General features: G+C 51.2%; 9 protein-coding genes across 9 annotated transcripts in view; all 9 read right to left on the bottom strand.

Annotated features, from left to right (window-relative positions):
- The window catches only part of LOC125959406 (cubilin homolog), a 17,385-nt gene extending 6,654 nt beyond the window's left edge, over positions 1 to 10,731 (bottom strand). The window contains exons 1-11 of the mRNA XM_049692233.1: positions 10,661 to 10,731; positions 10,153 to 10,431; positions 9,354 to 10,044; positions 9,042 to 9,269; positions 6,877 to 8,950; positions 4,510 to 6,018; positions 3,102 to 3,448; positions 2,483 to 2,858; positions 2,056 to 2,391; positions 1,773 to 1,963; positions 1 to 156 (exon numbers count right to left, since the gene is read on the bottom strand). The exon at positions 1 to 156 is cut by the window's left edge and continues 3,016 nt beyond it. Of these exons, the coding sequence (XP_049548190.1) occupies positions 1 to 156; positions 1,773 to 1,963; positions 2,056 to 2,391; positions 2,483 to 2,858; positions 3,102 to 3,448; positions 4,510 to 6,018; positions 6,877 to 8,950; positions 9,042 to 9,269; positions 9,354 to 10,044; positions 10,153 to 10,431; positions 10,661 to 10,731 (6,258 nt within the window). The remainder of the gene's footprint in view (positions 157 to 1,772; positions 1,964 to 2,055; positions 2,392 to 2,482; positions 2,859 to 3,101; positions 3,449 to 4,509; positions 6,019 to 6,876; positions 8,951 to 9,041; positions 9,270 to 9,353; positions 10,045 to 10,152; positions 10,432 to 10,660) is intronic.
- Positions 10,732 to 15,213: 4,482 nt separating this feature from the next.
- Positions 15,214 to 16,267, bottom strand: LOC125950412 (uncharacterized). The gene has a single exon (XM_049678383.1). It carries the CDS (start codon positions 16,212 to 16,214, stop codon positions 15,804 to 15,806), a length of 411 nt encoding a protein of 136 aa, XP_049534340.1. The 5' UTR covers positions 16,215 to 16,267; the 3' UTR covers positions 15,214 to 15,803.
- A 6,207-nt stretch (positions 16,268 to 22,474) lies between these two features.
- On the bottom strand, positions 22,475 to 23,725 carry LOC125950399 (uncharacterized). Its single transcript, XM_049678357.1, has one exon. It carries the CDS (start codon positions 23,637 to 23,639, stop codon positions 23,229 to 23,231), a length of 411 nt encoding a protein of 136 aa, XP_049534314.1. The 5' UTR covers positions 23,640 to 23,725; the 3' UTR covers positions 22,475 to 23,228.
- Positions 23,726 to 29,675: 5,950 nt separating this feature from the next.
- LOC125950417 (uncharacterized) lies at positions 29,676 to 30,925 on the bottom strand. Its single transcript, XM_049678397.1, has one exon. The coding sequence runs from the start codon at positions 30,837 to 30,839 to the stop codon at positions 30,429 to 30,431; it is 411 nt and encodes a 136-aa protein (XP_049534354.1). The 5' UTR covers positions 30,840 to 30,925; the 3' UTR covers positions 29,676 to 30,428.
- Positions 30,926 to 37,184: 6,259 nt separating this feature from the next.
- Positions 37,185 to 38,308, bottom strand: LOC125950405 (uncharacterized). Its single transcript, XM_049678371.1, has one exon. It carries the CDS (start codon positions 38,220 to 38,222, stop codon positions 37,812 to 37,814), a length of 411 nt encoding a protein of 136 aa, XP_049534328.1. The 5' UTR covers positions 38,223 to 38,308; the 3' UTR covers positions 37,185 to 37,811.
- Positions 38,309 to 44,822: 6,514 nt separating this feature from the next.
- LOC125950431 (uncharacterized) lies at positions 44,823 to 45,499 on the bottom strand. Its single transcript, XM_049678423.1, has one exon. The coding sequence runs from the start codon at positions 45,411 to 45,413 to the stop codon at positions 45,240 to 45,242; it is 174 nt and encodes a 57-aa protein (XP_049534380.1). The 5' UTR covers positions 45,414 to 45,499; the 3' UTR covers positions 44,823 to 45,239.
- Positions 45,500 to 52,017: 6,518 nt separating this feature from the next.
- On the bottom strand, positions 52,018 to 52,694 carry LOC125950440 (uncharacterized). Its single transcript, XM_049678436.1, has one exon. The coding sequence runs from the start codon at positions 52,606 to 52,608 to the stop codon at positions 52,435 to 52,437; it is 174 nt and encodes a 57-aa protein (XP_049534393.1). The 5' UTR covers positions 52,609 to 52,694; the 3' UTR covers positions 52,018 to 52,434.
- Positions 52,695 to 59,425: 6,731 nt separating this feature from the next.
- Positions 59,426 to 60,110, bottom strand: LOC125950384 (uncharacterized). Its single transcript, XM_049678330.1, has one exon. The coding sequence runs from the start codon at positions 60,022 to 60,024 to the stop codon at positions 59,614 to 59,616; it is 411 nt and encodes a 136-aa protein (XP_049534287.1). The 5' UTR covers positions 60,025 to 60,110; the 3' UTR covers positions 59,426 to 59,613.
- Positions 60,111 to 66,251: 6,141 nt separating this feature from the next.
- LOC125950391 (uncharacterized) lies at positions 66,252 to 66,869 on the bottom strand. Its single transcript, XM_049678343.1, has one exon. It carries the CDS (start codon positions 66,781 to 66,783, stop codon positions 66,373 to 66,375), a length of 411 nt encoding a protein of 136 aa, XP_049534300.1. The 5' UTR covers positions 66,784 to 66,869; the 3' UTR covers positions 66,252 to 66,372.
- Between the last annotated feature and the right edge of the window lie 2,583 nt (positions 66,870 to 69,452).

Here is a 69,452-nt window from a genome sequence, read left to right as displayed (position 1 = left end):
TTGCTGCCAGTGTAGGGAAAAGTTGGAAGGCCCCCGGGCGTGCCTGTGATCGAGCTCGAGGTACACGACGTTCGTGCTGGAGGTGAGGGGCTCCGGTTTCACGTAGCCACAGGCGGTCAGCAGTACCGGTGCCTCGTCATCGTATCCGTCGTAAATCTGTGGAAAAGGGGAACAAACAGACAGATTTGGTACTAATACAAATATCTACGAGGGTCAATCAAATATAAACGAGACTTTTCGTCCTATGGTCACAAAAATGAAGATAGAACGTTCTCGCTTTTTTAGTTGTTGGATTGGATTGCCTGGAGTATGAAAAGCGTCTTGGATCGCCTCTTTGACACTCTCAGTGTCCACAGTAATAATTTTGCTGCATGAGGTACCTTCGTCATTTGCGCAATATATTATAATCAAGTTTTTGGCCGTAGAAGGCATAAAACTAATCGAAATCTTGAGGAGATCGACTGCATACTTCCAGGAAGAGCCACTGTCGCGAGGCAGAGTCGTAATCGTGGTCGAAACATTGGATAGAGAAACATTGGAACACCCTAGTTACAGTCCTGACCTGCTTCCCTGTAACTTTCAGGTGTTTATCTCTCTCAAGGAAATTTTGGGAGACAAAAGATTCTACAATGATACTGAGGATGAAACCTCATTTACGCAAATGGCTGCAAACACGACCAACAACTTTCTTCGAGAAATATATTAAAAAGCTGCCTATTTGCTGGGAAAATGTGTTTCGGAATCAGGAGATTATTTAGAAAAATAAAAAAATGCCTTTTATGCGTTTAAACTAAAAATTAATTTGCTAAAACTAAAGCCTCGTTTGTAATTGATTCACCCTCGTACATCCCTATTGACAAGTAAGCAAAAAACATAAGGTATGCAATGTGGCCACTTAATTTTTAATGTTAAGGGGAGATGGGGGGGGGGGAGGGGGAACCGTATTTGATTTTCTTTTTTTTCAAATTTAGTTTTTTGCATTTCTCTTTGAATGCTTATCCCTTCATGAGTATTGTGTGAACCTTTTTGGGTCAATCGAAGACAGCTGACAAAGGTATTGAATTTTGAAAATTCGCCTTTTCCAAAAACCTACGTTTGCAAAGTAGATAGCATAGAAACTATAATCTGTGCATTACTTGCCAGTGTAGTCCCGTCGAGTTTTTATAAAAATTGTCTATACTTTTTTTTGATAATTATGTAAAACTGGTTTTTTTTTGAGACAATATTGAAAAAAGCATCACCTTTTGAATTTCATAAGTCAGCCATGAATGCCATGCACGTATTTTTACATAAATCTTCCCCAAAATAGAACCAAATATTCTCGAAAAGTTGACGTTTAATATGATATTCATTTGGAAAAAATTAGGTTGAATGGTTTCTGTACAAAAAATCTCCAAAAAAAGAGTACTTTTTGACTCGAATCAACTATAGGAAGCATAAGGAGCCACTTTGTAAGGCGGATCTCGGCGGAAAGAGGCTGCTTAAGGGGCCACATTGCATACCCTCTGGCAATCTATATTTCAACCGATTTGGTAGGTTGCTATGCTTTAATAAGTGGTTTTTTTTAATTTAGGGGTTGATAGGGGACAAGATTAAATCGATTTATCATCCTTTTTAGTTTCTAGAAGGGAAGAGAGGGAAGGAGGGGGGCTAGGGAAGTAAGGGATGTACTAGGAACGTGATAACTCTCTCTCTCACTCCTTTTGGCATGGTTATGGATCCTCGAAAAATGGCGCCTAAAAATTAAAGTTTACCCCTAAAAATACACTCACCCGAAGGGATCCATCACACAAGTCCGGCAGATCGCTGCTGTGATCGATGGCAAACTGGTTGAAACTGATTGCCACCCCCGAACCTTCCGGGACCGAGACGCGCCAGCCGACGCTTCTCGGCGCGTAGTAGCTCCTGGGGTACAGTGGTGAGGTTATCGTACCGTCCGAACCATCCAACTCGGTCAGTGACTCTATATCCAAAAGGACAAAGGACAAAGGAAAGATAAGCAAGAAAAATCCCCCGAACGCTTCTGGTGGTGTGTGTGCGTGTGTGTTTGCGTACCGTATGCGTAGTGCGCCAGGAAGCCATTGGCAACGGTTGGACCACTGGAGCGGAACTTGATCCACAAGCCGCCGACGGCGCTCAGGTTGCCCTCCGGTTGAACGGTGCCACAGAAATCCCCCAACAGTCGGCCACTGACGTCCGATTCGCGCACCTCCAGATAATCGCCATTGCAGCCCTCGGTCGGGACGATGTCGAGCTGGCGGATCTCGAGCCGGATCCTGTTCCCGGGTGATGCCCGCACCATCCACACGCACTCCACGTTAGCTGGATAGGAGCGCGGATAGTTGGGTGAAGCGAACAGACCCGTCAGTGCGTCCAGCCGTCCGCCACATGCTGGGCGAGCGAGAGCGAGAACCAACAACAAAAAAAAAAAAAAGCCGAGTGTTACCGAGTGTACGAGTGCACGAAAAGTAGCGGCCATTACCATTCTCCAGCGTGGTGTAGCTGAACTCCAGGAACAGATTGTTTAGCTCAGTCAGTGAGGCGTCACCGGAGCGGATCCGTACGGTTAAGGCGTTACCACTGCTGACGATGGCGGCCGGTACATGATAACCGCAGCCCGTATAGCGTACCGCGCCACTGGTGGACGCATCACCGTCCAGCACCTCCATGGAGACGTTGCAGCGCGAATCCGCGGTCTCGTGATCGCCGATGCTCACGTGGACGAAGGATAGCGTGATGCGTTCCGTTTCCTCCGGTGCCGTCAGCACCCAGCTGCACTCCCTTGTTGCGACCAGCATGTGCGCTGTGTCGAGCTTTACGGTGCCCGGTCGTTTGGCCACGATCTGGGCACCACAGTTCTGTCACAGGGGCGGCAAGGTAAAGCAAAAGATGAATGGCGTATGGGGTAATAAGTGGTAATGGAAAAAAACGCAAATAACTAGACCTCTACTGAATTGCATAAATTTAAGTGTTAAATGCTTCAGCTATCTTGGTTTAAGGTGTGTTAGTAGTGTTTGTGATACCCCCCAACAAATATGAACCCTTAAATTTGTACAACTTAAATAGAGATGTAGATATTGGTTCCAAGCTCAATTCCCTACCGTAACGTAGCTCGCCCGAAAGCCTTTGTAGCTGTACAGTTCGTTCGAGCGGAACGTTACCAGCAGTCCGTGCTGGATGGAGGAAACGCTGGTGGTGGAGGTCGAGCCGGTACCGCAGGTCACCAGCAGCAGGTGTTCGCTCTCCGGTACAATACCGTCGTACACCATGACCGCATCGTTCGTGCAGTTATCCGACGGTTCCAGTACGAGGTCCTCGAACGTAAGCTGGAGCGTGTGCGAGAGCTCCGTGAGGATGAGCCACTCGCAGGTGACATTCACCGGGTAGGGTGCAGGATAGTTGGGTGAGGTGATGACACCACGGTGCAGTATGTAGGTACCACCGCACGCTATATGAGGAGAGAGAGAGAGAGGGTTTAAAGTAGAATGTAAACAATGGAACAGTTAATATTTGACCACTAATTCAGAATCATTGCCGCGCACCTAGCCGCGTTACTTTGCATTTCTGTTGACTGTGTTTTTAATCATAGTAATCTGTTTATTTCGTGGTAAAAGCTTGGACAAAATTGATGCACGCCTTTTAAAAGTTAGCGCCGATGGAATGCGAAGGGCGAAATGAAAATGTCTGCATGTCCGGGCACTACATTTGACTTTGCCAATTATAGAAGGAATGATTTGGGAAGGGTTTGGTTTATTTACGGAGATAAATTTGCCCGTAAGATGATGATTTGGCATCGGATCGGAAATTGTTGCCAAATGAAATCAAATGTTTTCACCAACGTTTGGAGAAACGTTCATTCGAAATTTATGAAAAAAATGAGAGACAACAGAAACGTGTTTTGTCCTTCATTTGTCCGCCAATGATCCTGTGTAAGTTTGGCATGATTTAGATACCAGGTCTAGACGAAGGTATGGCGTTAAATTTTGATATATTCAAATATATCGATTTCATAGGGGAAAACTAACTAATCAACCAAAATGTCTGGATTTTCGTTCCATCCATTTCTCTTCGACAATAGTCAATAGGAAACGAAAAAATCACTAACTTGATATAAAACTATATCCAAAAAGGTATATAAACCAACTGAAATGAAGGTGGCGTGCAGCAAGAGGGCAAATGAAGTGACCTACTGTACAGTGCAGCAAATTTGGGGGGATGTTAACAGTTTAATACATTAAGTAGTGAAAATGATATAAAAAGTTAAGGAATAATTTCCTAATTTCCCAATCATTCCCAATTTCATCATCATCATTTCATTTTCATTCATTAGCACTTTTCCTAAAAGGCAATAGCAAAAAAATGCCTACAAAATGACACCTTTCTTATCTTTATACGTTAATTTTTGGCACCGAGATAGGGGGCCCTTTTCTGTGCGGCCAAATATTAACTGTTTGCTCATGCTGTAGTAACCGAGGTGTACCGGTTGGTCCTACCTTCTTCTGCACTTACCTGCCGATTCTGCAATGTACCTTGCCCGGAAGCCACGGGACGCGACCGGGCTCTCACTGGACCAGAACTTGACGTACAGCTGGTGCCCGGTGCTGACGACCTGCAGCGGTGCCTCCGTCCGCTCGTGACAGATCGTCGTGATGAGCTGGCGGAAGGCGGCATCGTTCGCAACCATCACCCCATCCGATCGGCAACCGGCATCCCCCAGCAGTCGCAGCTCCTCGAAGGACAGCATGATCCGGTAGCCCGGTTCGGTCGCGATCTCCCACACACACTCGGTATCCCTTGGGTAGGAGTGCGGATAGCCGGGTGAGTGGAATTCCTGCGCATACCGTGGATTCCGGTGGTTGTCCAGCAGTCCACCGCATCCCTCGATGCTCCACTCGAGCCGGAAACCGAAGCGCTCGCCGGTGCTGACGGTGGAGCTGTTGCTGCTGCTGCTGGCCGAGTGAAACAGCACCTCGATCGTGTTGCCCAAACTAACGAACGTACGTGGTGGTGCGGTGCAATACCGACGCGTAACCGGCATCGGATCCACCGGCGAGGATGATGATGGCTCTCGCTGGCGTACCTCCAGGTAGTCGTACGGACAGTGCTGACTCTCGGTGCTGCCGGTTGCTTCGCTGTACAGTGACTCGATGGCAAAGAACGGAAACTCGAGCCGGATCCGGTTACCGCGCGGTACCACGAACGACCACTGGCAGTCCAGACCGGACGGGTAGCGATCGGGGAAGTTCGGTGACTCCAGCACACCCCGGTGGCGACCGGTGGTGATATTGTTTTGCCGGCAAACGAGACCATAATCGAGCCGGAAACCACCCTCACCCTGGTACGTGTCGGTCGATTGCAGCCGTAGGTACGCATGGTTTGTGGTCGTCGTCGTCGTGTAGACCAACGCGGGTGCCACCGGGCGTCCACAGAACCGACCTATCCGGTGACCGCCGGCATCTTCCCCATCGTACACGTCCAGGTAGTCGTGCCGGCACCGGTCACCGTCCTCTCCCAGGTGCAGACTGGTGAGCGTGATTCGTACGGTTGAACCCTGGCTAACGATGATTCGCCAGCTGCAGCTCCCATTGTGGCCGTACGCGAATGGATAGTTGGGTGAGATGATCGTACCGTACGGGGCGGTCAGTATCCCGCCACAGCCGGTCGTCGAAGCGTCCCACTCGAGCTCGAAACCCCGCTCGCTACCCGTACCGTCGGAGTAGAAGTGCAGGTAGAGCTGGTGGCCGGACGAGATCGTACCGTTGAACTCCTCGCCCCGCCGGTCACCACAGTAGGTCCCGATCAGTGGTGACTGGTCGGTGCCACCGTTCCGTATCGTGAGCCCATCAAACCAACAGGCACGATCCTGCTGCTCCAGTGAGAACGTCCGCACCAGCAGCCGGATCTGTAGCCCCATCGGTACCTCGATCGTCCACACGCAATTCCGGTTTGGGGCGTAGGCATTAGGCCAACCGGGCGACTGTATGATACCGTTCGTGCTGGAGTACGAACCACCGCAAGCTAATACAGGAGCACATTCGTGTGAAAGAATTTAGTATTTTTTTGTTTGTTTTCTAACCTGAAATAAATATAAAATGTGTTGATGCTCAAGAACCTGACAAAAATATTTCATCCAAATTTTTCATCCGGCAAAAGGGCTACCAATAATTGGGAGCGTTGGAAATGTTAGTACAAACCTTGCGCGCAAAAGAAACGAGCAAGAAAAAATAAACCCCCAATCCAACACCAAAAGTGCTGCAAAAGTGTTGCTCAGATGAGGAAGTGCATTTTTAAAGCAACGCCTCTCAAAATTTGTTACTGCCACGGATGGTATTATTTAGCAAATTTTCGTTAAATAACGACCAACTTGGGAAACGTTTTAGTTCCGTAAGGCGCATAGGGTTAAAAATTAACGTTCGATAGTTTCGTTACAGAATGGTGCCTGCTCAGAATGATACGGTAAAAAATGAGCTTGCATTTATCCGTAATCCATAATAAGACTGACGGACTTGTGCAGTAAATTTGGTCGTTATTTTGGGGCAACAAACCACGTGCACATGGCATTAAAATGTAATGTGCAATTGTTCAATTTTGGACACCGATTTTAAGGGGCAAAATCATCGCTTTTCATTTGAATGGTTTTTGTACAAAAAAAAAAAAGACACAGTGATTGTTTTAAAAAAGCTTAAAGCATCCACTAAATTGCGTATGAAAAGATGCTCGATGCTCGGGCTACCCGGCAAATGGTGTACAGAAGAGGTGTTGAAGAAGATTTCGAAAACCAATCGACTCGGCATCGACTTTGATAATGTAAGGTTTTTTGGTGAAAGAGAGAGAGAGAGAGAGAGGGAGAAACAAAATAGTATATGCAGCACTTACACTGGTTCACCTCGATGAAGGAGAACTCGAAGGCGAAACTGTCCTTCGCCGCTACCATCGTGGGTTCCGTGACGAAGCGTATCGTGAGTAGCTCGGTCGCGCTGGTCATCGTCGGTGGCCGCTGGGAACCACAGTACCGTCCGACCAGCCCGTTGCTGGTCGAGGACCGAGCCAAACCGTCATCGTACACCGCCACGTACTGGTGCTGGCAGCCGGCACTCACATCCACCAGCTCGAAGCTGTTCCACCGGAGCAGTATCGTGTGGCCAACGGGTGCCGCCAGGATCCACACGCACAAACCCTTCCACGCCGGTTGATAGTGGACGCCGGTCGTCTCGGCGATCGCTGGCGAGTGGATGACGGTGTCGGCGCGCGTCAGCACACCACCGCAGCCGACCTCGAGGAAGCGGAACCGCGCCTTGAAACCACGCGCCGACGCCGAGCGGCGGCCATAGAAGACCAGCCGCAACCGCAGTACATTACCGCTGGACCGTATCTGTTTTGGCATCGAGCGCCGGCATCCCCCGCCAAGGAGGTGCCCCCCGGACTGGGGCAACCCATCGCGCAGCTCAACGTAACCGAACGAACAGTCTCCGGTGTCACCCTCGCCCAGATCCAGGTCGGCGAAGTCGAACGTTACTATTTGACCGAGCGGAGCGTGGATCAGGTAGTCACACTGCAGCTGCGCCGGATAGAGCCGTGGGTAGCCCGGTGAGAACAGGGGCAGGTCCGAGTTGGTGAACGTACCGCCACACTTCATCGCGTACGACACACGGAATCCGGACCGGGTTCGGTGGTGAAACCTGACCAGCAGCACATTGGTCGTGGAGGTGACACTAGCCGGTGGTGGCTGACCATCGCAGAAGCGTCCGAGGCTCGGATCCGTCGCGCTGCTTCCATCGTACAGCTCCACCTGCCCCCGGCTCGACGAGCATTGGCCGTCCGGCTCGAGGAGCACGCTGGGAAAGCGGATCTCGACGCGGGTCCCGACCGGTAGACTGATCCGATACTCACAGACCCGGTGCTGGTCGTCGTCGTCGGTTTGTGCGGTGGTGACCTGTCGTGAGCTGTCGATGGTACCTACCAGCTGCGTCAGGATGCCCCCACAGTCCGCTTGGACCACAGTATACCGTATACTGAAGCTCACGTCGTGATTGGGGGCGTCGCTGTGAAAGTAGAGCGTGGCCCCGCTACCGGCCGTTGTCAGCGACGTTGCACTGGAATGTGATACGGTTTGGCCGCAGTAGTTCGCCAGCACCGTACCCTTGTCCTCATCGATCCCTTCGGTAAGCCGCACGAAGTGTCGGTCGCAATCGGCATCTGGCATCAGTAGCCGGACGAAGGTAAACTGTAGCCGACGGCCCGGTTCCGCCTGTAGCTGCCATTTGCAGGCCCAGTGTCCCGGGATGGTCTCCTGGCGGTGTCGGTCATCCGGGTCTGGCCACTGTAGTGTGCCGTGATCCTGAACCGTCATCCTACCGCCACACACCGGTTCAACGCTCTCCCAGTGCAGCTGGAAGCCAATGTATGGGCTAACGATTTGCGAATGGTACCAGATGTACAGCGTGCTGGAGGTGGATGTGAGGTGACCGTCGCCGTTCGGCAGCTCGCTACCACAGTACCGACCAATCGTCGGTGCTGCCGCCGAGTGTCCATCGTGGATCTGCAACCACTCGTTCCTGCACCCTCCACCGACCATCTCAAACTCGCTGAAGGTGACATGCAAGGTAAACGTTTCGTTGGTTCTGATCAACCAGGCGCACCGGATGGGTCGGGCGGGTGCCATTTCTTCTCCGATTAGATCCGGATAGTGGAGGTCGCCAGCGAGCTGATACCGTTCGCCATCGCATGCCTGCACCGGCGTCTGACAGTGGAGACCGGTGTAGCCGGGCGGACAGCGGCATACCAGCCGGTGGCGATTGTGCTGGTGGCCCCATCGGTCACAGGTGCCACCATTCTGGCAGGGGTTCGAGTCACAGGGCGAAGAGACGGTAGCGCAGTGCGGTGGGTCCGTTCCGGCTGGACAAAGGCAGCGGTAGCTCGTTTCGTTCGTCACCATGCACGTGCCGCCATTCTGGGAAAACCAAAAACAAAACAGAGTAGTGCATGATCGAGCGTGCGCCTTCATCAGTAGTTCTAGTAGGCGCAAGATCCCTCTTTTTTACCTGGCAGGGTGCACTAGCGCAGCCGGTTGGCTCGGGGGCACAGCCTAAGCTACCGTAACCGGATCCGGTGTAGCCTGGCAAGCAGACGCAACCCGGCACAGTGCCACTGTCAACGCAGCGTGCCATCGGATGGCACTGGCCGGGAATACAGTGGGGTAGGGCTTGGGCTACGCACGTTCTACCATCACCTGCATAGCCCGCCGGGCAGCTACCACAGCGAAAAGAACCCTACAACAACAATGAAACACAAATCAAATATTAACAATCGAAATCGGAATTCCCCCGGACATGGACTCATGTAGTACACGTTACCCTGGTGTTGATGCAGGCCACCGAAGGGGCCGTGCTGCAGCCGCCATTGTCAGTGACGCACTCATCGATGTCGGTACAGTAGAACCCAGTGCCGGTATAGCCGGCCGGGCACGGACCGCAGGTGAACGAACCCGGCAAATTGATGCAATGTACCGGTTCGGCATCCTGCCAGCAGTGGGCTCCCGGACCGTCACCACACTCATCCACATCTACCGTACAGGCCGGTGTCAGCCCGTTCGTCTTCCAGCCCGGTTCGCACGCACACCGATAGGCACCGTCCCGCGACTGTACGCAAATACCATTACCGCACAGTTCGGCCCCGGCCATCGCACAGTCCTGCGTGCGTGCTACGCAATGGATACCGCGCCAACCGTCGGCACAGAGACAGGAGTATCCACCCGGTCGGTTCTGGCACGTAGCACCGTTCTGGCAGCCGAGCTCGGTACCGGCGAGCTGGGCACACTCGTTTACGTCCTTCGCACACGTTCGGCCCTGCCAGCCGCTTCGGCACAGGCACTGGAAGGAGTTGTACAAGCGGATACAGGTGCCACCGTTCTGGCATGGTCCGCTGGCACAGTGATCGGTTCGTATGCGCTCCTTCAGGGCCCCCAGCCACACTTCGACTACCATTACGTCCCGTGTAAGCGTGCCAATGCGTTGAACCATCCGCGTTGCGTTGTGTGCCGTTGAGCTGCCGAAGGAACAATGAAATGCACAAATTGTTTACCCGGTCGGTCGGTCGGTCGTACCGGTGCCTCCAGCTCCACCAGCACTCCAGCCCTCTACCACAGCCACTTACTCCAGCTCCAGGTCCGCCAATCGCGCGAGCAGCCCAAACGGACCAGTGATGTAGGTGGTCAGCAGTTGCAGCTGTTCCTGGTGCTTCACCATCTCACCATTGTCGGGAGGCGACGATCGAGGGCTTTCGGTTGGTGACATTTTCGCGATCGTTTGCAGCATCTGGTGTAGATTGTGACTTCCAACGTTTACGTATCCAGCTCCTTGCATCGAAAACGTTATGTTTTTGCCCATCGCCGGCTCAAAGATAATGTGACCGTTGGATGCGTAGATTTTGGCTCTGTAAGGTGCAAAGAGAGAAAGAAGGAGAGAGAGAAAGAGAGAGAGAGAGAGAGAAAGAGAGAGAGAGAGAGAGAGAGAGGGAAAAGCTATGAAAAGTGTTCTAGCAATGATTATATTACACTAAGCTAGCAAGGTTGATGTTGCCGCACATATTATAGAAGAGAATTAATGCTGAGCTACTTTTGGAGTTCCGTCCAAATGCGACGATACGTATCGGCACCACTTACTGCTCTTCCAGTCCGGCGGTCACGTGTTCGAGCGGGTGGACGACCAACAGGAGCAGGAGTGTGAGCCACATTTTGGCATCAAGCGACCCAAAATGCGCTCCCTAGCATTCTTTTTGCCACCGGTTACTCTTCTCCCGCTACTACACGTCCAGCTCATCCGTTTCCCAACACTTAACACTCAACGCGCACCAACTAAGCTAAGCATATGGCCGAGGTTCCTTTTTATAGCACCCCTCTGGATCGGCTGGGCAAATGGGTTGATAGTAGACCTATCAGCAGCAGCATGAAACCGATACTCACCCAACGGGAGGAGGCGGATCGGCAAATGGATCATTTACATGCCACCGCGCTGGTCGTCATAACTGACGCACATCTTCCAGTCTAGCCAAAGGATTCTAAGAAAAATTGGCCGCCCCACATGAGCCGTCGCATTTTACAGCAGTTTCCGGGGGAGGGAGGAAGGTAAACACTATGTGCAACGAGTGGTGCGATAGCGAAAGATCATTTTGCGTTCGGAGTAATCCTAATAGGTTTCCAGTCAATCTTCGGGCGGTCCCCATCGCCAGATTCTTTCGACAGAAAACCGCTTGTTTCCTCCCGTATGACAAAAAGCGCACAAGATGGCTGGTTAATATTAAAACCGCATGTTTTCTGCGGCTGCGGCTACCAAGCTGCACCGGTTAAACATTAAGCCGGCCACACATAGGATGCGGCTCTTGCGACAGAGGTGGCAGCTGCGGTCGTGCACATTTACACCGCCGCCTCATTAGGCAAGACTACAGTGTTGATCAAGATTTGTTTCTTGTTAAGAGATTATGCCATCGCTTCTTTAGCAACGGCACGGACTTAAAACAACAATAATAGAAGTATTTCCTGCAGTAAAGTATCGTCAGGGCAGTCGAATGAGTAATTTTTTTTTGCGTAAAAATACTTGTTGTTTTTTTAAATGTTTATCTATATTTTAGGATATTGCGTTACTCAGTTTGATCAATCATCGTTGAAATAATATGTAACAGGCAAAGACATGTTTATAAAGCCGCTAGAGAAAGTTTCGCACATATCATGAGTGCAAATGCAACCAATATATCGGAGTGGAATCGATCACTTAACTAGACTTAATAGCCACGTACAGCTAATTCGAAGGCACCTTTTGTTGAATGGTAATGGTTTAAGTTTAGAATTTAATCCATTCTCATAGCGTACGGAGCACCCTGGGGTGGTTGATTTTTGCGGAAAACACCGATAAAACGAGTCGGGAGTGCTGGGAAACGGAAATTATTTAAATCATCAACTCAAGCGCGCTTCAAAGTCAACCCGATCTCAATGCATGTCTTGTGCGCTCAAAAGCCCTCGCAGGACGAAAACTATCAACTGCTCTTGGCGCTCGATCCAGGCAAGATTGGCAAGATCGAAACACGCGAAGACGTGGTTTTAACACCGGAGTCCTCGGTGGAAATAGTAAGTCCGGAAACTTCAACAGGCTTTGAGAGGCTTTGGTACGAGATTCTGCGCTCAAAAGCCCTCGCAGGACGAAAACTATCAACTGCTTTTGGCGCTCGATCCAGGCAAGATTGGCAAGATCGAAACACGCGAAGACGTGGTTTTAACACCGGAGTCCTCGGTGGAAATAGTAAGTCCGGAAACTTCAACAGGCTTTGAGAGGCTTTCGTACGAGATTCTGGTAAGAAATTGATTTAGAAATCGCTGGACAGAGTATGTGGTTTCTTTTAATTTATGTTTAATTGTTTAATTTAACTATTTCATGCGTCATCCAATCGCAGCGCGAAAAGCTCCGAACACATCAAAATGAGTGAAGAACTAAATGTCTTAATGCAAGAAATGGACATCGACGAAGACGTATCCATGTACGAAAACCTACAACCGGAAGATGACAACGATCCGCCAATGACGGTGTCCTCTGACGAGGACACTCCGCTTCAGATACCTATAGAGTACGATTCATTTTCGTATGCTCTCTTCCAAAATTCCTTTCCGAATCTTGACGAAAGGATTCGGTCAGAAAACGGTGAGGAAAGTGTTTGGTTCGGCCGTAATCCACCACCAGCGGTAGTACCACCAGCTACAGCAGAGGCAGCACCAGCGGTAGCAACATCAGCTACAGCAGAGGCAGCAGCAGCACCGGCAGCAAGTGTATCTGCTGCTCCGCCACCGGTACCGACGTGCCCAGTATGTTATGACCCGCTGGCGGCAAAGGAACTATCTACGACACAATGTGGCCATGTATTTTGTCATGAGTGCATTACGAGAGAGATTGCGATATCTCAAAAGTGTCCCCTATGCCAGGCAAATTGTAATCGACTTTTTCGAGTTTATGTCGAGTGAGAAATTTGAACGCTTTCTTATTATTATTATTCTTTATTATTAATTTTTTTTGTTAAAAGAGGTTGAGCACAAGAAAGGATTCTAAATCCTTGTACATGCATCGGAAGGCCTTTCCCATTTTCAATTTTTCTATTTTCAATTTTTGTTCATGTTTTTTTTTTGTACCAAAAAGAATTCCAAATCCTTCTGGAAGCCATATGGCAATGAATACTAAATACTACTTCTATTACACTACTAACTCAGTTTGAAATGCAAAAGGGAGCCCGAGATTGCTTCGAAATGTACATTTGAAAGTGCCATTTGAAATATGTAAAACATTTTTGTGATATTGAATAAACATTTATCCTATACTAGCATGACCCAGCGTGCGTCGCTACGCTTTAAAGAGGATGGTTATTTGAAATTAGATGTTTTTTGAGTTGTTGCTTTGTGTGTGATGATTGTTGTTAATATTTGGTGAGGATTTTACATTGGTTACATGAACACCAACCATGGTTCTGAGCTTATTTTTGAATTTCATGGATTGGCCAGCGAGGAGAATTACTAAACTATCAACAGCATTTAATACTTGGCTGAAACGCTTCTGTTTTGTGCGCAAAGGATCGGCAGCTTTGCTGCGTACGGAGTAACGGGGACGATTAGTTTCGAATGCAATACCGTCGCCTTTAGTTGCCCCTCGCTTTGGGGGGGGGGGGGGGGGGGGCTCGAGCTCAGATTTCTTTTCTTTGAGATTTGGGTGCTATGCCTTCGGAAGGGAGTCACCTCGTTTTTAGAAGACTTTTGGCGTCGCAAAGAGTTTAACCGAAAAGAGGAATTTTCTGTTCAGATTGCCCTTTATTCGCAAATATCCTGCCCTTTTACACCCCGGATCGGCCGGTGTCCCTCTTCGGAACATACATCCCATAACGGCTCATTTCTCCCATAACTGTGTTGAGCTCCTAATGCTACCACCTGGAGTTAGGACCTCGCGCAAAAGCCCTCATGGAAATGTTAATGAGGTGTTAGTAATGTGTGTGTGCACATTTTGAATTTTTATACATAATTTTTTTATCTTTGATGAAATTTCGAAAATTCGAATTGTGCATATTGTCCCAGTATGCTTAAACCGGTTTTAGTTAAGCCTTCTAGGATAAAATTCTCATCAATTAAATTAATACGCGCTGTCAACGCTCCCTGGCGCTCAGTATTGCAACTACTGTTCGGTGATTTAGTGCATTTTCAAAAAATCATTAAAAAATAACTGTTTGAGCTAGGGCTATGAAAATTTGAGAGTATTAGTTTTTTTGTATGAAAAATCTAAGAAAAATATCAAATCAAAGGTTAACAGAAAGTTACGGAAAATATTTTTTCTATTTTTTGAATAACTTAAGTAATGGGAATGAAATATAGTTTACATCCGATTCTGATACCTACAGAAGATACACACAAAGTTTGGTTCGAATCGGTTCAGCCGTTTCGGAGGAGTTTGGACACAACAAAATGTGACACGAGATTTTTATATATATAGATTATCCATATATTTATAGACAGCGTGTTATGTATTTTAATTCGTCGTTTTCGTGTGTAGGAACGAAAGAATTGATGGAGGAGCGCCAGTTCTTGAAGGAACGTTCAAGGACGTTGACACTGCACCGCAGCCACAGCCGCACTCGAATACTCTGAGAGTAATCTAAACGATCGCGCAAAATAGTTAATGAAATGGTTGATTTAGATCCCGTTGACTACTGTTGCCAATAGTTGAAGTCATAGCCAATACGTTGCTTGCTTAGTTGCTGCGTGGCGAGTAAAGGTAGAGAACAAGCCAAGTATCTTAGCAGTTGCTTCGTTCGCATTCTCAACGGGGCCCTTGGGAGGTTCATGCAAGTTGGTTTTCTCTGTTACTTATCGAAAATACCCCGGACATCTATAATTCCGCTGGACGATAGATGAACCGTAAAATTATCGCTTATCAATGGGGTGCTGTTGCTGCTACTATTTCTGTGTGCATACACTTTTTTCTAGTACACTTTTATGTGAAGCGAAGCAGAGAGAGAAAAAGAGGATGAGAGAGGATGAGCCCGTGCAGCCCACCGGAGAGGTATCCTGCGATTAGTGGCTCGACGACGGCAACGGACACCAGGTGAACTGTGTATTTATCGACAGTAAAAATATTTTTATTTTATTCAATCTACCCTAGAGGTTGTGAAACATGCTAGCAAAGTGTTCCTCGGTCGGCTGTTCGTTTCCAGCATACCTTGCATTGCGATTGCATTGGCGGAATGTGATGCGAGACGTGATGGCGAGATGCGCGGTTCAGGCCGCGTAAGAAAAGAAAAAGAAAAGCGTAAGGGAAACGGTTGAAGCCAATCTCCCGCGCTTCTCCCGGCTTAGAGAAAGTATTTAGTGCTACAGGTGTTCGGACAAGGGCGGGGTGGCACTAGGTTACCACCGATCGGGAGCCACTCGTCGGAACCATCACAGCAATCACAGACACCATCGTTAACCCAGCCGCTTGGTATCGATCGGTCCCTCCCCCGGCCCGTCCGATGGCGCTTCTGGAAGCGACAGTAAAATCGCCCCTCGACGCACGCATTTGTGCTCGGTTCGTCGCTGCCGTCCTCCGGGCAGTCACAGTAATCGTCGTTCACTCGGTCCCAGCTCAGCTCACGGCCGGTCTGCAAACACCGGAATGAAGCTCGGGACACGGACGCAGGCTCCGTGTAGTGATCCAGATCTCGCAGCCGGATGCCACTGTAAGAACGGAAGGAAATGTGTTCTCGATGTATGGTGGTCGGCGCGCAAGGGAGGGGTGCGATGTCACTTACCGCAGGATCATACGCTCGTGGTTCCCGATCCGTTCGACGTAGGCGTACTGGTGCTGCCCGGTGTCCGAATTACTACTGCCGTGTAGCCCCCCGTTCGCCGCCAACGGTGTTGCTGATGGTGGGCTGCCGCCGTCCGCTCCCAGTTCTGCCGAAGCAACGGGATTATTACTATTTGCGTGGAGCGGGGGCCGCATCTGGGCGGCCAGCAAGGCCGACCCCGATGACCCCGACGACGACAACGACAACGACAACGACGACGACGATGGCAGAAACTGACTGATGTAGACCAGCTGGTAGACGAAGAACAGGATACCCAGTCCGAGCACACCGATCAGCGTGAGCTTGAGCTTCTGCTTGTAGAACGGTTTATAGTATATGTTGTCGCGCTTAACCCACGTTTTGCGCATCCTGCCGAAAGTGGCCGCATCCGGGACTTTGTGGCCGCACAGACGGGTCTACACGAGCAGCGCGGTGAAACGTTTGTTTTGGTTCGATGTGGCTCCACCTGCCCCCGGCTCGACGAGCATTGGCCGTCCGGCTCGAGGAGCACGCTGGGAAAGCGGATCTCGACGCGGGTCCCGACCGGTAGACTGATCCGATACTCACAGACCCGGTGCTGGTCGTCGTCGTCGTCGTCGTCGTCGTCGTCGTCGTCGGTTTGTGCGGTGGTGACCTGTCGTGAGCTGTCGATGGTACCTACCAGCTGCGTCAGGATGCCCCCACAGTCCGCTTGGACCACAGTATACCGTATACTGAAGCTCACGTCGTGATTGGGGGCGTCGCTGTGAAAGTAGAGCGTGGCCCCGCTACCGGCCGTTGTCAGCGACGTTGCACTGGAATGTGATACGGTTTGGCCGCAGTAGTTCGCCAGCACCGTACCCTTGTCCTCATCGATCCCTTCGGTAAGCCGCACGAAGTGTCGGTCGCAATCGGCATCTGGCATCAGTAGCCGGACGAAGGTAAACTGTAGCCGACGGCCCGGTTCCGTCTGTAGCTGCCATTTGCAGGCCCAGTGTCCCGGGATGGTCTCCTGGCGGTGTCGGTCATCCGGGTCTGGCCACTGTAGTGTGCCGTGATCCTGAACCGTCATCCTACCGCCACACACCGGTTCAACGCTCTCCCAGTGCAGCCGGAAGCCAATGTATGGGCTAACGATTTGCGAATGGTACCAGATGTACAGCGTGCTGGAGGTGGATGTGAGGTGACCGTCGCCGTTCGGCAGCTCGCTACCACAGTACCGACCAATCGTCGGTGCTGCCGCCGAGTATCCATCGTGGATCTGCAACCACTCGTTCCTGCACCCTCCACCGACCATCTCAAACTCGCTGAAGGTGACATGCAAGGTAAACGTTTCGTTGGTTCTGATCAACCAGGCGCACCGGATGGGTCGGGCGGGTGCCATTTCTTCTCCGATTAGATCCGGATAGTGGAGGTCGCCAGCGAGCTGATACCGTTCGCCATCGCATGCCTGCACCGGCGTCTGACAGTGGAGACCGGTGTAGCCGGGCGGACAGCGGCATACCAGCCGGTGGCGATTGTGCTGGTGGCCCCATCGGTCACAGGTGCCACCATTCTGGCAGGGGTTCGAGTCACAGGGCGAAGAGACGGTAGCGCAGTGCGGTGGGTCCGTTCCGGCTGGGCAAAGGCAGCGGTAGCTCGTTTCGTTCGTCACCACGCACGTGCCGCCATTCTGGGAAAACCAAAAAAAAACAGAGTAGTGCATGATCGAGCGTGCGCCTTCATCAGTAGTTCTAGTAGGCGCAAGATCCCTCTTTTTTACCTGGCAGGGTGCACTAGCGCAGCCGGTTGGCTCGGGGGCACAGCCTAAGCTACCATAACCGGATCCGGTGTAGCCTGGCAAGCAGACGCAATCCGGCACAGTGCCACTGTCAACGCAGCGTGCCATCGGATGGCACTGGCCGGGAATACAGTGGGGTAGGGCTTGGGCTACGCACGTTCTACCATCACCTGCATAGCCCGCCGGGCAGCTACCACAGCGAAAAGAACCCTACAACAACAATGAAACACAAATCAAATATTAACAATCGAAATCGGATTTCCCCTAGACATGGACTCATGTAGTACACGTTACCCTGGTGTTGATGCAGGCCACCGAAGGGGCCGTGCTGCAGCCGCCATTGTCGGTGTCGCACTCATCGATGTCGGTACAGTAGAACCCAGTGCCGGTATAGCCGGCCGGGCACGGACCGCAGGTGAACGAACCCGGCAAATTGATGCAACGTACCGGTTCGGCATCCTGCCAGCAGTGGGCTCCCGGACCGTCACCACACTCATCCACATCTACCGTACAGGCCGGTGTCAGCCCGTTCGTCTTCCAGCCCGGTTCGCACGCACACCGATAGCCACCGTCCCGCGACTGTACGCAAATACCATTACCGCACAGTTCGGCCCCGGCCATCGCACAGTCCTGCGTGCGTGCTACGCAATGGATACCGCGCCAACCGTCGGCACAGAGACAGGAGTATCCACCCGGTCGGTTCTGGCACGTAGCACCGTTCTGGCAGCCGAGCTCGGTACCGGCGAGCTGGGCACACTCGTTTACGTCCTTCGCACACGTTCGGCCCTGCCAGCCGCTTCGGCACAGGCACTGGAAGGAGTTGTACAAGCGGGTACATACAGGTGCCACCGTTCTGGCACGGTCCGCTGGCACAGTGATCGGTTCGTATGCGCTCCTTCAGGGCCCCCAGCCACACTTCGACTACCATTACGTCCCGTGTAAGCGTGCCAATGCGTTGAACCATCCGCGTTGCGTTGTGTGCCGTTGAGCTGCCGAAGGAACAATGAAATGCACAAATTGTTTACCCGGTCGGTCGGTCGGTCGTACCGGTGCCTCCAGCTCCACCAACCCTCCAGCCCTCTACCACAGCCACTTACTCCAGCTCCAGGTCCGCCAATCGCGCGAGCAGCCCAAACGGACCAGTGATGTAGGTAGTCAGCAGTTGCAGCTGTTCCTGGTGCTTCTACATCTCACCATTGTCGGGAGGCGACGATCGAGGGCTTTCGGTTGGTGACATTTTCGCGATCGTTTGCAGCATCTGGTGTAGATTGTGACTTCCAACGTTTACGTATCCAGCTCCTTGCATCGAAAACGTTATATTTTTGCCCATCGCCGGCTCAAAGATTATGTGACCGTTGGATGCGTAGATTTTGGCTCTGTAAGGTGCAGAGAGAGAAAGAAGGAGAGAGAGAAGGAGAGAGAGAGAGAAGAGAGAGAGAGAGAGAGAGAGAGAGAGAGAGAGAGAGAGAGAGAGAGAGAGAGAGGGAAAAGCTATGAAAAGTGTTCTAGCAATGATTATATTACACTAAGCTAGCAAGGTTGATGTTGCCGCACATATTATAGAAGAGAATTAATGCTGAGCTACTTTTGGAGTTCCGTCCAAATGCGACGATACGTATCGGCACCACTTACTGCTCTTCCAGTCCGGCGGTCACGTGTTCGAGCGGGTGGACGACCAACAGGAGCAGGAGTGTGAGCCACATTTTGGCATCAAGCTACCCAAAATGCGCTCCCTAGCATTCTTTTTGCCACCGGTTACTCTTCTCCCGCTACTACACGTCCAGCTCATCCGTTTCCCAACACTTAACACTCAACGCGCACCAACTAAGCTAAGCATATGGCCGAGGTTCCTTTTTATAGCACCCCTCTGGATCGGCTGGGCAAATGGGTTGATAGTAGACCTATCAGCAGCAGCATGAAACCGATACTCACCCAACGGGAGGAGGCGGATCGGCAAATGGATCATTTACATGCCACCGCGCTGGTCGTCATAACTGACGCACATCTTCCGGTCTAGCCAAAGGATTCTAAGAAAAATTGGCCGCCCCACATGAGCCGTCGCATTTTACAGCAGTTTCCGGGGGAGGGAGGAAGGTAAACACTATGTGCAACGAGTGGTGCGATAGCGAAAGATCATTTTGCGTTCGGAGTAATCCTAATAGGTTTCCAGTCAATCTTCGGGCGGTCCCCATCGCCAGATTCTTTCGACAGAAAACCGCTTGTTTCCTCCCGTATGACAAAAAGCGCACAAGATGGCTGGTTAATATTAAAACCGCATGTTTTCTGCGGCTGCGGCTACCAAGCTGCACCGGTTAAACATTAAGCCGGCCACACATAGGATGCGGCTCTTGCGACAGAGGTGGCAGCTGCGGTCGTGCACATTTACACCGCCGCCTCATTAGGCAAGACTACAGTGTTGATCAAGATTTGTTTCTTGTTAAGAGATTATGCCATCGCTTCTTTAGCAACGGCACGGACTTAAAACAACAATAATAGAAGTATTTCCTGCAGTAAAGTATCGTCAGGGCAGTCGAATGAGTAATTTTTTTTTTGCGTAAAAATACTTGTTGTTTTTTTAAATGTTTATCTATATTTTAGGATATTGCGTTACTCAGTTTGATCAATCATCGTTGAAATAATATGTAACAGGCAAAGACATGTTTATAAAGCCGCTAGAGAAAGTTTCGCACATATCATGAGTGCAAATGCAACCAATATATCGGAGTGGAATCGATCACTTAACTAGACTTAATAGCCACGTACAGCTAATTCGAAGGCACTTTTTGTTGAATGGTAATGGTTTAAGTTTAGAATTTAATCCATTCTCATAGCGTACGGAGCACCCTGGGGTGGTTGATTTTTGCGGAAAACACCGATAAAACGAGTCGGGAGTGCTGGGAAACGGAAATTATTTAAATCATCAACTCAAGCGCGCTTCAAAGTCAACCCGATCTCAATGCATGTCTTGTGCGCTCAAAAGCCCTCGCAGGACGAAAACTATCAACTGCTTTTGGCGCTCGATCCAGGCAAGATTGGCAAGATCGAAACACGCGAAGACGTGGTTTTAACACCGGAGTCCTCGGTGGAAATAGTAAGTCCGGAAACTTCAACAGGCTTTGAGAGGCTTTGGTACGAGATTCTGCGCTCAAAAGCCCTCGCAGGACGAAAACTATCAACGGCTTTTGGCGCTCGATCCAGGCAAGATTGGCAAGATCGAAACACGCGAAGACGTGGTTTTAACACCGGAGTCCTCGGTGGAAATAGTAAGTCCGGAAACTTCAACAGGCTTTGAGAGGCTTTCGTACGAGATTCTGGTAAGAAATTGATTTAGAAATCGCTGGACAGAGTATGTGGTTTCTTTTAATTTATGTTTAATTGTTTAATTTAACTATTTCATGCGTCATCCAATCGCAGCGCGAAAAGCTCCGGACACATCAAAATGAGTGAGGAACGAAATGTCTTAATGCAAGAAATGGACATCGACGAAAACGTATCCATGTACGAAAACCTACAACCGGAAGATGACAACGATCCGCCAATGACGGTGTCCTCTGACGAGGACACTCCGCTTCAGATTCCTATAGCGTACGATTCATTTTCGTATGCTCTCTTCCAAAATTCCTTTCCGAATCTTGAGGAAAGGATTCGGTCAGAAAACGGTGAGGAAAGTGTTTGGTCAGTTTTGGGCCGTAATCCACCACCAGCGGTATCACCACCAGCTACAGCAGAGGCAGCACCAGCGGTAGTAACAGCAGCTACAGCAGAGGCAGCAGCAGCACCGGCAGCAAGTGTATCTGCTGCTCCGCCACCGGTACCGACGTGCCCAGTATGTTATGACCCGCTGGCGGCAAAGGAACTATCTACGACACAATGTGGCCATGTATTTTGTCATGAGTGCATTACGAGAGAGATTGCGATATCTCAAAAGTGTCCCCTATGCCAGGCAAATTGTAATCGACTTTTTCGAGTTTATGTCGAGTGAGAAACTTGAACGCTTTCTTATTATTATTATTCTTTATTATTAATTTTTTTTGTTAAAAGAGGTTGAGCACAAGAAAGGATTCTAAATCCTTGTACATGCATCGGAAGGCCTTTCCCATTTTCAATTTTTCTATTTTCAATTTTTGTTCATGTTTTTTTTTGTACCAAAAAGAATTCCAAATCCTTCTGGAAGCCATATGGCAATGAATACTAAATACTACTTCTATTACACTACTAACTCAGTTTGAAATGCAAAAGGGAGCCCGAGATTGCTTCGAAATGTACATTTGAAAGTGCCATTTGAAATATGTAAAACATTTTTGTGATATTGAATAAACATTTATCCTATATTATCCATATATTTATAGACAGCGTGTTATGTATTTTAATTCGTCGTTTTCGTGTGTAGGAACGAAAGAATTGATGGAGGAGCGCCAGTTCTTGAAGGAACGTTCAAGGACGTTGACACTGCACCGCAGCCACAGCCGCACTCGAATACTCTGAGAGTAATCTAAACGATCGCGCAAAATAGTTAATGAAATGGTTGATTTAGATCCCGTTGACTACTGTTGCCAATAGTTGAAGTCATAGCCAATACGTTGCTTGCTTAGTTGCTGCGTGGCGAGTAAAGGTAGAGAACAAGCCAAGTATCTTAGCAGTTGCTTCGTTCGCATTCTCAACGGGGCCCTTGGGAGGTTCATGCAAGTTGGTTTTCTCTGTTACTTATCGAAAATACCCCGGACATCTATAATTCCGCTGGACGATAGATGAACCGTAAAATTATCGCTTATCAATGGGGTGCTGCTGCTGCTACTATTTCTGTGTGCATACACTTTTTTCTAGTACACTTTTATGTGAAGCGAAGCAGAGAGAGAAAAAGAGGATGAGAGAGGATGAGCCCGTGCAGCCCACCGGAGAGGTATCCTGCGATTAGTGGCTCGACGACGGCAACGGACACCAGGTGAACTGTGTATTTATCGACAGTAAAAATATTTTTATTTTATTCAATCTACCCTAGAGGTTGTGAAACATGCTAGCAAAGTGATCCTCGGTCGGCTGTTCGTTTCCAGCATCCCTTGCATTGCGATTGCATTGGCGGAATGTGATGCGAGACGTGATGGCGAGATGCGCGGTTCAGGCCGCGTAAGAAAAGAAAAAGAAAAGCGTAAGGGAAACGGTTGAAGCCAATCTCCCGCGCTTCTCCCGGCTTAGAGAAAGTATTTAGTGCTACAGGTGTTCGGACAAGGGCGGGGTGGCACTAGGTTACCACCGATCGGGAGCCACTCGTCGGAACCATCACAGCAATCACAGACACCATCGTTAACCCAGCCGCTTGGTATCGATCGGTCCCTCCCCCGGCCCGTCCGATGGCGCTTCTGGAAGCGACAGTAAAATCGCCCCTCGACGCACGCATTTGTGCTCGGTTCGTCGCTGCCGTCCTCCGGGCAGTCACAGTAATCGTCGTTCACTCGGTCCCAGCTCAGCTCACGGCCGGTCTGCAAACACCGGAATGAAGCTCGGGACACGGACGCAGGCTCCGTGTAGTGATCCAGATCTCGCAGCCGGATGCCACTGTAAGAACGGAAGGAAATGTGTTCTCGATGTATGGTGGTCGGCGCGCAAGGGAGGGGTGCGATGTCACTTACCGCAGGATCATACGCTCGTGGTTCCCGATCCGTTCGACGTAGGCGTACTGGTGCTGCCCGGTGTCCGAATTACTACTGCCGTGTAGCCCCCCGTTCGCCGCCAACGGTGTTGCTGATGGTGGGCTGCCGCCGTCCGCTCCCAGTTCTGCCGAAGCAACGGGATTATTACTATTTGCGTGGAGCGGGGGCCGCATCTGGGCGGCCAGCAAGGCCGACCCCGATGACCCCGACGACGACAACGACAACGACAACGACGACGACGATGGCAGAAACTGACTGATGTAGACCAGCTGGTAGACGAAGAACAGGATACCCAGTCCGAGCACACCGATCAGCGTGAGCTTGAGCTTCTGCTTGTAGAACGGTTTATAGTATATGTTGTCGCGCTTAACCCACGTTTTGCGCATCCTGCCGAAAGTGGCCGCATCCGGGACTTTGTGGCCGCACAGACGGGTCTACACGAGCAGCACGGTGAAACGTTTGTTTTGGTTCGATGTGGCTCCACCTGCCCCCGGCTCGACGAGCATTGGCCGTCCGGCTCGAGGAGCACGCTGGGAAAGCGGATCTCGACGCGGGTCCCGACCGGTAGACTGATCCGATACTCACAGACCCGGTGCTGGTCGTCGTCGTCGTCGTCGTCGTCGTCGTCGTCGTCGGTTTGTGCGGTGGTGACCTGTCGTGAGCTGTCGATGGTACCTACCAGCTGCGTCAGGATGCCCCCACAGTCCGCTTGGACCACAGTATACCGTATACTGAAGCTCACGTCGTGATTGGGGGCGTCGCTGTGAAAGTAGAGCGTGGCCCCGCTACCGGCCGTTGTCAGCGACGTTGCACTGGAATGTGATACGGTTTGGCCGCAGTAGTTCGCCAGCACCGTACCCTTGTCCTCATCGATCCCTTCGGTAAGCCGCACGAAGTGTCGGTCGCAATCGGCATCTGGCATCAGTAGCCGGACGAAGGTAAACTGTAGCCGACGGCCCGGTTCCGTCTGTAGCTGCCATTTGCAGGCCCAGTGTCCCGGGATGGTCTCCTGGCGGTGTCGGTCATCCGGGTCTGGCCACTGTAGTGTGCCGTGATCCTGAACCGTCATCCTACCGCCACACACCGGTTCAACGCTCTCCCAGTGCAGCCGGAAGCCAATGTATGGGCTAACGATTTGCGAATGGTACCAGATGTACAGCGTGCTGGAGGTGGATGTGAGGTGACCGTCGCCGTTCGGCAGCTCGCTACCACAGTACCGACCAATCGTCGGTGCTGCCGCCGAGTGTCCATCGTGAATCTGCAACCACTCGTTCCTGCACCCTCCACCGACCATCTCAAACTCGCTGAAGGTGACATGCAAGGTAAACGTTTCGTTGGTTCTGATCAACCAGGCGCACCGGATGGGTCGGGCGGGTGCCATTTCTTCTCCGATTAGATCCGGATAGTGGAGGTCGCCAGCGAGCTGATACCGTTCGCCATCGCATGCCTGCACCGGCGTCTGACAGTGGAGACCGGTGTAGCCGGGCGGACAGCGGCATACCAGCCGGTGGCGATTGTGCTGGTGGCCCCATCGGTCACAGGTGCCACCATTCTGGCAGGGGTTCGAGTCACAGGGCGAAGAGACGGTAGCGCAGTGCGGTGGGTCCGTTCCGGCTGGACAAAGGCAGCGGTAGCTCGTTTCGTTCGTCACCACGCACGTGCCGCCATTCTGGGAAAACCAAAAAAAAAAACAGAGTAGTGCATGATCGAGCGTGCGCCTTCATCAGTAGTTCTAGTAGGCGCAAGATCCCTCTTTTTTACCTGGCAGGGTGCACTAGCGCAGCCGGTTGGCTCGGGGGCACAGCCTAAGCTACCGTAACCGGATCCGGTGTAGCCTGGCAAGCAGACGCAACCCGGCACAGTGCCACTGTCAACGCAGCGTGCCATCGGATGGCACTGGCCGGGAATACAGTGGGGTAGGGCTTGGGCTACGCACGTTCTACCATCACCTGCACAGCCCGCCGGGCAGCTACCACAGCGAAAAGAACCCTACAACAACAATGAAACACAAATCAAATATTAACAATCGAAATCGGAATTCCCCTAGACATGGACTCATGTAGTACACGTTACCCTGGTGTTGATGCAGGCCACCGAAGGGGCCGTGCTGCAGCCGCCATTGTCGGTGTCGCACTCATCGATGTCGGTACAGTAGAACCCAGTGCCGGTATAGCCGGCCGGGCACGGACCGCAGGTGAACGAACCCGGCAAATTGATGCAATGTACCGGTTCGGCATCCTGCCAGCAGTGGGCTCCCGGACCGTCACCACACTCATCCACATCTACCGTACAGGCCGGTGTCAGCCCGTTCGTCTTCCAGCCCGGTTCGCACGCACACCGATAGCCACCGTCCCGCGACTGTACGCAAATACCATTACCGCACAGTTCGGCCCCGGCCATCGCACAGTCCTGCGTGCGTGCTACGCAATGGATACCGCGCCAACCGTCGGCACAGAGACAGGAGTATCCACCCGGTCGGTTCTGGCACGTAGCACCGTTCTGGCAGCCGAGCTCGGTACCGGCGAGCTGGGCACACTCGTTTACGTCCTTCGCACACGTTCGGCCCTGCCAGCCGCTTCGGCACAGGCACTGGAAGGAGTTGTACAAGCGGATACATACAGGTGCCACCGTTCTGGCACGGTCCGCTGGCACAGTGATCGGTTCGTATGCGCTCCTTCAGGGCCCCCAGCCACACTTCGACTACCATTACGTCCCGTGTAAGCGTGCCAATGCGTTGAACCATCCGCGTTGCGTTGTGTGCCGTTGAGCTGCCGAAGGAACAATGAAATGCACAAATTGTTTACCCGGTCGGTCGGTCGGTCGTACCGGTGCCTCCAGCTCCACCAACCCTCCAGCCCTCTACCACAGCCACTTACTCCAGCTCCAGGTCCACCAATCGCGCGAGCAGCCCAAACGGACCAGTGATGTAGGTGGTCAGCAGTTGCAGCTGTTCCTGGTGCTTCACCATCTTACCATTGTCGGGAGGCGACGATCGAGGGCTTTCGGTTGGTGACATTTTCGCGATCGTTTGCAGCATCTGGTGTAGATTGTGACTTCCAACGTTTACGTATCCAGCTCCTTGCATCGAAAACGTTATATTTTTGCCCATCGCCGGCTCAAAGATAATGTGACCGTTGGATGCGTAGATTTTGGCTCTGTAAGGTGCAAAGAGAGAAAGAAGGAGAGAGAGAAGGAGAGAGAGAGAGAAAGAGAGAGAGAGAGAGAGAGAGAGAGAGAGAGAGAGAGAGAGGGAAAAGCTATGAAAAGTGTTCTAGCAATGATTATATTACACTAAGCTAGCAAGGTTGATGTTGCCGCACATATTATAGAAGAGAATTAATGCTGAGCTACTTTTGGAGTTCCGTCCAAATGCGACGATACGTATCGGCACCACTTACTGCTCTTCCAGTCCGGCGGTCACGTGTTCGAGCGGGTGGACGACCAACAGGAGCAGGAGTGTGAGCCACATTTTGGCATCAAGCTACCCAAAATGCGCTCCCTAGCATTCTTTTTGCCACCGGTTACTCTTCTCCCGCTACTACACGTCCAGCTCATCCGTTTCCCAACACTTAACACTCAACGCGCACCAACTAAGCTAAGCATATGGCCGAGGTTCCTTTTTATAGCACCCCTCTGGATCGGCTGGGCAAATGGGTTGATAGTAGACCTATCAGCAGCAGCATGAAACCGATACTCACCCAACGGGAGGAGGCGGATCGGCAAATGGATCATTTTCATGTCACCGCGCTGGTCGTCATAACTGACGCACATCTTTCCGGTCTAGCCAAAGGATTTTAAGAAAAATTGGCCGCCCCACATGAGCCGTCGCATTTTACAGCAGTTTCCGTGGGAGGGAGGAAGGTAAACACTATGTGCAACGAGTGGTGCGATAGCGAAAGATCATTTTGCGTTCGGAGTAATCCTAATAGGTTTCCAGTCAATCTTCGGGCGGTCCCCATCGCCAGATTCTTTCGACAGAAAACCGCTTGTTTCCTCCCGTATGACAAAAAGCGCACAAGATGGCTGGTTAATATTAAAACCGCATGTTTTCTGCGGCTGCGGCTACCAAGCTGCACCGGTTAAACATTAAGCCGGCCACACACAGGATGCGGCTCTTGCGACAGAGGTGGCAGCTGCGGTCGTGCACATTTACACCGCCGCCTCATTAGGCAAGACTACAGTGTTGATCAAGATTTGTTTCTTGTTAGAGATTATGCCATCGCTTCTTTAGCAACGGCACGGACTTAAAACAACAATAATAGAAGTATTTCCTGCAGTAAAGTATCGTCAGGGCAGTCGAATGAGTAATTTTTTTTTTGCGTAAAAATACTTCTGTTGTTTTTTTAAATGTTTATCTATATTTTAGGATATTGCGTTACTCAGTTTGATCAATCATCGTTGAAATAATATGTAACAGGCAAAGACATGTTTATAAAGCCGCTAGAGAAAGTTTCGCACATATCATGAGTGCAAATGCAACCAATATATCGGAGTGGAATCGATCACTTAACTAGACTTAATAGCCACGTACAGCTAATTCGAAGGCACCTTTTGTTGAATGTTAATGGTTTAAGTTTAGAATTTAATCCATTCTCATAGCGTACGGAGCACCCTGGGGTGATTGATTTTTGCGGAAAACACCGATAAAACGAGTCGGGAGTGCTGGGAAACGGAAATTATTTAAATCATCAACTCAAGCGCGCTTCAAAGTCAACCCGATCTCAATGCATGTCTTGTGCGCTCAAAAGCCCTCGCAGGACGAAAACTATCAACGGCTTTTGGCGCTCGATCCAGGCAAGATTGGCAAGATCGAAACACGCGAAGACGTGGTTTTAACACCGGAGTCCTCGGTGGAAATAGTAAGTCCGGAAACTTCAACAGGCTTTGAGAGGTACGAGATTCTGGTAAGAAATTGATTTAGAAATCGCTGGACAGAATATGTGGTTTCTTTTAATTTATGTTTAATTGTTTAATTTAACTATTTCATGCGTCATCCAATCGCAGCACGAAAAGCTCCGAACACATCAAAATGAGTGAAGAACTAAATGTCTTAATGCAAGAAATGGACATCGACGAAGACGTATCCATGTACGAAAACCCACGACCGGAAGGTGACAACGATCCGCCAATGACGGCAATTGTGTACGATTCTTATTCGTATGCTCTCTTCCAAAATTCCTTTCCGGATCTTGCGGAAAGGATTCGGTCAGAAATCGGTGAGGAAAGTGGTTGGTTCGGCCGTAATCCACCACCAGCGGTAGTACCACCAGCTACAGCAGAGGCAGCACCAGCGGTAGCAACATCAGCTACAGCAGAGGCAGCAGCAGCACCGGCAGCAAGTGTATCTGCTGCTCCGCCACCGGTACCGACGTGCCCAGTATGTTATGACCCGCTGGCGGCAAAGGAACTATCTACGACACAATGTGGCCATGTATTTTGTCATGAGTGCATTACGAGAGAGATTGCGATATCTCAAAAGTGTCCCCTATGCCAGGCAAATTGTAATCGACTTTTTCGAGTTTATGTCGAGTGAGAAATTTGAACGCTTTCTTATTATTATTATTCTTTATTATTAATTTTTTTTGTTAAAAGAGGTTGAGCACAAGAAAGGATTCTAAATCCTTGTACATGCATCGGAAGGCCTTTCCCATTTTCAATTTTTCTATTTTCAATTTTTGTTCATGTTTTTTTTTTGTACCAAAAAGAATTCCAAATCCTTCTGGAAGCCATATGGCAATGAATACTAAATACTATTTCTATTACACTACTAACTCAGTTTGAAATGCAAAAGGGAGCCCGAGATTGCTTCGAAATGTACATTTGAAAGTGCCATTTGAAATATGTAAAACATTTTTGTGATATTGAATAAACATTTATCCTATATTATCCATATATTTATAGACAGCGTGTTATGTATTTTAATTCGTCGTTTTCGTGTGTAGGAACGAAAGAATTGATGGAGGAGCGCCAGTTCTTGAAGGAACGTTCAAGGACGTTGACACTGCACCGCAGCCACAGCCGCAGTCGAATACTCTGAGAGTAATCCAAACGATCGCGCAAAATAGTTAATGAAATGGTTGATTTAGATCCCGTTGACTACTGTTGCCAATAGTTGAAGTCATAGCCAATACGTTGCTTGCTTAGTTGCTGCGTGGCGAGTAAAGGTAGAGAACAAGCCAAGTATCTTAGCAGTTGCTTCGTTCGCATTCTCAACGGGGCCCTTGGGAGGTTCATGCAAGTTGGTTTTCTCTGTTACTTATCGAAAATACCCCGGACATCTATAATTCCGCTGGACGATAGATGAACCGTAAAATTATCGCTTATCAATGGGGTGCTGTTGCTGCTACTATTTCTGTGTGCATACACTTTTTTCTAGTACACTTTTATGTGAAGCGAAGCAGAGAGAGAAAAAGAGGATGAGAGAGGATGAGCCCGTGCAGCCCACCGGAGAGGTATCCTGCGATTAGTGGCTCGACGACGGCAACGGACACCAGGTGAACTGTGTATTTATCGACAGTAAAAATATTTTTATTTTATTCAATCTACCCTAGAGGTTGTGAAACATGCTAGCAAAGTGATCCTCGGTCGGCTGTTCGTTTCCAGCATCCCTTGCATTGCGATTGCATTGGCGGAATGTGATGCGAGACGTGATGGCGAGATGCACGGTTCAGGCCGCGTAAGAAAAGAAAAAGAAAAGCGTAAGGGAAACGGTTGAAGCCAATCTCCCGCGCTTCTCCCGGCTTAGAGAAAGTATTTAGTGCTACAGGTGTTCGGACAAGGGCGGGGTGGCACTAGGTTACCACCGATCGGGAGCCACTCGTCGGAACCATCACAGCAATCACAGACACCATCGTTAACCCAGCCGCTTGGTATCGATCGGTCCCTCCCCCGGCCCGTCCGATGGCGCTTCTGGAAGCGACAGTAAAATCGTCCCTCGACGCACGCATTTGTGCTCGGTTCGTCGCTGCCGTCCTCCGGGCAGTCACAGTAATCGTCGTTCACTCGGTCCCAGCTCAGCTCACGGCCGGTCTGCAAACACCGGAATGAAGCTCGGGACACGGACGCAGGCTCCGTGTAGTGATCCAGATCTCGCAGCCGGATGCCACTGTAAGAACGGAAGGAAATGTGTTCTCGATGTATGGTGGTCGGCGCGCAAGGGAGGGGTGCGATGTCACTTACCGCAGGATCATACGCTCGTGGTTCCCGATCCGTTCGACGTAGGCGTACTGGTGCTGCCCGGTGTCCGAATTACTACTGCCGTGTAGCCCCCCGTTCGCCGCCAACGGTGTTGCTGATGGTGGGCTGCCGCCGTCCGCTCCCAGTTCTGCCGAAGCAACGGGATTATTACTATTTGCGTGGAGCGGGGGCCGCATCTGGGCGGCCAGCAAGGCCGACCCCGATGACCCCGACGACGACAACGACAACGACAACGACGACGACGATGGCAGAAACTGACTGATGTAGACCAGCTGGTAGACGAAGAACAGGATACCCAGTCCGAGCACACCGATCAGCGTGAGCTTGAGCTTCTGCTTGTAGAACGGTTTATAGTATATGTTGTCGCGCTTAACCCACGTTTTGCGCATCCTGCCGAAAGTGGCCGCATCCGGGACTTTGTGGCCGCACAGACGGGTCTACACGAGCAGCACGGTGAAACGTTTGTTTTGGTTCGATGTGGCTCCACCTGCCCCCGGCTCGACGAGCATTGGCCGTCCGGCTCGAGGAGCACGCTGGGAAAGCGGATCTCGACGCGGGTCCCGACCGGTAGACTGATCCGATACTCACAGACCCGGTGCTGGTCGTCGTCGTCGTCGTCGGTTTGTGCGGTGGTGACCTGTCGTGAGCTGTCGATGGTACCTACCAGCTGCGTCAGGATGCCCCCACAGTCCGCTTGGACCACAGTATACCGTATACTGAAGCTCACGTCGTGATTGGGGGCGTCGCTGTGAAAGTAGAGCGTGGCCCCGCTACCGGCCGTTGTCAGCGACGTTGCACTGGAATGTGATACGGTTTGGCCGCAGTAGTTCGCCAGCACCGTACCCTTGTCCTCATCGATCCCTTCGGTAAGCCGCACGAAGTGTCGGTCGCAATCGGCATCTGGCATCAGTAGCCGGACGAAGGTAAACTGAAGCCGACGGCCCGGTTCCGCCTGTAGCTGCCATTTGCAGGCCCAGTGTCCCGGGATGGTCTCCTGGCGGTGTCGGTCATCCGGGTCTGGCCACTGTAGTGTGCCGTGATCCTGAACCGTCATCCTACCGCCACACACCGGTTCAACGCTCTCCCAGTGCAGCCGGAAGCCAATGTATGGGCTAACGATTTGCGAATGGTACCAGATGTACAGCGTGCTGGAGGTGGATGTGAGGTGACCGTCGCCGTTCGGCAGCTCGCTACCACAGTACCGACCAATCGTCGGTGCTGCCGCCGAGTGTCCATCGTGGATCTGCAACCACTCGTTCCTGCACCCTCCACCGACCATCTCAAACTCGCTGAAGGTGACATTCAAGGTAAACGTTTCGTTGGTTCTGATCAACCAGGCGCACCGGATGGGTCGGGCGGGTGCCATTTCTTCTCCGATTAGATCCGGATAGTGGAGGTCGCCAGCGAGCTGATACCGTTCGCCATCGCATGCCTGCACCGGCGTCTGACAGTGGAGACCGGTGTAGCCGGGCGGACAGCGGCATACCAGCCGGTGGCGATTGTGCTGGTGGCCCCATCGGTCACAGGTGCCACCATTCTGGCAGGGGTTCGAGTCACAGGGCGAAGAGACGGTAGCGCAGTGCGGTGGGTCCGTTCCGGCTGGGCAAAGGCAGCGGTAGCTCGTTTCGTTCGTCACCACGCACGTGCCGCCATTCTGGGAAAACCAAAAAAAAACAGAGTAGTGCATGATCGAGCGTGCGCCTTCATCAGTAGTTCTAGTAGGCGCAAGATCCCTCTTTTTTACCTGGCAGGGTGCACTAGCGCAGCCGGTTGGCTCGGGGGCACAGCCTAAGCTACCGTAACCGGATCCGGTGTAGCCTGGCAAGCAGACGCAACCCGGCACAGTGCCACTGTCAACGCAGCGTGCCATCGGATGGCACTGGCCGGGAATACAGTGGGGTAGGGCTTGGGCTACGCACGTTCTACCATCACCTGCATAGCCCGCCGGGCAGCTACCACAGCGAAAAGAACCCTACAACAACAATGAAACACAAATCAAATATTAACAATCGAAATCGGAATTCCCCCGGACATGGACTCATGTAGTACACGTTACCCTGGTGTTGATGCAGGCCACCGAAGGGGCCGTGCTGCAGCCGCCATTGTCAGTGACGCACTCATCGATGTCGGTACAGTAGAACCCAGTGCCGGTATAGCCGGCCGGGCACGGACCGCAGGTGAACGAACCCGGCAAATTGATGCAACGTACCGGTTCGGCATCCTGCCAGCAGTGGGCTCCCGGACCGTCACCACACTCATCCACATCTACCGTACAGGCCGGTGTCAGCCCGTTCGTCTTCCAGCCCGGTTCGCACGCACACCGATAGCCACCGTCCCGCGACTGTACGCAAATACCATTACCGCACAGTTCGGCCCCGGCCATCGCACAGTCCTGCGTGCGTGCTACGCAATGGATACCGCGCCAACCGTCGGCACAGAGACAGGAGTATCCACCCGGTCGGTTCTGGCACGTAGCACCGTTCTGGCAGCCGAGCTCGGTACCGGCGAGCTGGGCACACTCGTTTACGTCCTTCGCACACGTTCGGCCCTGCCAGCCGCTTCGGCACAGGCACTGGAAGGAGTTGTACAAGCGGGTACATACAGGTGCCACCGTTCTGGCACGGTCCGCTGGCACAGTGATCGGTTCGTATGCGCTCCTTCAGGGCCCCCAGCCACACTTCGACTACCATTACGTCCCGTGTAAGCGTGCCAATGCGTTGAACCATCCGCGTTGCGTTGTGTGCCGTTGAGCTGCCGAAGGAACAATGAAATGCACAAATTGTTTACCCGGTCGGTCGGTCGGTCGTACCGGTGCCTCCAGCTCCACCAACCCTCCAGCCCTCTACCACAGCCACTTACTCCAGCTCCAGGTCCGCCAATCGCGCGAGCAGCCCAAACGGACCAGTGATGTAGGTAGTCAGCAGTTGCAGCTGTTCCTGGTGCTTCAACATCTCACCATTGTCGGGAGGCGACGATCGAGGGCTTTCGGTTGGTGACATTTTCGCGATCGTTTGCAGCATCTGGTGTAGATTGTGACTTCCAACGTTTACGTATCCAGCTCCTTGCATCGAAAACGTTATATTTTTGCCCATCGCCGGCTCAAAGATTATGTGACCGTTGGATGCGTAGATTTTGGCTCTGTAAGGTGCAGAGAGAGAAAGAAGGAGAGAGAGAAGGAGAGAGAGAGAGAAAGAGAGAGAGAGAGAGAGAGAGAGAGAGAGAGAGAGAGAGAGGGAAAAGCTATGAAAAGTGTTCTAGCAATGATTATATTACACTAAGCTAGCAAGGTTGATGTTGCCGCACATATTATAGAAGAGAATTAATGCTGAGCTACTTTTGGAGTTCCGTCCAAATGCGACGATACGTATCGGCACCACTTACTGCTCTTCCAGTCCGGCGGTCACGTGTTCGAGCGGGTGGACGACCAACAGGAGCAGGAGTGTGAGCCACATTTTGGCATCAAGCTACCCAAAATGCGCTCCCTAGCATTCTTTTTGCCACCGGTTACTCTTCTCCCGCTACTACACGTCCAGCTCATCCGTTTCCCAACACTTAACACTCAACGCGCACCAACTAAGCTAAGCATATGGCCGAGGTTCCTTTTTATAGCACCCCTCTGGATCGGCTGGGCAAATGGGTTGATAGTAGACCTATCAGCAGCAGCATGAAACCGATACTCACCCAACGGGAGGAGGCGGATCGGCAAATGGATCATTTACATGCCACCGCGCTGGTCGTCATAACTGACGCACATCTTCCGGTCTAGCCAAAGGATTCTAAGAAAAATTGGCCGCCCCACATGAGCCGTCGCATTTTACAGCAGTTTCCGGGGGAGGGAGGAAGGTAAACACTATGTGCAACGAGTGGTGCGATAGCGAAAGATCATTTTGCGTTCGGAGTAATCCTAATAGGTTTCCAGTCAATCTTCGGGCGGTCCCCATCGCCAGATTCTTTCGACAGAAAACCGCTTGTTTCCTCCCGTATGACAAAAAGCGCACAAGATGGCTGGTTAATATTAAAACCGCATGTTTTCTGCGGCTGCGGCTACCAAGCTGCACCGGTTAAACATTAAGCCGGCCACACATAGGATGCGGCTCTTGCGACAGAGGTGGCAGCTGCGGTCGTGCACATTTACACCGCCGCCTCATTAGGCAAGACTACAGTGTTGATCAAGATTTGTTTCTTGTTAAGAGATTATGCCATCGCTTCTTTAGCAACGGCACGGACTTAAAACAACAATAATAGAAGTATTTCCTGCAGTAAAGTATCGTCAGGGCAGTCGAATGAGTAATTTTTTTTTTGCGTAAAAATACTTGTTGTTTTTTTAAATGTTTATCTATATTTTAGGATATTGCGTTACTCAGTTTGATCAATCATCGTTGAAATAATATGTAACAGGCAAAGACATGTTTATAAAGCCGCTAGAGAAAGTTTCGCACATATCATGAGTGCAAATGCAACCAATATATCGGAGTGGAATCGATCACTTAACTAGACTTAATAGCCACGTACAGCTAATTCGAAGGCACTTTTTGTTGAATGGTAATGGTTTAAGTTTAGAATTTAATCCATTCTCATAGCGTACGGAGCACCCTGGGGTGGTTGATTTTTGCGGAAAACACCGATAAAACGAGTCGGGAGTGCTGGGAAACGGAAATTATTTAAATCATCAACTCAAGCGCGCTTCAAAGTCAACCCGATCTCAATGCATGTCTTGTGCGCTCAAAAGCCCTCGCAGGACGAAAACTATCAACTGCTTTTGGCGCTCGATCCAGGCAAGATTGGCAAGATCGAAACACGCGAAGACGTGGTTTTAACACCGGAGTCCTCGGTGGAAATAGTAAGTCCGGAAACTTCAACAGGCTTTGAGAGGCTTTGGTACGAGATTCTGCGCTCAAAAGCCCTCGCAGGACGAAAACTATCAACGGCTTTTGGCGCTCGATCCAGGCAAGATTGGCAAGATCGAAACACGCGAAGACGTGGTTTTAACACCGGAGTCCTCGGTGGAAATAGTAAGTCCGGAAACTTCAACAGGCTTTGATTGAGATTCTGGTAAGAAATTGATTTAGAAATCGCTGGACAGAGTATGTGGTTTCTTTTAATTTATGTTTAATTGTTTAATTTAACTATTTCATGCGTCATCCAATCGCAGCGCGAAAAGCTCCGGACACATCAAAATGAGTGAGGAACGAAATGTCTTAATGCAAGAAATGGACATCGACGAAAACGTATCCATGTACGAAAACCTACAACCGGAAGATGACAACGATCCGCCAATGACGGTGTCCTCTGACGAGGACACTCCGCTTCAGATTCCTATAGCGTACGATTCATTTTCGTATGCTCTCTTCCAAAATTCCTTTCCGAATCTTGAGGAAAGGATTCGGTCAGAAAACGGTGAGGAAAGTGTTTGGTCAGTTTTGGGCCGTAATCCACCACCAGCGGTATCACCACCAGCTACAGCAGAGGCAGCACCAGCGGTAGTAACAGCAGCTACAGCAGAGGCAGCAGCAGCACCGGCAGCAAGTGTATCTGCTGCTCCGCCACCGGTACCGACGTGCCCAGTATGTTATGACCCGCTGGCGGCAAAGGAACTATCTACGACACAATGTGGCCATGTATTTTGTCATGAGTGCATTACGAGAGAGATTGCGATATCTCAAAAGTGTCCCCTATGCCAGGCAAATTGTAATCGACTTTTTCGAGTTTATGTCGAGTGAGAAACTTGAACGCTTTCTTATTATTATTATTCTTTATTATTAATTTTTTTTGTTAAAAGAGGTTGAGCACAAGAAAGGATTCTAAATCCTTGTACATGCATCGGAAGGCCTTTCCCATTTTCAATTTTTCTATTTTCAATTTTTGTTCATGTTTTTTTTTGTACCAAAAAGAATTCCAAATCCTTCTGGAAGCCATATGGCAATGAATACTAAATACTACTTCTATTACACTACTAACTCAGTTTGAAATGCAAAAGGGAGCCCGAGATTGCTTCGAAATGTACATTTGAAAGTGCCATTTGAAATATGTAAAACATTTTTGTGATATTGAATAAACATTTATCCTATATTATCCATATATTTATAGACAGCGTGTTATGTATTTTAATTCGTCGTTTTCGTGTGTAGGAACGAAAGAATTGATGGAGGAGCGCCAGTTCTTGAAGGAACGTTCAAGGACGTTGACACTGCACCGCAGCCACAGCCGCACTCGAATACTCTGAGAGTAATCTAAACGATCGCGCAAAATAGTTAATGAAATGGTTGATTTAGATCCCGTTGACTACTGTTGCCAATAGTTGAAGTCATAGCCAATACGTTGCTTGCTTAGTTGCTGCGTGGCGAGTAAAGGTAGAGAACAAGCCAAGTATCTTAGCAGTTGCTTCGTTCGCATTCTCAACGGGGCCCTTGGGAGGTTCATGCAAGTTGGTTTTCTCTGTTACTTATCGAAAATACCCCGGACATCTATAATTCCGCTGGACGATAGATGAACCGTAAAATTATCGCTTATCAATGGGGTGCTGCTGCTGCTACTATTTCTGTGTGCATACACTTTTTTCTAGTACACTTTTATGTGAAGCGAAGCAGAGAGAGAAAAAGAGGATGAGAGAGGATGAGCCCGTGCAGCCCACCGGAGAGGTATCCTGCGATTAGTGGCTCGACGACGGCAACGGACACCAGGTGAACTGTGTATTTATCGACAGTAAACATATTTTTATTTTATTCAATCTACCCTAGAGGTTGTGAAACATGCTAGCAAAGTGATCCTCGGTCGGCTGTTCGTTTCCAGCATCCCTTGCATTGCGATTGCATTGGCGGAATGTGATGCGAGACGTGATGGCGAGATGCGCGGTTCAGGCCGCGTAAGAAAAGAAAAAGAAAAGCGTAAGGGAAACGGTTGAAGCCAATCTCCCGCGCTTCTCCCGGCTTAGAGAAAGTATTTAGTGCTACAGGTGTTCGGACAAGGGCGGGGTGGCACTAGGTTACCACCGATCGGGAGCCACTCGTCGGAACCATCACAGCAATCACAGACACCATCGTTAACCCAGCCGCTTGGTATCGATCGGTCCCTCCCCCGGCCCGTCCGATGGCGCTTCTGGAAGCGACAGTAAAATCGCCCCTCGACGCACGCATTTGTGCTCGGTTCGTCGCTGCCGTCCTCCGGGCAGTCACAGTAATCGTCGTTCACTCGGTCCCAGCTCAGCTCACGGCCGGTCTGCAAACACCGGAATGAAGCTCGGGACACGGACGCAGGCTCCGTGTAGTGATCCAGATCTCGCAGCCGGATGCCACTGTAAGAACGGAAGGAAATGTGTTCTCGATGTATGGTGGTCGGCGCGCAAGGGAGGGGTGCGATGTCACTTACCGCAGGATCATACGCTCGTGGTTCCCGATCCGTTCGACGTAGGCGTACTGGTGCTGCCCGGTGTCCGAATTACTACTGCCGTGTAGCCCCCCGTTCGCCGCCAACGGTGTTGCTGATGGTGGGCTGCCGCCGTCCGCTCCCAGTTCTGCCGAAGCAACGGGATTATTACTATTTGCGTGGAGCGGGGGCCGCATCTGGGCGGCCAGCAAGGCCGACCCCGATGACCCCGACGACGACAACGACAACGACAACGACGACGACGATGGCAGAAACTGACTGATGTAGACCAGCTGGTAGACGAAGAACAGGATACCCAGTCCGAGCACACCGATCAGCGTGAGCTTGAGCTTCTGCTTGTAGAACGGTTTATAGTATATGTTGTCGCGCTTAACCCACGTTTTGCGCATCCTGCCGAAAGTGGCCGCATCCGGGACTTTGTGGCCGCACAGACGGGTCTACACGAGCAGCACGGTGAAACGTTTGTTTTGGTTCGATGTGGCTCCACCTGCCCCCGGCTCGACGAGCATTGGCCGTCCGGCTCGAGGAGCACGCTGGGAAAGCGGATCTCGACGCGGGTCCCGACCGGTAGACTGATCCGATACTCACAGACCCGGTGCTGGTCGTCGTCGTCGTCGTCGGTTTGTGCGGTGGTGACCTGTCGTGAGCTGTCGATGGTACCTACCAGCTGCGTCAGGATGCCCCCACAGTCCGCTTGGACCACAGTATACCGTATACTGAAGCTCACGTCGTGATTGGGGGCGTCGCTGTGAAAGTAGAGCGTGGCCCCGCTACCGGCCGTTGTCAGCGACGTTGCACTGGAATGTGATACGGTTTGGCCGCAGTAGTTCGCCAGCACCGTACCCTTGTCCTCATCGATCCCTTCGGTAAGCCGCACGAAGTGTCGGTCGCAATCGGCATCTGGCATCAGTAGCCGGACGAAGGTAAACTGTAGCCGACGGCCCGGTTCCGTCTGTAGCTGCCATTTGCAGGCCCAGTGTCCCGGGATGGTCTCCTGGCGGTGTCGGTCATCCGGGTCTGGCCACTGTAGTGTGCCGTGATCCTGAACCGTCATCCTACCGCCACACACCGGTTCAACGCTCTCCCAGTGCAGCCGGAAGCCAATGTATGGGCTAACGATTTGCGAATGGTACCAGATGTACAGCGTGCTGGAGGTGGATGTGAGGTGACCGTCGCCGTTCGGCAGCTCGCTACCACAGTACCGACCAATCGTCGGTGCTGCCGCCGAGTGTCCATCGTGAATCTGCAACCACTCGTTCCTGCACCCTCCACCGACCATCTCAAACTCGCTGAAGGTGACATGCAAGGTAAACGTTTCGTTGGTTCTGATCAACCAGGCGCACCGGATGGGTCGGGCGGGTGCCATTTCTTCTCCGATTAGATCCGGATAGTGGAGGTCGCCAGCGAGCTGATACCGTTCGCCATCGCATGCCTGCACCGGCGTCTGACAGTGGAGACCGGTGTAGCCGGGCGGACAGCGGCATACCAGCCGGTGGCGATTGTGCTGGTGGCCCCATCGGTCACAGGTGCCACCATTCTGGCAGGGGTTCGAGTCACAGGGCGAAGAGACGGTAGCGCAGTGCGGTGGGTCCGTTCCGGCTGGACAAAGGCAGCGGTAGCTCGTTTCGTTCGTCACCACGCACGTGCCGCCATTCTGGGAAAACCAAAAAAAAACAGAGTAGTGCATGATCGAGCGTGCGCCTTCATCAGTAGTTCTAGTAGGCGCAAGATCCCTCTTTTTTACCTGGCAGGGTGCACTAGCGCAGCCGGTTGGCTCGGGGGCACAGCCTAAGCTACCGTAACCGGATCCGGTGTAGCCTGGCAAGCAGACGCAACCCGGCACAGTGCCACTGTCAACGCAGCGTGCCATCGGATGGCACTGGCCGGGAATACAGTGGGGTAGGGCTTGGGCTACGCACGTTCTACCATCACCTGCATAGCCCGCCGGGCAGCTACCACAGCGAAAAGAACCCTACAACAACAATGAAACACAAATCAAATATTAACAATCGAAATCGGAATTCCCCCGGACATGGACTCATGTAGTACACGTTACCCTGGTGTTGATGCAGGCCACCGAAGGGGCCGTGCTGCAGCCGCCATTGTCGGTGTCGCACTCATCGATGTCGGTACAGTAGAACCCAGTGCCGGTATAGCCGGCCGGGCACGGACCGCAGGTGAACGAACCCGGCAAATTGATGCAACGTACCGGTTCGGCATCCTGCCAGCAGTGGGCTCCCGGACCGTCACCACACTCATCCACATCTACCGTACAGGCCGGTGTCAGCCCGTTCGTCTTCCAGCCCGGTTCGCACGCACACCGATAGCCACCGTCCCGCGACTGTACGCAAATACCATTACCGCACAGTTCGGCCCCGGCCATCGCACAGTCCTGCGTGCGTGCTACGCAATGGATACCGCGCCAACCGTCGGCACAGAGACAGGAGTATCCACCCGGTCGGTTCTGGCACGTAGCACCGTTCTGGCAGCCGAGCTCGGTACCGGCGAGCTGGGCACACTCGTTTACGTCCTTCGCACACGTTCGGCCCTGCCAGCCGCTTCGGCACAGGCACTGGAAGGAGTTGTACAAGCGGATACATACAGGTGCCACCGTTCTGGCACGGTCCGCTGGCACAGTGATCGGTTCGTATGCGCTCCTTCAGGGCCCCCAGCCACACTTCGACTACCATTACGTCCCGTGTAAGCGTGCCAATGCGTTGAACCATCCGCGTTGCGTTGTGTGCCGTTGAGCTGCCGAAGGAACAATGAAATGCACAAATTGTTTACCCGGTCGGTCGGTCGGTCGTACCGGTGCCTCCAGCTCCACCAACCCTCCAGCCCTCTACCACAGCCACTTACTCCAGCTCCAGGTCCGCCAATCGCGCGAGCAGCCCAAACGGACCAGTGATGTAGGTGGTCAGCAGTTGCAGCTGTTCCTGGTGCTTCACCATCTCACCATTGTCGGGAGGCGACGATCGAGGGCTTTCGGTTGGTGACATTTTCGCGATCGTTTGCAGCATCTGGTGTAGATTGTGACTTCCAACGTTTACGTATCCAGCTCCTTGCATCGAAAACGTTATATTTTTGCCCATCGCCGGCTCAAAGATAATGTGACCGTTGGATGCGTAGATTTTGGCTCTGTAAGGTGCAAAGAGAGAAAGAAGGAGAGAGAGAAGGAGAGAGAGAGAGAAAGAGAGAGAGAGAGAGAGAGAGAGAGAGAGAGAGGGAAAAGCTATGAAAAGTGTTCTAGCAATGATTATATTACACTAAGCTAGCAAGGTTGATGTTGCCGCACATATTATAGAAGAGAATTAATGCTGAGCTACTTTTGGAGTTCCGTCCAAATGCGACGATACGTATCGGCACCACTTACTGCTCTTCCAGTCCGGCGGTCACGTGTTCGAGCGGGTGGACGACCAACAGGAGCAGGAGTGTGAGCCACATTTTGGCATCAAGCTACCCAAAATGCGCTCCCTAGCATTCTTTTTGCCACCGGTTACTCTTCTCCCGCTACTACACGTCCAGCTCATCCGTTTCCCAACACTTAACACTCAACGCGCACCAACTAAGCTAAGCATATGGCCGAGGTTCCTTTTTATAGCACCCCTCTGGATCGGCTGGGCAAATGGGTTGATAGTAGACCTATCAGCAGCAGCATGAAACCGATACTCACCCAACGGGAGGAGGCGGATCGGCAAATGGATCATTTTCATGTCACCGCGCTGGTCGTCATAACTGACGCACATCTTTCCGGTCTAGCCAAAGGATTTTAAGAAAAATTGGCCGCCCCACATGAGCCGTCGCATTTTACAGCAGTTTCCGGGGGAGGGAGGAAGGTAAACACTATGTGCAACGAGTGGTGCGATAGCGAAAGATCATTTTGCGTTCGGAGTAATCCTAATAGGTTTCCAGTCAATCTTCGGGCGGTCCCCATCGCCAGATTCTTTCGACAGAAAACCGCTTGTTTCCTCCCGTATGACAAAAAGCGCACAAGATGGCTGGTTAATATTAAAACCGCATGTTTTCTGCGGCTGCGGCTACCAAGCTGCACCGGTTAAACATTAAGCCGGCCACACACAGGATGCGGCTCTTGCGACAGAGGTGGCAGCTGCGGTCGTGCACATTTACACCGCCGCCTCATTAGGCAAGACTACAGTGTTGATCAAGATTTGTTTCTTGTTAGAGATTATGCCATCGCTTCTTTAGCAACGGCACGGACTTAAAACAACAATAATAGAAGTATTTCCTGCAGTAAAGTATCGTCAGGGCAGTCGAATGAGTAATTTTTTTTTTGCGTAAAAATACTTCTGTTGTTTTTTTAAATGTTTATCTATATTTTAGGATATTGCGTTACTCAGTTTGATCAATCATCGTTGAAATAATATGTAACAGGCAAAGACATGTTTATAAAGCCGCTAGAGAAAGTTTCGCACATATCATGAGTGCAAATGCAACCAGTATATCGGAGTGGAATCGATCACTTAACTAGACTTAATAGCCACGTACAGCTAATTCGAAGGCACCTTTTGTTGAATGTTAATGGTTTAAGTTTAGAATTTAATCCATTCTCATAGCGTACGGAGCACCCTGGGGTGATTGATTTTTGCGGAAAACACCGATAAAACGAGTCGGGAGTGCTGGGAAACGGAAATTATTTAAATCATCAACTCAAGCGCGCTTCAAAGTCAACCCGATCTCAATGCATGTCTTGTGCGCTCAAAAGCCCTCGCAGGACGAAAACTATCAACGGCTTTTGGCGCTCGATCCAGGCAAGATTGGCAAGATCGAAACACGCGAAGACGTGGTTTTAACACCGGAGTCCTCGGTGGAAATAGTAAGTCCGGAAACTTCAACAGGCTTTGAGAGGTACGAGATTCTGGTAAGAAATTGATTTAGAAATCGCTGGACAGAATATGTGGTTTCTTTTAATTTATGTTTAATTGTTTAATTTAACTATTTCATGCGTCATCCAATCGCAGCACGAAAAGCTCCGAACATATCAAAATGAGTGATGAACTAAATGTCTTAATGCAAGAAATGGACATCGACGAAGACGTATCCATGTACGAAAACCTACAACCGGAAGATGACAACGATCCGCCAATGACGGTGTCCTCTGACGAGGACACTCCGCTTCAGATACCTATAGAGTACGATTCATTTTCGTATGCTCTCTTCCAAAATTCCTTTCCGAATCTTGACGAAAGGATTCGGTCAGAAAACGGTGAGGAAAGTGTTTGGTTCGGCCGTTATCCACCACCAGCGGTAGTACCACCAGCTACAGCAGAGGCAGCACCAGCGGTAGCAACATCAGCTACAGCAGAGGCAGCAGCAGCGCCGGCAGCAAGTGTATCTGCTGCTCCGCCACCGGTACCGACGTGCCCAGTATGTTATGACCCGCTGGCGGCAAAGGAACTATCTACGACACAATGTGGCCATGTATTTTGTCATGAGTGCATTACGAGAGAGATTGCGATATCTCAAAAGTGTCCCCTATGCCAGGCAAATTGTAATCAACTTTTTCGAGTTTATTTCGAGTGAGAAATTTGAACGCTTTCTTATTATTATTATTCTTTATTATTATTTTTTTTTTGTTAAAAGAGGTTGAGCACAAGAAAGGATTCTAAATCCTTGTACATGCATCGGAAGGCCTTTCCCATTTTCAATTTTTCTATTTTCAATTTTTGTTCATGTTTTTTTTTTGTACCAAAAAGAATTCCAAATCCTTCTGGAAGCCATATGGCAATGAATACTAAATACTACTTCTATTACACTACTAACTCAGTTTGAAATGCAAAAGGGAGCCCGAGATTGCTTCGAAATGTACATTTGAAAGTGCCATTTGAAATATGTAAAACATTTTTGTGATATTGAATAAACATTTATCCTATATTATCCATATATTTATAGACAGCGTGTTATGTATTTTAATTCGTCGTTTTCGTGTGTAGGAACGAAAGAATTGATGGAGGAGCGCCAGTTCTTGAAGGAACGTTCAAGGACGTTGACACTGCACCGCAGCCACAGCCGCACTCGAATACTCTGAGAGTAATCTAAACGATCGCGCAAAATAGTTAATGAAATGGTTGATTTAGATCCCGTTGACTACTGTTGCCAATAGTTGAAGTCATAGCCAATACGTTGCTTGCTTAGTTGCTGCGTGGCGAGTAAAGGTAGAGAACAAGCCAAGTATCTTAGCAGTTGCTTCGTTCGCATTCTCAACGGGGCCCTTGGAAGGTTCATGCAAGTTGGCTTTCTCTGTTACTTATCGAAAATACCCCGGACATCTATAATTCCGCTGGACGATAGATGAACCGTAAAATTATCGCTTATCAATGGGGTGCTGTTGCTGCTACTATTTCTGTGTGCATACACTTTTTTCTAGTACACTTTTATGTGAAGCGAAGCAGAGAGAGAAAAAGAGGATGAGAGAGGATGAGCCCGTGCAGCCCACCGGAGAGGTATCCTGCGATTAGTGGCTCGACGACGGCAACGGACACCAGGTGAACTGTGTATTTATCGACAGTAAACATATTTTTATTTTATTCAATCTACCCTAGAGGTTGTGAAACATGCTAGCAAAGTGATCCTCGGTCGGCTGTTCGTTTCCAGCATCCCTTGCATTGCGATTGCATTGGCGGAATGTGATGCGAGACGTGATGGCGAGATGCGCGGTTCAGGCCGCGTAAGAAAAGAAAAAGAAAAGCGTAAGGGAAACGGTTCTCCCGCGCTTCTCCCGGCTTAGAGAAAGTATTTAGTGCTACAGGTGTTCGGACAAGGGCGGGGTGGCACTAGGTTACCACCGATCGGGAGCCACTCGTCGGAACCATCACAGCAATCACAGACACCATCGTTAACCCAGCCGCTTGGTATCGATCGGTCCCTCCCCCGGCCCGTCCGATGGCGCTTCTGGAAGCGACAGTAAAATCGCCCCTCGACGCACGCATTTGTGCTCGGTTCGTCGCTGCCGTCCTCCGGGGAGTCACAGTAATCGTCGTTCACTCGGTCCCAGCTCAGCTCACGGCCGGTCTGCAAACACCGGAATGAAGCTCGGGACACGGACGCAGGCTCCGTGTAGTGATCCAGATCTCGCAGCCGGATGCCACTGTAAGAACGGAAGGAAATGTGTTCTCGATGTATGGTGGTCGGCGCGCAAGGGAGGGGTGCGATGTCACTTACCGCAGGATCATACGCTCGTGGTTCCCGATCCGTTCGACGTAGGCGTACTGGTGCTGCCCGGTGTCCGAATTACTACTGCCGTGTAGCCCCCCGTTCGCCGCCAACGGTGTTGCTGATGGTGGGCTGCCGCCGTCCGCTCCCAGTTCTGCCGAAGCAACGGGATTATTACTATTTGCGTGGAGCGGGGGCCGCATCTGGGCGGCCAGCAAGGCCGACCCCGATGACCCCTACGACGACAACGACAACGACGACGACGATAGCAGAAACTGACTGATGTAGACCAGCTGGTAGACGAAGAACAGGATACCCAGTCCGAGCACACCGATCAGCGTGAGCTTGAGCTTCTGCTTGTAGAACGGTTTATAGTATATGTTGTCGCGCTTAACCCACGTTTTGCGCATCCTGCCGAAAGTGGCCGCATCCGGGACTTTGTGGCCGCACAGACGGGTCTACACGAGCAGCACGGTGAAACGTTTGTTTTGGTTCGATGTGGCTCCACCTGCCCCCGGCTCGACGAGCATTGGCCGTCCGGCTCGAGGAGCACGCTGGGAAAGCGGATCTCGACGCGGGTCCCGACCGGTAGACTGATCCGATACTCACAGACCCGGTGCTGGTCGTCGTCGTCGTCGTCGGTTTGTGCGGTGGTGACCTGTCGTGAGCTGTCGATGGTACCTACCAGCTGCGTCAGGATGCCCCCACAGTCCGCTTGGACCACAGTATACCGTATACTGAAGCTCACGTCGTGATTGGGGGCGTCGCTGTGAAAGTAGAGCGTGGCCCCGCTACCGGCCGTTGTCAGCGACGTTGCACTGGAATGTGATACGGTTTGGCCGCAGTAGTTCGCCAGCACCGTACCCTTGTCCTCATCGATCCCTTCGGTAAGCCGCACGAAGTGTCGGTCGCAATCGGCATCTGGCATCAGTAGCCGGACGAAGGTAAACTGTAGCCGACGGCCCGGTTCCGTCTGTAGCTGCCATTTGCAGGCCCAGTGTCCCGGGATGGTCTCCTGGCGGTGTCGGTCATCCGGGTCTGGCCACTGTAGTGTGCCGTGATCCTGAACCGTCATCCTACCGCCACACACCGGTTCAACGCTCTCCCAGTGCAGCCGGAAGCCAATGTATGGGCTAACGATTTGCGAATGGTACCAGATGTACAGCGTGCTGGAGGTGGATGTGAGGTGACCGTCGCCGTTCGGCAGCTCGCTACCACAGTACCGACCAATCGTCGGTGCTGCCGCCGAGTGTCCATCGTGAATCTGCAACCACTCGTTCCTGCACCCTCCACCGACCATCTCAAACTCGCTGAAGGTGACATGCAAGGTAAACGTTTCGTTGGTTCTGATCAACCAGGCGCACCGGATGGGTCGGGCGGGTGCCATTTCTTCTCCGATTAGATCCGGATAGTGGAGGTCGCCAGCGAGCTGATACCGTTCGCCATCGCATGCCTGCACCGGCGTCTGACAGTGGAGACCGGTGTAGCCGGGCGGACAGCGGCATACCAGCCGGTGGCGATTGTGCTGGTGGCCCCATCGGTCACAGGTGCCACCATTCTGGCAGGGGTTCGAGTCACAGGGCGAAGAGACGGTAGCGCAGTGCGGTGGGTCCGTTCCGGCTGGACAAAGGCAGCGGTAGCTCGTTTCGTTCGTCACCACGCACGTGCCGCCATTCTGGGAAAACCAAAAAAAAACAGAGTAGTGCATGATCGAGCGTGCGCCTTCATCAGTAGTTCTAGTAGGCGCAAGATCCCTCTTTTTTACCTGGCAGGGTGCACTAGCGCAGCCGGTTGGCTCGGGGGCACAGCCTAAGCTACCGTAACCGGATCCGGTGTAGCCTGGCAAGCAGACGCAACCCGGCACAGTGCCACTGTCAACGCAGCGTGCCATCGGATGGCACTGGCCGGGAATACAGTGGGGTAGGGCTTGGGCTACGCACGTTCTACCATCACCTGCATAGCCCGCCGGGCAGCTACCACAGCGAAAAGAACCCTACAACAACAATGAAACACAAATCAAATATTAACAATCGAAATCGGAATTCCCCCGGACATGGACTCATGTAGTACACGTTACCCTGGTGTTGATGCAGGCCACCGAAGGGGCCGTGCTGCAGCCGCCATTGTCGGTGTCGCACTCATCGATGTCGGTACAGTAGAACCCAGTGCCGGTATAGCCGGCCGGGCACGGACCGCAGGTGAACGAACCCGGCAAATTGATGCAACGTACCGGTTCGGCATCCTGCCAGCAGTGGGCTCCCGGACCGTCACCACACTCATCCACATCTACCGTACAGGCCGGTGTCAGCCCGTTCGTCTTCCAGCCCGGTTCGCACGCACACCGATAGCCACCGTCCCGCGACTGTACGCAAATACCATTACCGCACAGTTCGGCCCCGGCCATCGCACAGTCCTGCGTGCGTGCTACGCAATGGATACCGCGCCAACCGTCGGCACAGAGACAGGAGTATCCACCCGGTCGGTTCTGGCACGTAGCACCGTTCTGGCAGCCGAGCTCGGTACCGGCGAGCTGGGCACACTCGTTTACGTCCTTCGCACACGTTCGGCCCTGCCAGCCGCTTCGGCACAGGCACTGGAAGGAGTTGTACAAGCGGATACATACAGGTGCCACCGTTCTGGCACGGTCCGCTGGCACAGTGATCGGTTCGTATGCGCTCCTTCAGGGCCCCCAGCCACACTTCGACTACCATTACGTCCCGTGTAAGCGTGCCAATGCGTTGAACCATCCGCGTTGCGTTGTGTGCCGTTGAGCTGCCGAAGGAACAATGAAATGCACAAATTGTTTACCCGGTCGGTCGGTCGGTCGTACCGGTGCCTCCAGCTCCACCAACCCTCCAGCCCTCTACCACAGCCACTTACTCCAGCTCCAGGTCCGCCAATCGCGCGAGCAGCCCAAACGGACCAGTGATGTAGGTGGTCAGCAGTTGCAGCTGTTCCTGGTGCTTCACCATCTCACCATTGTCGGGAGGCGACGATCGAGGGCTTTCGGTTGGTGACATTTTCGCGATCGTTTGCAGCATCTGGTGTAGATTGTGACTTCCAACGTTTACGTATCCAGCTCCTTGCATCGAAAACGTTATATTTTTGCCCATCGCCGGCTCAAAGATAATGTGACCGTTGGATGCGTAGATTTTGGCTCTGTAAGGTGCAAAGAGAGAAAGAAGGAGAGAGAGAAGGAGAGAGAGAGAGAAAGAGAGAGAGAGAGAGAGAGAGAGAGAGAGAGAGAGAGGGAAAAGCTATGAAAAGTGTTCTAGCAATGATTATATTACACTAAGCTAGCAAGGTTGATGTTGCCGCACATATTATAGAAGAGAATTAATGCTGAGCTACTTTTGGAGTTCCGTCCAAATGCGACGATACGTATCGGCACCACTTACTGCTCTTCCAGTCCGGCGGTCACGTGTTCGAGCGGGTGGACGACCAACAGGAGCAGGAGTGTGAGCCACATTTTGGCATCAAGCTACCCAAAATGCGCTCCCTAGCATTCTTTTTGCCACCGGTTACTCTTCTCCCGCTACTACACGTCCAGCTCATCCGTTTCCCAACACTTAACACTCAACGCGCACCAACTAAGCTAAGCATATGGCCGAGGTTCCTTTTTATAGCACCCCTCTGGATCGGCTGGGCAAATGGGTTGATAGTAGACCTATCAGCAGCAGCATGAAACCGATACTCACCCAACGGGAGGAGGCGGATCGGCAAATGGATCATTTTCATGTCACCGCGCTGGTCGTCATAACTGACGCACATCTTTCCGGTCTAGCCAAAGGATTTTAAGAAAAATTGGCCGCCCCACATGAGCCGTCGCATTTTACAGCAGTTTCCGGGGGAGGGAGGAAGGTAAACACTATGTGCAACGAGTGGTGCGATAGCGAAAGATCATTTTGCGTTCGGAGTAATCCTAATAGGTTTCCAGTCAATCTTCGGGCGGTCCCCATCGCCAGATTCTTTCGACAGAAAACCGCTTGTTTCCTCCCGTATGACAAAAAGCGCACAAGATGGCTGGTTAATATTAAAACCGCATGTTTTCTGCGGCTGCGGCTACCAAGCTGCACCGGTTAAACATTAAGCCGGCCACACACAGGATGCGGCTCTTGCGACAGAGGTGGCAGCTGCGGTCGTGCACATTTACACCGCCGCCTCATTAGGCAAGACTACAGTGTTGATCAAGATTTGTTTCTTGTTAGAGATTATGCCATCGCTTCTTTAGCAACGGCACGGACTTAAAACAACAATAATAGAAGTATTTCCTGCAGTAAAGTATCGTCAGGGCAGTCGAATGAGTAATTTTTTTTTTGCGTAAAAATACTTCTGTTGTTTTTTTAAATGTTTATCTATATTTTAGGATATTGCGTTACTCAGTTTGATCAATCATCGTTGAAATAATATGTAACAGGCAAAGACATGTTTATAAAGCCGCTAGAGAAAGTTTCGCACATATCATGAGTGCAAATGCAACCAGTATATCGGAGTGGAATCGATCACTTAACTAGACTTAATAGCCACGTACAGCTAATTCGAAGGCACCTTTTGTTGAATGTTAATGGTTTAAGTTTAGAATTTAATCCATTCTCATAGCGTACGGAGCACCCTGGGGTGATTGATTTTTGCGGAAAACACCGATAAAACGAGTCGGGAGTGCTGGGAAACGGAAATTATTTAAATCATCAACTCAAGCGCGCTTCAAAGTCAACCCGATCTCAATGCATGTCTTGTGCGCTCAAAAGCCCTCGCAGGACGAAAACTATCAACGGCTTTTGGCGCTCGATCCAGGCAAGATTGGCAAGATCGAAACACGCGAAGACGTGGTTTTAACACCGGAGTCCTCGGTGGAAATAGTAAGTCCGGAAACTTCAACAGGCTTTGAGAGGTACGAGATTCTGGTAAGAAATTGATTTAGAAATCGCTGGACAGAATATGTGGTTTCTTTTAATTTATGTTTAATTGTTTAATTTAACTATTTCATGCGTCATCCAATCGCAGCACGAAAAGCTCCGAACATATCAAAATGAGTGATGAACTAAATGTCTTAATGCAAGAAATGGACATCGACGAAGACGTATCCATGTACGAAAACCTACAACCGGAAGATGACAACGATCCGCCAATGACGGTGTCCTCTGACGAGGACACTCCGCTTCAGATACCTATAGAGTACGATTCATTTTCGTATGCTCTCTTCCAAAATTCCTTTCCGAATCTTGACGAAAGGATTCGGTCAGAAAACGGTGAGGAAAGTGTTTGGTTCGGCCGTTATCCACCACCAGCGGTAGTACCACCAGCTACAGCAGAGGCAGCACCAGCGGTAGCAACATCAGCTACAGCAGAGGCAGCAGCAGCGCCGGCAGCAAGTGTATCTGCTGCTCCGCCACCGGTACCGACGTGCCCAGTATGTTATGACCCGCTGGCGGCAAAGGAACTATCTACGACACAATGTGGCCATGTATTTTGTCATGAGTGCATTACGAGAGAGATTGCGATATCTCAAAAGTGTCCCCTATGCCAGGCAAATTGTAATCAACTTTTTCGAGTTTATTTCGAGTGAGAAATTTGAACGCTTTCTTATTATTATTATTCTTTATTATTATTTTTTTTTTGTTAAAAGAGGTTGAGCACAAGAAAGGATTCTAAATCCTTGTACATGCATCGGAAGGCCTTTCCCATTTTCAATTTTTCTATTTTCAATTTTTGTTCATGTTTTTTTTTTGTACCAAAAAGAATTCCAAATCCTTCTGGAAGCCATATGGCAATGAATACTAAATACTACTTCTATTACACTACTAACTCAGTTTGAAATGCAAAAGGGAGCCCGAGATTGCTTCGAAATGTACATTTGAAAGTGCCATTTGAAATATGTAAAACATTTTTGTGATATTGAATAAACATTTATCCTATATTATCCATATATTTATAGACAGCGTGTTATGTATTTTAATTCGTCGTTTTCGTGTGTAGGAACGAAAGAATTGATGGAGGAGCGCCAGTTCTTGAAGGAACGTTCAAGGACGTTGACACTGCACCGCAGCCACAGCCGCACTCGAATACTCTGAGAGTAATCTAAACGATCGCGCAAAATAGTTAATGAAATGGTTGATTTAGATCCCGTTGACTACTGTTGCCAATAGTTGAAGTCATAGCCAATACGTTGCTTGCTTAGTTGCTGCGTGGCGAGTAAAGGTAGAGAACAAGCCAAGTATCTTAGCAGTTGCTTCGTTCGCATTCTCAACGGGGCCCTTGGAAGGTTCATGCAAGTTGGCTTTCTCTGTTACTTATCGAAAATACCCCGGACATCTATAATTCCGCTGGACGATAGATGAACCGTAAAATTATCGCTTATCAATGGGGTGCTGTTGCTGCTACTATTTCTGTGTGCATACACTTTTTTCTAGTACACTTTTATGTGAAGCGAAGCAGAGAGAGAAAAAGAGGATGAGAGAGGATGAGCCCGTGCAGCCCACCGGAGAGGTATCCTGCGATTAGTGGCTCGACGACGGCAACGGACACCAGGTGAACTGTGTATTTATCGACAGTAAAAATATTTTTATTTTATTCAATCTACCCTAGAGGTTGTGAAACATGCTAGCAAAGTGATCCTCGGTCGGCTGTTCGTTTCCAGCATCCCTTGCATTGCGATTGCATTGGCGGAATGTGATGCGAGACGTGATGGCGAGATGCGCGGTTCAGGCCGCGTAAGAAAAGAAAAAGAAAAGCGTAAGGGAAACGGTTCTCCCGCGCTTCTCCCGGCTTAGAGAAAGTATTTAGTGCTACAGGTGTTCGGACAAGGGCGGGGTGGCACTAGGTTACCACCGATCGGGAGCCACTCGTCGGAACCATCACAGCAATCACAGACACCATCGTTAACCCAGCCGCTTGGTATCGATCGGTCCCTCCCCCGGCCCGTCCGATGGCGCTTCTGGAAGCGACAGTAAAATCGCCCCTCGACGCACGCATTTGTGCTCGGTTCGTCGCTGCCGTCCTCCGGGGAGTCACAGTAATCGTCGTTCACTCGGTCCCAGCTCAGCTCACGGCCGGTCTGCAAACACCGGAATGAAGCTCGGGACACGGACGCAGGCTCCGTGTAGTGATCCAGATCTCGCAGCCGGATGCCACTGTAAGAACGGAAGGAAATGTGTTCTCGATGTATGGTGGTCGGCGCGCAAGGGAGGGGTGCGATGTCACTTACCGCAGGATCATACGCTCGTGGTTCCCGATCCGTTCGACGTAGGCGTACTGGTGCTGCCCGGTGTCCGAATTACTACTGCCGTGTAGCCCCCCGTTCGCCGCCAACGGTGTTGCTGATGGTGGGCTGCCGCCGTCCGCTCCCAGTTCTGCCGAAGCAACGGGATTATTACTATTTGCGTGGAGCGGGGGCCGCATCTGGGCGGCCAGCAAGGCCGACCCCGATGACCCCTACGACGACAACGACAACGACGACGACGATAGCAGAAACTGACTGATGTAGACCAGCTGGTAGACGAAGAACAGGATACCCAGTCCGAGCACACCGATCAGCGTGAGCTTGAGCTTCTGCTTGTAGAACGGTTTATAGTATATGTTGTCGCGCTTAACCCACGTTTTGCGCATCCTGCCGAAAGTGGCCGCATCCGGGACTTTGTGGCCGCACAGACGGGTCTACACGAGCAGCACGGTGAAACGTTTGTTTTGGTTCGATGTGGCTCCACCTGCCCCCGGCTCGACGAGCATTGGCCGTCCGGCTCGAGGAGCACGCTGGGAAAGCGGATCTCGACGCGGGTCCCGACCGGTAGACTGATCCGATACTCACAGACCCGGTGCTGGTCGTCGTCGTCGTCGTCGGTTTGTGCGGTGGTGACCTGTCGTGAGCTGTCGATGGTACCTACCAGCTGCGTCAGGATGCCCCCACAGTCCGCTTGGACCACAGTATACCGTATACTGAAGCTCACGTCGTGATTGGGGGCGTCGCTGTGAAAGTAGAGCGTGGCCCCGCTACCGGCCGTTGTCAGCGACGTTGCACTGGAATGTGATACGGTTTGGCCGCAGTAGTTCGCCAGCACCGTACCCTTGTCCTCATCGATCCCTTCGGTAAGCCGCACGAAGTGTCGGTCGCAATCGGCATCTGGCATCAGTAGCCGGACGAAGGTAAACTGTAGCCGACGGCCCGGTTCCGTCTGTAGCTGCCATTTGCAGGCCCAGTGTCCCGGGATGGTCTCCTGGCGGTGTCGGTCATCCGGGTCTGGCCACTGTAGTGTGCCGTGATCCTGAACCGTCATCCTACCGCCACACACCGGTTCAACGCTCTCCCAGTGCAGCCGGAAGCCAATGTATGGGCTAACGATTTGCGAATGGTACCAGATGTACAGCGTGCTGGAGGTGGATGTGAGGTGACCGTCGCCGTTCGGCAGCTCGCTACCACAGTACCGACCAATCGTCGGTGCTGCCGCCGAGTGTCCATCGTGGATCTGCAACCACTCGTTCCTGCACCCTCCACCGACCATCTCAAACTCGCTGAAGGTGACATGCAAGGTAAACGTTTCGTTGGTTCTGATCAACCAGGCGCACCGGATGGGTCGGGCGGGTGCCATTTCTTCTCCGATTAGATCCGGATAGTGGAGGTCGCCAGCGAGCTGATACCGTTCGCCATCGCATGCCTGCACCGGCGTCTGACAGTGGAGACCGGTGTAGCCGGGCGGACAGCGGCATACCAGCCGGTGGCGATTGTGCTGGTGGCCCCATCGGTCACAGGTGCCACCATTCTGGCAGGGGTTCGAGTCACAGGGCGAAGAGACGGTAGCGCAGTGCGGTGGGTCCGTTCCGGCTGGACAAAGGCAGCGGTAGCTCGTTTCGTTCGTCACCACGCACGTGCCGCCATTCTGGGAAAACCAAAAAAAAAACAGAGTAGTGCATGATCGAGCGTGCGCCTTCATCAGTAGTTCTAGTAGGCGCAAGATCCCTCTTTTTTACCTGGCAGGGTGCACTAGCGCAGCCGGTTGGCTCGGGGGCACAGCCTAAGCTACCGTAACCGGATCCGGTGTAGCCTGGCAAGCAGACGCAACCCGGCACAGTGCCACTGTCAACGCAGCGTGCCATCGGATGGCACTGGCCGGGAATACAGTGGGGTAGGGCTTGGGCTACGCACGTTCTACCATCACCTGCACAGCCCGCCGGGCAGCTACCACAGCGAAAAGAACCCTACAACAACAATGAAACACAAATCAAATATTAACAATCGAAATCGGAATTCCCCTAGACATGGACTCATGTAGTACACGTTACCCTGGTGTTGATGCAGGCCACCGAAGGGGCCGTGCTGCAGCCGCCATTGTCGGTGTCGCACTCATCGATGTCGGTACAGTAGAACCCAGTGCCGGTATAGCCGGCCGGGCACGGACCGCAGGTTAACGAACCCGGCAAATTGATGCAACGTACCGGTTCGGCATCCTGCCAGCAGTGGGCTCCCGGACCGTCACCACACTCATCCACATCTACCGTACAGGCCGGTGTCAGCCCGTTCGTCTTCCAGCCCGGTTCGCACGCACACCGATAGCCACCGTCCCGCGACTGTACGCAAATACCATTACCGCACAGTTCGGCCCCGGCCATCGCACAGTCCTGCGTGCGTGCTACGCAATGGATACCGCGCCAACCGTCGGCACAGAGACAGGAGTATCCACCCGGTCGGTTCTGGCACGTAGCACCGTTCTGGCAGCCGAGCTCGGTACCGGCGAGCTGGGCACACTCGTTTACGTCCTTCGCACACGTTCGGCCCTGCCAGCCGCTTCGGCACAGGCACTGGAAGGAGTTGTACAAGCGGATACAGGTGCCACCGTTCTGGCACGGTCCGCTGGCACAGTGATCGGTTCGTATGCGCTCCTTCAGGGCCCCCAGCCACACTTCGACTACCATTACGTCCCGTGTAAGCGTGCCAATGCGTTGAACCATCCGCGTTGCGTTGTGTGCCGTTGAGCTGCCGAAGGAACAATGAAATGCACAAATTGTTTACCCGGTCGGTCGGTCGGTCGGTCGGTCGTACCGGTGCCTCCAGCTCCACCAGCACTCCAGCCCTCTACCACAGCCACTTACTCCAGCTCCAGGTCCGCCAATCGCGCGAGCAGCCCAAACGGACCAGTGATGTAGGTGGTCAGCAGTTGCAGCTGTTCCTGGTGCTTCACCATCTCACCATTGTCGGGAGGCGACGATCGAGGGCTTTCGGTTGGTGACATTTTCGCGATCGTTTGCAGCATCTGGTGTAGATTGTGACTTCCAACGTTTACGTATCCAGCTCCTTGCATCGAAAACGTTATATTTTTGCCCATCGCCGGCTCAAAGATAATGTGACCGTTGGATGCGTAGATTTTGGCTCTGTAAGGTGCAAAGAGAGAAAGAAGGAGAGAGAGAAGGAGAGAGAGAGAGAGAAAGAGAGAAAGAAAGAGAGAGAGAGAGAGAGAGAGAGAGAGAGAGAGAGAGAGAGAGAGAGAGGGAAAAGCTATGAAAAGTGTTCTAGCAATGATTATATTACACTAAGCTAGCAAGGTTGATGTTGCCGCACATATTATAGAAGAGAATTAATGCTGAGCTACTTTTGGAGTTCCGTCCAAATGCGACGATACGTATCGGCACCACTTACTGCTCTTCCAGTCCGGCGGTCACGTGTTCGAGCGGGTGGACGACCAACAGGAGCAGGAGTGTGAGCCACATTTTGGCATCAAGCTACCCAAAATGCGCTCTCTAGCATTCTTTTTGCCACCGGTTACTCTTCTCCCGCTACTACACGTCCAGCTCATCCGTTTCCCAACACTTAACACTCAACGCGCACCAACTAAGCTAAGCATATGGCCGAGGTTCCTTTTTATAGCACCCCTCTGGATCGGCTGGGCAAATGGGTTGATAGTAGACCTATCAGCAGCAGCATGAAACCGATACTCACCCAACGGGAGGAGGCGGATCGGCAAATGGATCATTTTCATGTCACCCCGCTGGTCGTCATAACTGACGCACATCTTTCCGGTCTAGCCAAAGGATTCTAAGAAAAATTGGCCGCCCCACATGAGCCGTCGCATTTTACAGCAGTTTCCGGGGGAGGGAGGAAGGTAAACACTATGTGCAACGAGTGGTGCGATAGCGAAAGATCATTTTGCGTTCGGAGTAATCCTAATAGGTTTCCAGTCAATCTTCGGGCGGTCCCCATCGCCAGATTCTTTCGACAGAAAACCGCTTGTTTCCTCCCGTATGACAAAAAGCGCACAAGATGGCTGGTTAATATTAAAACCGCATGTTTTCTGCGGCTGCGGCTACCAAGCTGCACCGGTTAAACATTAAGCCGGCCACACACAGGATGCGGCTCTTGCGACAGAGGTGGCAGCTGCGGTCGTGCACATTTACACCGCCGCCTCATTAGGCAAGACTACAGTGTTGATCAAGATTTTTTTCTTGTTAAGAGATTATGCCATCGCTTCTTTAGCAACGGCACGGACTTAAAACAACAATAATAGAAGTATTTCCTGCAGTAAAGTATCGTCAGGGCAGTCGAATGAGTAATTTTTTTTTGCGTAAAAATATTTCTGTTGTTTTTTTAAATGTTTATCTATATTTTAGGATATTGCGTTACTCAGTTTGATCATTCATCGTTGAAATAATATGTAACAGGCAAAGACATGTTTTGAAAGCCGCTAGAGAAAGTTTCGCACATATCATGAGTGCAAATGCAACCAATATATCGGAGTGGAATCGATCACTTAACTAGACTTAATAGCCACGTACAGCTAATTCGAAGGCACCTTTTGTTGAATGGTAATGGTTTAAGTTTAGAATTTAATCCATTCTCATAGCGTACGGAGCACTCTGGGGTGGTTGGTTTTTGCGGAAAACACCGATAAAACGAGTCGGGAGTGCTGGGAAACGGAAATTATTTAAATCATCAACTCAAGCGCGCTTCAAAGTCAACCCGATCTCAATGCATGTCTTGTGCGCTCAAAAGCCCTCGCAGGACGAAAACTATCAACGGCTTTTGGCGCTCGATCCAGGCAAGATTGGCAAGATCGAAACACGCGAAGACGTGGTTTTAACACCGGAGTCCTCGGTGGAAATAGTAAGTCCGGAAACTTCAACAGGCTTTGAGAGGCTTTGGTACGAGATTCTGCGCTCAAAAGCCCTCGCTGGACGAAAACTATCAACTGCTTTTGGCGCTCGATCCAGGCAAGATTGGCAAGATCGGAACACGCGAAGACGTGGTTTTAACACCGGAGTCCTCGGTGGAAATAGTAAGTCCGGAAACTTCAACAGGCTTTGAGAGGCTTTGGTACGAGATTCAGGTAAGAAATTGGTTTAGAAATCGCTGGACAGAGTATGTGGTTTCTTTTAATTTAAGTTTAATTGTTTAATTTAACTATTTCATGCGTCATCCAATCTGCGAAAAGCTCCGGACACATCAAAATGAGTGAGGAACGAAATGTCTTAATGCAAGAAATTGACGTCGACGAAGACGTATCCATGTACGAAAACCCACGACCGGAAGATGACAACGATCCGCCAATGACGGTGTCCTCTGACGAGGACACTCCGCTTCAGATACCTATAGTGTACGATTCATTTTCGTATGCTCTCTTCCAAAATTCCTTTCCGAATCTTGAGGAAAGGATTCGGTCAGAAAACGGTGAGGAAAGTGTTTGGTTCGGCCGTAATCCACCACCAGCGGTATCACCACCAGCTACAGCAGAGGCAGCACCAGCGGTAGTAACAGCAGCTACAGCAGAGGCAGCAGCAGCACCGGCAGCAAGTGTATCTGCTGCTCCGCCACCGGTACCGACGTGCCCAGTATGTTATGACCCGCTGGCGGCAAAGGAACTATCTACGACACAATGTGGCCATGTATTTTGTCATGAGTGCATTACGAGAGAGATTGCGATATCTCAAAAGTGTCCCCTATGCCAGGCAAATTGTAATCGACTTTTGCGAGTTTATTTCGAGTGAGAAATTTGAACGCTTTCTTATTATTATTATTCTTTATTATAATTTTTTTTTGTTAAAAGAGGTTGAGCACAAGAAAGGATTCTAAATCCTTGTACATGCATCGGAAGGCCTTTCCCATTTTCAATTTTTCTATTTTCAATTTTTGTTCATGTTTTTTTTTGTACCAAAAAGAATTCCAAATTCTTCTGGAAGCCATATGGCAATGAATACTAAATACTACTTCTATTACACTACTAACTCAGTTTGAAATGCAAAAGGGAGCCCGAGATTGCTTCGAAATGTACATTTGAAAGTGCCATTTGAAATATGTAAAACATTTTTGTGATATTGAATAAACATTTATCCTATATTATCCATATATTTATAGACAGCGTGTTATGTATTTTAATTCGTCGTTTTCGTGTGTAGGAACGAAAGAATTGATGGAGGAGCGCCAGTTCTTGAAGGAACGTTCAAGGACGTTGACACTGCACCGCAGCCACAGCCGCACTCGAATACTCTGAGAGTAATCTAAACGATCGCGCAAAATAGTTAATGAAATGGTTGATTTAGATCCCGTTGACTACTGTTGCCAATAGTTGAAGTCATAGCCAATACGTTGCTTGCTTAGTTGCTGCGTGGCGAGTAAAGGTAGAGAACAAGCCAAGTATCTTAGCAGTTGCTTCGTTCGCATTCTCAACGGGGCCCTTGGGAGGTTCATGCAAGTTGGCTTTCTCTGTTACTTATCGAAAATACCCCGGACATCTATAATTCCGCTGGACGATAGATGAACCGTAAAATTATCGCTTATCAATGGGGTGCTGTTGCTGCTACTATTTCTGTGCACTGCATACACTTTTTTCTAGTACGCTTTTATGTGAAGCGAAGCAGAGAGAGAAAAAGAGGATGAGAGAGGATGAGCCCGTGCAGCCCACCGGAGAGGTATCCTGCGATTAGTGGCTCGACGACGGCAACGGACACCAGGTGAACTGTGTATTTATCGACAGTAAACATATTTTTATTTTATTCAATCTACCCTAGAGGTTGTGAAACATGCTAGCAAAGTGATCCTCGGTCGGCTGTTCGTTTCCAGCATCCCTTGCATTGCGATTGCATTGGCGGAATGTGATGCGAGACGTGATGGCGAGATGCGCGGTTCAGGCCGCGTAAGAAAAGAAAAAGAAAAGCGTAAGGGAAACGGTTGAAGCCAATCTCCCGCGCTTCTCCCGGCTTAGAGAAAGTATTTAGTGCTACAGGTGTTCGGACAAGGGCGGGGTGGCACTAGGTTACCACCGATCGGGAGCCACTCGTCGGAACCATCACAGCAATCACAGACACCATCGTTAACCCAGCCGCTTGGTATCGATCGGTCCCTCCCCCGGCCCGTCCGATGGCGCTTCTGGAAGCGACAGTAAAATCGCCCCTCGACGCACGCATTTGTGCTCGGTTCGTCGCTGCCGTCCTCCGGGCAGTCACAGTAATCGTCGTTCACTCGGTCCCAGCTCAGCTCACGGCCGGTCTGCAAACACCGGAATGAAGCTCGGGACACGGACGCAGGCTCCGTGTAGTGATCCAGATCTCGCAGCCGGATGCCACTGTAAGAACGGAAGGAAATGTGTTCTCGATGTATGGTGGTCGGCGCGCAAGGGAGGGGTGCGATGTCACTTACCGCAGGATCATACGCTCGTGGTTCCCGATCCGTTCGACGTAGGCGTACTGGTGCTGCCCGGTGTCCGAATTACTACTGCCGTGTAGCCCCCCGTTCGCCGCCAACGGTGTTGCTGATGGTGGGCTGCCGCCGTCCGCTCCCAGTTCTGCCGAAGCAACGGGATTATTACTATTTGCGTGGAGCGGGGGCCGCATCTGGGCGGCCAGCAAGGCCGACCCCGATGACCCCGACGACGACAACGACAACGACAACGACGACGACGATGGCAGAAACTGACTGATGTAGACCAGCTGGTAGACGAAGAACAGGATACCCAGTCCGAGCACACCGATCAGCGTGAGCTTGAGCTTCTGCTTGTAGAACGGTTTATAGTATATGTTGTCGCGCTTAACCCACGTTTTGCGCATCCTGCCGAAAGTGGCCGCATCCGGGACTTTGTGGCCGCACAGACGGGTCTACACGAGCAGCACGGTGAAACGTTTGTTTTGGTTCGATGTGGCTCCACCTGCCCCCGGCTCGACGAGCATTGGCCGTCCGGCTCGAGGAGCGCGCTGGGAAAGCGGATCTCGACGCGGGTCCCGACCGGTAGACTGATCCGATACTCACAGACCCGGTGCTGGTCGTCGTCGTCGTCGTCCTCGTCGTCGTCGTCGTCGTCGTCGTCGTCGGTTTGTGCGGTGGTGACCTGTCGTGAGCTGTCGATGGTACCTACCAGCTGCGTCAGGATGCCGCCACAGTCCGCTTGGACCACAGTATACCGTATACTGAAGCTCACGTCGTGATTGGGGGCGTCGCTGTGAAAGTAGAGCGTGGCCCCGCTACCGGCCGTTGTCAGCGACGTTGCACTGGAATGTGATACGGTTTGGCCGCAGTAGTTCGCCAGCACCGTACCCTTGTCCTCATCGATCCCTTCGGTAAGCCGCACAAAGTGTCGGTCGCAATCGGCATCTGGCATCAGTAGCCGGACGAAGGTAAACTGTAGCCGACGGCCCAGTTCCGTCTGTAGCTGCCATTTGCAGGCCCAGTGTCCCGGGATGGTCTCCTGGCGGTGTCGGTCATCCGGGTCTGGCCACTGTAGTGTGCCGTGATCCTGAACCGTCATCCTACCGCCACACACCGGTTCAACGCTCTCCCAGTGCAGCCGGAAGCCAATGTATGGGCTAACGATTTGCGAATGGTACCAGATGTACAGCGTGCTGGAGGTGGATGTGAGGTGACCGTCGCCGTTCGGCAGCTCGCTACCACAGTACCGACCAATCGTCGGTGCTGCCGCCGAGTGTCCATCGTGGATCTGCAACCACTCGTTCCTGCACCCTCCACCGACCATCTCAAACTCGCTGAAGGTGACATGCAAGGTAAACGTTTCGTTGGTTCTGATCAACCAGGCGCACCGGATGGGTCGGGCGGGTGCCATTTCTTCTCCGATTAGATCCGGATAGTGGAGGTCGCCAGCGAGCTGATACCGTTCGCCATCGCATGCCTGCACCGGCGTCTGACAGTGGAGACCGGTGTAGCCGGGCGGACAGCGGCATACCAGCCGGTGGCGATTGTGCTGGTGGCCCCATCGGTCACAGGTGCCACCATTCTGGCAGGGGTTCGAGTCACAGGGCGAAGAGACGGTAGCGCAGTGCGGTGGGTCCGTTCCGGCTGGACAAAGGCAGCGGTAGCTCGTTTCGTTCGTCACCACGCACGTGCCGCCATTCTGGGAAAACCAAAAAAAAAACAGAGTAGTGCATGATCGAGCGTGCGCCTTCATCAGTAGTTCTAGTAGGCGCAAGATCCCTCTTTTTTACCTGGCAGGGTGCACTAGCGCAGCCGGTTGGCTCGGGGGCACAGCCTAAGCTACCGTAACCGGATCCGGTGTAGCCTGGCAAGCAGACGCAACCCGGCACAGTGCCACTGTCAACGCAGCGTGCCATCGGATGGCACTGGCCGGGAATACAGTGGGGTAGGGCTTGGGCTACGCACGTTCTACCATCACCTGCATAGCCCGCCGGGCAGCTACCACAGCGAAAAGAACCCTACAACAACAATGAAACACAAATCAAATATTAACAATCGAAATCGGATTTCCCCTAGACATGGACTCATGTAGTACACGTTACCCTGGTGTTGATGCAGGCCACCGAAGGGGCCGTGCTACAGCCGCCATTGTCGGTGTCGCACTCATCGATGTCGGTACAGTAGAACCCAGTGCCGGTATAGCCGGCCGGGCACGGACCGCAGGTGAACGAACCCGGCAAATTGATGCAACGTACCGGTTATATTTTTGCCCATCGCCGGCTCAAAGATAATGTGACCGTTGGATGCGTAGATTTTGGCTCTGTAAGGTGCAGAGAGAGAAACAAGGAGAGAGAGAAGAAGAGAGAGAGAGAGAGAGAGAGAGAGAGAGAGAGAGAGAGAGGGAAAAGCTATGAAAAGTGTTCTAGCAATGATTATATTACACTAAGCTAGCAAGGTTGATGTTGCCGCACATATTATAGAAGAGAATTAATGCTGAGCTACTTTTGGAGTTCCGTCCAAATGCGACGATACGTATCGGCACCACTTACTGCTCTTCCAGTCCGGCGGTCACGTGTTCGAGCGGGTGGACGACCAACAGGAGCAGGAGTGTGAGCCACATTTTGGCATCAAGCTACCCAAAATGCGCTCTCTAGCATTCTTTTTGCCACCGGTTACTCTTCTCCCGCTACTACACGTCCAGCTCATCCGTTTCCCAACACTTAACACTCAACGCGCACCAACTAAGCTAAGCATATGGCCGAGGTTCCTTTTTATAGCACCCCTCTGGATCGGCTGGGCAAATGGGTTGATAGTAGACCTATCAGCAGCAGCATGAAACCGATACTCACCCAACGGGAGGAGGCGGATCGGCAAATGGATCATTTTCATGTCACCCCGCTGGTCGTCATAACTGACGCACATCTTTCCGGTCTAGCCAAAGGATTCTAAAACTGCGTCCAAACGAGCAACAAAGTTATCGCGATAACTTTCTCGCCCTACTGTTTACATACGATTTGACAGCTCCAAAAGAAGTTCTCGCTCGTTCTCCCTTGCTCGCTTGCTAGACGTGCATTGCAGTTATCGCGATAACTTCTCGCCGGATTTGTATGGGATGACGTTTGTTTGCGAAGTTCTCGTCGAGAAATTCTCCAACATTCGTCATCGTCTGGACACAGTTTAAGAAAAATTGGCCGCCCCACATGAGCCGTCGCATTTTACAGCAGTTTCCGGGGGAGGGAGGAAGGTAAACACTATGTGCAACGAGTGGTGCGATAGCGAAAGATCATTTTGCGTTCGGAGTAATCCTAATAGGTTTCCAGTCAATCTTCGGGCGGTCCCCATCGCCAGATTCTTTCGACAAAAAACCGCTTGTTTCCTCCCGTATGACAAAAAGCGCACAAGATGGCTGGTTAATATTAAAACCGCATGTTTTCTGCGGCTGCGGCTACCAAGCTGCACCGGTTAAACATTAAGCCGGCCACACATAGGATGCGGCTCTTGCGACAGAGGTGGCAGCTGCGGTCGTGCACATTTACACCGCCGCCTCATTAGGCAAGACTACAGTGTTGATCAAGATTTGTTTCTTGTTAAGAGATTATGCCATCGCTTCTTTAGCAACGGCACGGACTTAAAACAACAATAATAGAAGTATTTCCTGCAGTAAAGTATCGTCAGGGCAGTCGAATGAGTAATTTTTTTTTTTGCGTAAAAATACTTCTGTTGTTTTTTTAAATGTTTATCTATATTTTAGGATATTGCGTTACTCAGTTTGATCAATCATCGTTGCAATAATATGTAACAGGCAAAGACATGTTTTGAAAGCCGCTAGAGAAAGTTTCGCACATATCATGAGTGCAAATGCAACCAATATATCGGAGTGGAATCGATCACTTAACTAGACTTAATAGCCACGTACAGCTAATTCGAAGGCACCTTTTGTTGAATGGTAATGGTTTAAGTTTAGAATTTAATCCATTCTCATAGCGTACGGAGCACCCTGGGGTGGTTGATTTTTGCGGAAAACATCGATAAAACGAGTCGGGAGTGCTGGGAAACGGAAATTATTTAAATCATCAACTCAAGCGCGCTTCAAAGTCAACCCGATCTCAATGCATGTCTTGTGCGCTCAAAAGCCCTCGCAGGACGAAAACTATCAACGGCTTTTGGCGCTCGATCCAGGCAAGATTGGCAAGATCGAAACACGCGAAGACGTGGTTTTAACACCGGAGTCCTCGGTGGAAATAGTAAGTCCGGAAACTTCAACAGGCTTTGAGAGGCTTTGGTACGAGATTCTGCGCTCAAAAGCCCTCGCAGGACGAAAACTATCAACTGCTTTTGGCGCTCGATCCAGGCAAGATTGGCAAGATCGAAACACGCGAAGACGTGGTTTTAACACCGGAGTCCTCGGTGGAAATAGTAAGTCCGGAAACTTCAACAGGCTTTGAGAGGTACGAGATTCTGGTAAGAAATTGATTTAGAAATCGCTGGACAGAATATGTGGTTTCTTTTAATTTATGTTTAATTGTTTAATTTAACTATTTCATGCGTCATCCAATCGCAGCGCGAAAAGCTCCGAACACATCAAAATGAGTGATGAACTAAATGTCTTAATGCAAGAAATGGACATCGACGAAGACGTATCCATGTACGAAAACCCACGACCGGAAGATGACAACGATCCGCCAATGACGGCAATTGTGTACGATTCTTATTCGTATGCTCTCTTCCAAAATTCCTTTCCGGATCTTGCGGAAAGGATTCGGTCAGAAATCGGTGAGGAAAGTGTTTGGTTCGGCCGTTATCCACCACCAGCGGTAGTACCACCAGCTACAGCAGAGGCAGCACCAGCGGTAGCAACATCAGCTACAGCAGAGGCAGCAGCAGCACCGGCAGCAAGTGTATCTGCTGCTCCGCCACCGGTACCGACGTGCCCAGTATGTTATGACCCGCTGGCGGCAAAGGAACTATCTACGACACAATGTGGCCATGTATTTTGTCATGAGTGCATTACGAGAGTGATTGCGATATCTCAAAAGTGTCCCCTATGCCGGGCAAATTGTAATCGATTTTTTCGAGTTTATTTCGAGTAAGAAATTTGAACGCTTTCTTATTAATATTATTCTTTGTTATTAATTTTTTTTGTTAAAAGAGGTTGAGCACAAGAAAGGATTCTAAATCCTTGTACATGCATCGGAAAGCCTTTCCCATTTTCAATTTTTCTATTTTCAATTTTTCTGTTTTCAATTTTTGTTCATGTTTTTTTTTTTTGTACCAAAAAGAATTCCAAATCCTTCTGGAAGCCATATGGCAATGAATACTAAATACTACTTCTATTACACTACTAACTCAGTTTGAAATGCAAAAGGGAGCCGGAGATTGCTTCGAAATGTACATTTGAAAGTGCCATTTGAAATATGTAAAACATTTTTGTGATATTGAATAAACATTTATCCTATATTATCCATATATTTATAGACAGCGTGTTATGTATTTTAATTCGTCGTTTTCGTGTGTAGGAACGAAAGAATTGATGGAGGAGCGCCAGTTCTTGAAGGAACGTTCAAGGACGTTGACACTGCACCGCAGCCACAGCCGCACTCGAATACTCTGAGAGTAATCTAAACGATCGCGCAAAATAGTTAATGAAATGGTTGATTTAGATCCCGTTGACTACTGTTGCCAATAGTTGAAGTCATAGCCAATACGTTGCTTGCTTAGTTGCTGCGTGGCGAGTAAAGGTAGAGAACAAGCCAAGTATCTTAGCAGTTGCTTCGTTCGCATTCTCAACGGGGCCCTTGGGAGGTTCATGCAAGTTGGCTTTCTCTGTTACTTATCGAAAATACCCCGGACATCTATAATTCCGCTGGACGATAGATGAACCGTAAAATTATCGCTTATCAATGGGGTGCTGTTGCTGCTACTATTTCTGTGCACTGCATACACTTTTTTCTAGTACGCTTTTATGTGAAGCGAAGCAGAGAGAGAAAAAGAGGATGAGAGAGGATGAGCCCGTGCAGCCCACCGGAGAGGTATCCTGCGATTAGTGGCTCGACGACGGCAACGGACACCAGGTGAACTGTGTATTTATCGACAGTAAAAATATTTTTATTTTATTCAATCTACCCTAGAGGTTGTGAAACATGCTAGCAAAGTGATCCTCGGTCGGCTGTTCGTTTCCAGCATCCCTTGCATTGCGATTGCATTGGCGGAATGTGATGCGAGACGTGATGGCGAGATGCGCGGTTCAGGCCGCGTAAGAAAAGAAAAAGAAAAGCGTAAGGGAAACGGTTGAAGCCAATCTCCCGCGCTTCTCCCGGCTTAGAGAAAGTATTTAGTGCTACAGGTGTTCGGACAAGGGCGGGGTGGCACTAGGTTACCACCGATCGGGAGCCACTCGTCGGAACCATCACAGCAATCACAGACACCATCGTTAACCCAGCCGCTTGGTATCGATCGGTCCCTCCCCCGGCCCGTCCGATGGCGCTTCTGGAAGCGACAGTAAAATCGCCCCTCGACGCACGCATTTGTGCTCGGTTCGTCGCTGCCGTCCTCCGGGCAGTCACAGTAATCGTCGTTCACTCGGTCCCAGCTTAGCTCACGGCCGGTCTGCAAACACCGGAATGAAGCTCGGGACACGGACGCAGGCTCCGTGTAGTGATCCAGATCTCGCAGCCGGATGCCACTGTAAGAACGGAAGGAAATGTGTTCTCGATGTATGGTGGTCGGCGCGCAAGGGAGGGGTGCGATGTCACTTACCGCAGGATCATACGCTCGTGGTTCCCGATCCGTTCGACGTAGGCGTACTGGTGCTGCCCGGTGTCCGAATTACTACTGCCGTGTAGCCCCCCGTTCGCCGCCAACGGTGTTGCTGATGGTGGGCTGCCGCCGTCCGCTCCCAGTTCTGCCGAAGCAACGGGATTATTACTATTTGCGTGGAGCGGGGGCCGCATCTGGGCGGCCAGCAAGGCCGACCCCGATGACCCCGACGACGACAACGACAACGACAACGACGACGACGATGGCAGAAACTGACTGATGTAGACCAGCTGGTAGACGAAGAACAGGATACCCAGTCCGAGCACACCGATCAGCGTGAGCTTGAGCTTCTGCTTGTAGAACGGTTTATAGTATATGTTGTCGCGCTTAACCCACGTTTTGCGCATCCTGCCGAAAGTGGCCGCATCCGGGACTTTGTGGCCGCACAGACGGGTCTACACGAGCAGCACGGTGAAACGTTTGTTTTGGTTCGATGTGGCTCCACCTGCCCCCGGCTCGACGAGCATTGGCCGTCCGGCTCGAGGAGCACGCTGGGAAAGCGGATCTCGACGCGGGTCCCGACCGGTAGACTGATCCGATACTCACAGACCCGGTGCTGGTCGTCGTCGTCGTCGTCCTCGTCGTCGTCGTCGTCGTCGTCGTCGTCGGTTTGTGCGGTGGTGACCTGTCGTGAGCTGTCGATGGTACCTACCAGCTGCGTCAGGATGCCCCCACAGTCCGCTTGGACCACAGTATACCGTATACTGAAGCTCACGTCGTAATTGGGGGCGTCGCTGTGAAAGTAGAGCGTGGCCCCGCTACCGGCCGTTGTCAGCGACGTTGCACTGGAATGTGATACGGTTTGGCCGCAGTAGTTCGCCAGCACCGTACCCTTGTCCTCATCGATCCCTTCGGTAAGCCGCACGAAGTGTCGGTCGCAATCGGCATCTGGCATCAGTAGCCGGACGAAGGTAAACTGTAGCCGACGGCCCGGTTCCGTCTGTAGCTGCCATTTGCAGGCCCAGTGTCCCGGGATGGTCTCCTGGCGGTGTCGGTCATCCGGGTCTGGCCACTGTAGTGTGCCGTGATCCTGAACCGTCATCCTACCGCCACACACCGGTTCAACGCTCTCCCAGTGCAGCCGGAAGCCAATGTATGGGCTAACGATTTGCGAATGGTACCAGATGTACAGCGTGCTGGAGGTGGATGTGAGGTGACCGTCGCCGTTCGGCAGCTCGCTACCACAGTACCGACCAATCGTCGGTGCTGCCGCCGAGTGTCCATCGTGGATCTGCAACCACTCGTTCCTGCACCCTCCACCGACCATCTCAAACTCGCTGAAGGTGACATTCAAGGTAAACGTTTCGTTGGTTCTGATCAACCAGGCGCACCGGATGGGTCGGGCGGGTGCCATTTCTTCTCCGATTAGATCCGGATAGTGGAGGTCGCCAGCGAGCTGATACCGTTCGCCATCGCATGCCTGCACCGGCGTCTGACAGTGGAGACCGGTGTAGCCGGGCGGACAGCGGCATACCAGCCGGTGGCGATTGTGCTGGTGGCCCCATCGGTCACAGGTGCCACCATTCTGGCAGGGGTTCGAGTCACAGGGCGAAGAGACGGTAGCGCAGTGCGGTGGGTCCGTTCCGGCTGGACAAAGGCAGCGGTAGCTCGTTTCGTTCGTCACCACGCACGTGCCGCCATTCTGGGAAAACCAAAAAAAAAACAGAGTAGTGCATGATCGAGCGTGCGCCTTCATCAGTAGTTCTAGTAGGCGCAAGATCCCTCTTTTTTACCTGGCAGGGTGCACTAGCGCAGCCGGTTGGCTCGGGGGCACAGCCTAAGCTACCGTAACCGGATCCGGTGTAGCCTGGCAAGCAGCCGCAACCCGGCACAGTGCCACTGTCAACGCAGCGTGCCATCGGATGGCACTGGCCGGGAATACAGTGGGGTAGGGCTTGGGCTACGCACGTTCTACCATCACCTGCATAGCCCGCCGGGCAGCTACCACAGCGAAAAGAACCCTACAACAACAATGAAACACAAATCAAATATTAACAATCGAAATCGGAATTCCCCCGGACATGGACTCATGTAGTACACGTTACCCTGGTTTTGATGCAGGCCACCGAAGGGGCCGTGCTGCAGCTGCCATTGTCGGTGTCGCACTCATCGATGTCGGTACAGTAGAACCCAGTGCCGGTATAGCCGGCCGGGCACGGACCGCAGGTGAACGAACCCGGCAAATTGATGCAACGTACCGGTTATATTTTTGCCCATCGCCGGCTCAAAGATAATGTGACCGTTGGATGCGTAGATTTTGGCTCTGTAAGGTGCAGAGAGAGAAAAAAGGAGAGAGAGAAGGAGAGAGAAGGAGAGAGAGAGAGAGAGAGAGAGAGAGAGAGATAGAGAGAGAGAGAGAGAGAGGGAAAAGCTATGAAAAGTGTTCTAGCAATGATTATATTACACTAAGCTAGCAAGGTTGATGTTGCCGCACATATTATAGAAGAGAACTAATGCTGAGCTACTTTTGGAGTTCCGTCCAAATGCGACGATACGTATCGGCACCACTTACTGCTCTTCCAGTCCGGCGGTCACGTGTTCGAGCGGGTGGACGACCAACAGGAGCAGGAGTGTGAGCCACATTTTGGCATCAAGCTACCCAAAATGCGCTCCCTAGCATTCTTTTTGCCACCGGTTACTCTTCTCCCGCTACTACACGTCCAGCTCATCCGTTTCCCAACACTTCACACTCAACGCGCACCAACTAAGCTAAGCATATGGCCGAGGTTCCTTTTTATAGCACCCCTCTGGATCGGCTGGGCAAATGGGTTGATAGTAGACCTATCAGCAGCAGCATGAAACCGATACTCACCCAACGGGAGGAGGCGGATCGGCAAATGGATCATTCTCATGCCACCGCGCTGGTCGTCATAACTGACGCACATCTTTCCGGTCTAGCCAAAGGATTCTAAAACTGCGTCCAAACGAGCAACAAAGTTATCGCGATAACTTTCTCGCCCTACTGTTTACATACGATTTGACAGCTCCAAAAGAAGTTCTCGCTCGTTCTCCCTTG

This window comes from Anopheles darlingi, chromosome X (genome assembly GCF_943734745.1).
Source record: "Anopheles darlingi chromosome X, idAnoDarlMG_H_01, whole genome shotgun sequence".
Taxonomy (NCBI): Eukaryota; Metazoa; Arthropoda; class Insecta; order Diptera; family Culicidae; genus Anopheles; species Anopheles darlingi.
This window is presented reverse-complemented; position numbering and strand designations above follow the sequence as displayed.

Coding starts and splice junctions, on each gene's coding strand:
- LOC125950417 (XM_049678397.1), bottom strand. CDS start 30,839: ATGCGCAAAACGTGGGTTAAGCGCGACAACATATACTATAAACCGTTC.
- LOC125950391 (XM_049678343.1), bottom strand. CDS start 66,783: ATGCGCAAAACGTGGGTTAAGCGCGACAACATATACTATAAACCGTTC.
- LOC125950431 (XM_049678423.1), bottom strand. CDS start 45,413: ATGCGCAAAACGTGGGTTAAGCGCGACAACATATACTATAAACCGTTC.
- LOC125950399 (XM_049678357.1), bottom strand. CDS start 23,639: ATGCGCAAAACGTGGGTTAAGCGCGACAACATATACTATAAACCGTTC.
- LOC125950412 (XM_049678383.1), bottom strand. CDS start 16,214: ATGCGCAAAACGTGGGTTAAGCGCGACAACATATACTATAAACCGTTC.
- LOC125950405 (XM_049678371.1), bottom strand. CDS start 38,222: ATGCGCAAAACGTGGGTTAAGCGCGACAACATATACTATAAACCGTTC.
- LOC125950384 (XM_049678330.1), bottom strand. CDS start 60,024: ATGCGCAAAACGTGGGTTAAGCGCGACAACATATACTATAAACCGTTC.
- LOC125950440 (XM_049678436.1), bottom strand. CDS start 52,608: ATGCGCAAAACGTGGGTTAAGCGCGACAACATATACTATAAACCGTTC.